Source organism: Thunnus albacares, chromosome 5 (assembly GCF_914725855.1).
Source record: "Thunnus albacares chromosome 5, fThuAlb1.1, whole genome shotgun sequence".
In the NCBI taxonomy this organism is placed as follows: Eukaryota; Metazoa; Chordata; class Actinopteri; order Scombriformes; family Scombridae; genus Thunnus; species Thunnus albacares.
This window is the reverse complement of record NC_058110.1, coordinates 10,499,169-10,571,257: the sequence shown is the minus strand read 5'-3', so window position 1 is coordinate 10,571,257 and position 72,089 is coordinate 10,499,169. Positions and strand designations below refer to the sequence as shown.

The 72,089-nt window shown below is 39.0% G+C and overlaps 1 protein-coding gene across 1 annotated transcript; it reads right to left on the bottom strand.

Annotated features, from left to right (window-relative positions):
- Positions 1-14,142: 14,142 nt before the first annotated feature.
- ajap1 (adherens junctions associated protein 1) lies at positions 14,143-70,960 on the bottom strand. Its single transcript, XM_044352877.1, has 6 exons — positions 69,707-70,960; positions 40,678-41,435; positions 23,345-23,432; positions 22,961-23,203; positions 21,450-21,582; positions 14,143-20,492 (listed from the first exon to the last, which is right to left on the bottom strand). The coding sequence occupies exons 1-5, from the start codon at positions 69,733-69,735 to the stop codon at positions 21,510-21,512; spliced, it is 1,191 nt and encodes a 396-aa protein (XP_044208812.1). The 5' UTR covers positions 69,736-70,960; the 3' UTR covers positions 14,143-20,492; positions 21,450-21,509.
- Positions 70,961-72,089: the final 1,129 nt, after the last annotated feature.

The following is a 72,089-nucleotide window of genomic DNA, read 5'->3' as shown; positions in this document are numbered from 1 at the left end:
GATCATTATTATACTTAATGTAAGAGCTGCTCCTTCTTATCATAGGCTCTGTACATAATATCCACACTTCAGCAGTCCTGACAGTGTGTTGTTGTGCTATTTGTTGAATGTGCTGTCATCCTATTTGTTGATTTGTTGATTGTTGTCACACTACTGTTTAAGAGCTTCCTTTATTGTCTCTATGTAGTGCAGGCTCTGTTTGTATCTGCATATTCTCACCGCTTTATTGTTGATTGTATTTTCTGTGCTTTTATTTGTAATGTTTGTGTTTCCAACTATTTGCCTGCCCAGGGACTACAGATGAAAATAAGCCTGTCTGACTAACTCTGGCATATATTCAGAGATGTTATTTATATGCACTGTCCCTCTCAAATAACATAATAAAATAAAAAAAAAATAGTGAGGTTTGACATTACCCATTGGTTTGCACTGGAGCCAGTTTGAAGCATAGAGTTGCTGTCTATGGTCGATGCCATCTTTTCTGTTTGGAGCCAGGACCTTCCGAATTAGGAGTCCGCAGTGTTACCTTTTACAGTCTGGAAACCACACCCTGCTACTTTGGACCGAAGCGAATGATAGTTTACTGGGAGAACTGAGCAGTCCACACTTGGGCTAATGTTAGCTATTTTAGCTAAATTGTACTAAAAAGATAGGCATTATACTCAACTAACACTAAACTAATGAAATATTGCTACAATAGTCAACTCAGTGCGAGTCCCAGAGCTGGGGAGAGCAGCAGGTGAGCCAACTGTCAATCACAGCTGTCAATCAACACCCACATGGCAGACATCAAAACGTTGTATGAGGGGGTTAGCCGAATCTGAATACAGTATTCAGAAAAGCACAAATAGTGGGTTATTACGAATATTTATTTCATACAAATATTTTGAAAATTATTTGTTTTTGGAAAGAAAAAAAAGTCAAATAACAGCAAGCAAGTCGGGACTTGGAGTGTAGCAAGGTTACATCGCTGTCTCCGTCTCTCTGCTCTGCTGGCTGTCTCTGTGTCATGGGTGTATAAATAACTGCAGGTCTGTGTGTCTGGTTAAGCTGAACCCTTTGGCTGAATGGTCAGTGCAGTTTTCCATAGTCTGGGAGACCAGGATTCAAGACCTGGTGTGGGAGCCCTCCCTTGCTACAACAGTTTATTGAAGAACACATATTTTAACATTTTAATATCCTAAAACTAGAAGTGTATTAAAAACAAAAACAGGATTGTTATGCCTATTTCCACTTTTATTTGAATACAAATACAAATAGTTTTGCTGCCTCAACAAATACAGATACAAATACAAATACTGGGCCTTCTGCACATCCCTATCTTCTATAAGTCTTCAAATCTTATTAATGGAGCATGAATTTCCAAAATGACCTCCAGCACACTTATTAGAAGGCCCGAATTCAGTGATTGAGACCATAATGACCTGTTGACGAAAATTATTGACTTAGTAGGGATTTTCTGAATGGGAGTCACTTGGAGCCAGCATGTGGCAGCTGTCTGTGGCACTGCAGAAGGTGCTTCCGTATTGTCTTCAGCCTAACACTGTGGTAATATATATATATACCAGTAGCAGCTGGTGACTCAAAAAATTGGGAGGGACAGGAGGAAAACCAACATGGAATCTTACAACAAACCGCATCAAACATTGTCCCTACCTGATGAAATCGGAGTGATGGGGTGCAATTTTATGTGCCAATAAATCAATTTGCTTTCAAAAACAAAAACCCCTGAGTGGTGAAAAGGCTGCTTCTTTAAAGACATTTATACATATTGTTTCTAAACAAAGAAGTGCTCATTTTAGCTGTGGAGTGGTTCAGAATGTGTCATTTTACCAACAAAGTGAAATTCAAATTTATAGTACTGTTCTATTGTGACAACAAATTTATGTTCTCATCAAAAACAGACAGCATATCACATGATTTACACATGTTTCCTATGTATTTTCTTAGTATACAGAAATATATAAAGTACCACAAAGCTTAAAATCTGGTACCGGTCCAGATCAGTGCTGAATACTAGAAAGATTGAACACTAAAAACATTCATAGATCTAAAAGTGTAGGTTCTCAAAAAGTATTAATGCATGTATCAAATGCATGACTTACGCACTCTTATCCACGCACGATATACAAAATATAGTCTACAAAGCTGACATGTTAACACTAGGGGTGCAAAGGATCACAAAACTCACGGTTTGGATCGTATCACAAGGAACAGCAAGGGACTTTTGCCCATGGTCTTAAATGAAAACAACATGTAAGATGTCCAATGTTTAAATAAAATCTTAAATTATAAAAAAAATTCAATGCTCAATTATTGTTAAATTAAATTGCAATATGAAGCATGATACCTTCCTCTTTTAAACACGGTAGTGAATGAAACAGCCTCTGTCCACATCATCAAACTTGATGACAACTTAGAAACATGAACACGTCTTGTCCTGCAGCTTGTTGAACGAGCCACAAAACTAACATTCAGTGGAGAAAAGTGCACCGCTAACGTCAGTTAGCAGCTACGTAGCTAATTAGCTGCTCAGCTGCAGCACATTAAACAGCAGGTAAACATACCTGCAAATGTCACTTCGGACCTGTTAGATGCTGGTTTGATCGTCGCTCTTCAAAATCCCTGTTAGCGACACGCTGTCTGTCCATGACTTGTACTTACAGCTGTTTGTTTTTCTTTGTCTTAAATGAGACATTAAATTTTGCAATTAATCCGCAGTTCACATGCGTGGGGGGCGATCCATACGGATCACGGATCAACTACAATTCGTTACACCACTAGTTAACACTTATTCTACATCTAACATCTTATTCTAGATACTTTAAGCTTATTACTCAATATATGGCTCAGCTTAAAAACGAACTGTCAGAAACTGTCACAACAAGCAGCCAAACCTCCTGCACACTCATTCACTAATCACACAACATCAACAGGTGACTGAACAACCACTCAATTAAAATTGGGATCAATTCCAAATGAATGAGTGAGTCTAGACAGCTCACTGTAACTTCAACAAACAAACTACCCACAGCACATTATATCATCTCTGCTGCATTCTTGTTAAGGAGATAAATTCACACAACAGCCGCAGTTATCTGATGTCTTCTTCTTTCTACCATGGAGATGAAGTATCCATGTTATAACATCCATTTGTGACTGTTGGTCATCTTGTTTGTTAGTTAACAGAACTTTATGGCTGCTGCTTAACCAGTCTGATATCATTAGCAACAATGACAAACAAGCTAACTCTCCTGGTTGTTTCTCTGGTTGCTTCTCTCTCCAGCCTCCCTGGTGGCGTCCTGCTGCTGCACCGCACAGTCCAGATGCATTCTCCTGTTAGCTTAACAACAATCCTTAACAGTCCTTCCATGGATGTATAAAGAGTCCTTCAGGCTGCTACAACAAGCTAACTGTTGCATTGGCTAACGCAAGTAGCTATCTACTGCTCGTTATCTATTGCTGCTTTACAGTGGTAGAAAATTGAAGATGAAATCTGGAAACTATCATTGGACCAACTCCATGTCAATATTGCATTCTGGGTGTTGATTGGTTGGGGAGGACAGCCTCCCTTGGAGCATCATTTTATGTGTCTTGGCCAATCATACATTAGTATGAAAAAAAATGAAGTACATTAAATTGATGTAAGAGATCCCACCCTGCGGAGGACAGCAGGCCCCCATCCTCCTCTGTTCCCCACTCCCCCTCACTCTCCCCCATCACCACTCCACACACACTGCTCTTTCTCCTCCCGCCTGCAGGTGTCGCTGTTTAAACATTTCAACCAGAATTTCAATAATGGATTTTTTCCAAAGAAGAGAGAAAAAATATTTTATAAATAATACTGAGATTTGGTAATGGTTTATTTCAACCAAATATTCTTTTTTATATTTTGATCTCCCTTTTGCCTCTCAAAAAATAGAGGAGGAGCAACCTCCTCTGACTCTATGGACCAGCCTCCACTGATATATACAGATGGGTGATAAATTAAAGGAAAAACTGGTACAGGTCTGAATGCTTGACCCCTACAGTGAGGGGATTTGGTGGCTCTGTTATGCTTTGGGGGGCATTTTGCTGGCATGGTTTGGGTCCACTTGTCCCCTTAGAGGGAAGGGTCACTGCAAATCAATACAAAGTTGTTCTGAGTCATCACCTTTATCCTATGATGAAACATTTCTATCCTGATGGGAGTGGTCTCTTCCAGGATGACAATGCTCCAATTCACAGGACACGAGGGGTCACTGAATGGTTTGATGAGTATGAAAATGATGTGAATCATATGCTATGGCCTTCATAGTCACCACATCTCAACCCAATTGAACACCTATGGGAGATTTTGGACTGACATGTTAGACAGTGCTCTCCACCACCATCATCAAAACACCAAATGAGGGAATATCTTTTTGAAGAGTGCAAACAGCAAACAGCACTACACACTGGCCTCCAGAATGAACTGTTTAACCAACATCTCTGATACAGTATAAACAAACTCAACAATATCAGCCAAATGAAGGTCAGACTTTTATTTATTTATTTTTTTTTGCATGGGTATTGTTTTGACTCGCTTTGGATTGGTTGGAGTTCCTGTTATTTTGTCCACACACAACCTGTATGTTCAGCCACATAGTATTTTCCTGACATGACAAAAAACAGAAACAAAACTGCATTTATTTATACATTTATTGATCCATATATCAATTAACCTGTACTAACAAGTGACTGGAGTTATTTCTCTGGCACATTCTCAGTCAAGAGCTGACCTACTTTAGAAGTGCGCAGATAAGAAGCTCTGCCAAACAGGAGGACCAAGCAGCTGCTGAGACATGTTCGACGTCAGCTACTATTACCAGCCACACAACACACACACACACATACACACACAGAGTTTAATTCCTGCTTAATTAAATGGGAATCAATATATTTTGACTGCATGTAAGATGTTTCCTACAAACCCAACAGGATTTTCATTGTCATGTATATCACCGTCTCTTTAGCGCCTTTGTGTGTCTTTGTACATTTCTGTGCGTGTGAAAATACCAGAAGATAGAATACCCCAGCTCAACAGCGCAAGTAGTGTGTGATAAAGCTATTCTATCAGCCAGGGAGTCGGCGGTTATTGCATCCGTTCCGCATCTGTGAACTCTCTCCTTAAACTCAGCAAAGAAGCTCTTGGAGAAGCCCATTTGCAAGGAATTGAATCACTCTTTGGAACACAGAGTGTCCTGGCCCCAACAAGGGAAAAAAAATTGAAGTTGTTTCACTTCAGTTGGGAACCTGTGCATATACTGTTTAGCTGTATCATATACAGGTAGTGTTTGAGAGGCCGTCGCAGACACAGAGAAGCAGCAAGCTCATAAATGTTTAATCAACATTTTCAACGTGCAGTCACAACAAGCATTTATATTCCTCGAGTCGATATCCAGTGCGGATGTGTTGAGGCTGATCTATGTTTAGCCATGCAAATGTGGGGATTAAAACTTCAGGCTAGGCTGGAGAGCGGAGAAGCGCTCGCTGCTAAATTAGTCATTCCCTGAGAAATGCATTCGCAGGCACATGTGTGCACACACTCACAAATGTGCTCAAAATGAGACCCAATTTTTTTGTGTGTTGCTGGTCTCTGACAGAATGTAATGTAAAATCACTTCAGCAAAGTGTTTGATGTCAAGAATAAACTGTGTATCTACTGACTTGCCATGTTTCGACGACAAGCCACCCAGCATGGTGAGTGATGGCCTCCGGATATGACAAACATCCACAGTCCCGGAGACATCACCCATCTACTTCAGCATCAATCAGCCTGTAACACCAAAATTGCCCCAAAAAAGCCCATTTGGGTCTTTTCATTGATGTGTTTCCCTCAAAGGTGAGTCATTTGTTCCACACCCAGACACTCTCTAATTGGATTGTAAATCTTTGGTGACGATTAATCATACGACCTGCTTCAGAGGTGCTAATGAGCAGCTATTTTAGCTGGATGACATCACCACAAATCACCTCTGGCAACTCCAGACTCCAGGTTTTAATCTGTTTCAGAGTCTTTCTTTCAGTTGCAAGAGGAATTAAATTTTCTTTTTTTTTTTTTTTTTTTTGCTTTCCTGCGACCGCCTCTGGTTTCAAGTTTGTTGAAGGAATGGTAAAAGTTCTAACTCCAAATTTGTGTGTTACTCTCTCTCTTTCTCTGGTCTCTCTCACCCTTTGGCATCTCACAGCTCTTCTTAGTGACAGACATTAAGTTAGTCTGTCACCCGAAAATGTTTTGCCATTTGCAGACTTAACAATGCATTACTGGAGGCGCTAAGGATGAGTGTGTTTTTATAGCATGGCATTTGACCATAAGCTCTGTGTAATATTCTGGTGTTCATTGTCCTTTTTTAGCTCATTATCAGGGCTATAAAATTCTCTTTTTGGGTTGCAGTAAAAGGATTATGTTCTAGTAACAGATTTCTAGAAAAAAATGGAATTAGCGTCTGCGTTGTCACCTGCTTTATAGATTTTTCAGGGGTGTCTTGAAGCTTGAACGGTCTGCCACCACCTAGCAGGTCTTGAAGCCAGAAAATCCCAGTCAATCAGTCAATCTGAGTAGCCTGGGTGGAGTTCAAGAGTGACAGACATGCAGCAACCACCAAGGTTAACTCTGAGAGGTTGACCTGTCAATCTGGACCACAATTTCACATATCATATTTTCGCAACAGTTGCAGCCTATGAATACCAGTATGAATGTAATGCTGCTCTAACTGCATATTTTATTTGTATAAATAGGAAGGATTAATATTGAACAATTGAATATTGAACAATATTTGTTTGCATCTCGTTGGTGAAAATATATTTTTTAAAAGCACAGAATGTGCTGACTTTTTCAGTATTTATCCACAACCTTTCTTTCCCTCATCTTAACCCAAGTGTTCTAGTTGCCTAAATACACAGAATGCAAGACATAAACCCAGGTCTCCTGTGTCAAAGTCCCATGCTTCGTACGCCCAAACACTGCGATTAGATATCTTTGGGTTATGGTTATTTTAGTTACTTAATGTTGAAAGGTAAACCTACAATGACTTGTTGTCTGGGATTGTCCCGGCTTCAAAGTGGATGTCCTGAGTGCCAACAAATATCTGTAAAACACTTAAATGTCCCAGTTTTCAACATTCACTACCAAATTGTCCCAGTTTTCGCCACAATTTAAATATATTACACTTGTTTTCACTGCTTACATCATATCATTTATCATGTTCTGTCCCACAGTATTACCCAACCCAATATAAAAACATAAACAATTCACCACGTGTCTGAATTCAACACTGATTTGTCTGTATATGTGGCAATCAATGTGTTGTTGTCAAGGCTGTTGCTATGACGCTTGCGGCTCTTTCTGACAGAACCTGTCAGTATGCTAACGGTTACAGTAGCTGTCATACCAAAGAGAGAGTCTGTCTTTTCTCCAGAGCTCCATGAGGCTTAGTCCTTCCTTTGTAAAGTACCTGGTGATGAAAATGCTGCGTTCTGCACATACTGCAAGAGTACATTTTCAGTTATGCATGGTGAAAATGCTGATATAAAGATCATATTAAGACGGCCAAACGTAAGAAGTGGTTTCCCTGAGTACTCCAGAAAAGAAACTCTAACTAAGAAGAAAGACTGCAAAGCATAAGTAGGCCTACCTGGCAATCTTCTTAAAGGTAACTTTCTTTAAAGGCTCTTTGTCAGATTATTATTAACGAGGTGCAATGATGATTTAATGTTTTGACATTTTAATGTTTTTTTGTTTTGTTTTGTTTTTTACATTTTGTAAACAATTGTAGCAATCGTAAACTTGTTTTGAAAACTCGCGACCAGCTCGTGGCATAGCGTTGTGAAGATGTAAGTTATTTTTATGTTACAGCCTAGAGAGTTATTTATAGGCCACAAAGAAATTTGTATATGGTTTTGTTTTAAAAAAAAGCTGGCAGAGAGTCACAGTCGGCCATTTAGCTGGCAGCCTGGACTTATGCGCACTGTGACTGACAAATACCATGGTGGATTTTGGCAGTCAAAACATAATTTTTCGTCTGCTGAGGTGCTGTCCATGGTGCTGAAAGGTACGCTCAGTATGTGTACTAAGAGCTGAAATAATTGTACCCTATCCTCATGAAAACACCTATGGTATGGTATGGTATGCATAAGTGCATACATGTGTGCATACATGCATGAATGTGTGGTACACTTAAGGGTCCTGGTTTAGGGGTTTGAAAATATGGTCACCCTGGCTAATCCTAATAAGACTTGATTAAGGGATTTGGAAGAATTCAGATCCCATAAGTGTATTAGATACTGGATTGGGATTTGATAAAATGCTATCAAACTCCATCCCTAGTTATACTGCATTAGGAAACTCATATACCATATATATATTTAAAATGTGTGTAGCGTCTATGAGCTTTACTAAGGCTTGTTAGTTAGTTTTACCTTTAAGGTGCTAATCAATGTGCCACACTCTATAAACGATGGAGTTCAGCCCCAATTCTGTATCTGTTTTCAGAGTAAATCTGTACACGGGAAAGGGACTGAGGTGTAGCCTTGATGCTGATGCAACACTCCCACCTTAGAAGCTTGCTTTAGCAGATTCTTCCCCTTCTACGCAGACACCCACACTACCTGTCCTGTGTGTCTGGGCATGCTGCAGGCTAAAGCTGCACTTGCCAACCTGTAGACCTGTGTGGACGGTCATAACCCTGGAGAGATGCAAGTTTTATGAAGTTCTGCTCAGGACACAGGCTGTGACACGTTCACAGGTATGGAGGCAAACAAATGGTAGTAGCTGTTAGTACAGTCTGCTGACAATACATTGCTTACTCCTTTGAATAGCGTCTCTGAGGAGGATTCCGAGGTCTGATGTGAAAAGAAAGAAGAGGGGGAACCCTCTAAAGGTTCTTGACATTGTGGATTTGACAAACTGAGGCAGTTTGGCAACACCTCATTGTTAGTACTATTGTTAGCACTCCCGGTTCTCCCTGCTGCTAACCCAATTGTTGGACCTGGATTGTGTGGATTCTGCCAGGTTAGTTTATATTTCGTGCAATGGATGAGACACCAGATGGTACCCAAGGCTAGTGCTGCTGGTAGCACGTCCACTCTCTCTAGTAAGCAATGCCATTTTTCATACTTGCAGCTCAAAAAAAGTATACCACACCCAAACCTGAGCCCAACCACAGGCACAAGTGGTTAGCCCTTATGCACTTAATGCTGCCTTGATGCTACAAGCTTACCAGGTAGAGACAATTTGGGACCCTGCATGACACTTTGTTGAAGAAGGACAATCACAGTAGGATATGAGATGAGACCAAGCGGCAACCACCACAGCTTGAGGCTGAAGCCAATGTGGAAGTCCCTTAAAGTGCAATGCCACTGACAGCTGCTAGATGCCGTCTCCTAAAAATCCCTGGCTCCAACTGACTCCCATTCAAAAAGCACCACCTTCTCTCTAGATATACTAAGTCAATAATTTTTTCATCAGTCATTATCATCTTAATTGGTAAATTCAAGCATTCTAATAAGTATGCTGATGGTCATTATTGATCTGTTAATAAGATTTGAAGACTTATAGTAGTTCTTGATGTCTGTTGTGTTGTTGCGATTGACAGCTGTGATTGACAGTTCGTTCACTTGCTGCTCTCCCCGGCTCCTGGAGTCACTCTGTCTTGGACCTTTGTAGCTTCTGTTTAAAGAATAAACTGTGAATAAACTGTGATTTTTCTCCTGATATGCAGTTCTACTGTGTTTGTGGTTAAGGAATTACACTAACAAGACAATGGCAATGAGTTGGACTATTGTCGCAATATTTCAGTTTAACGTTACGTGATTATGACACCTGCTCTATTGGCACAATTTAGCTTAAGTAACTAATGTTAGCCCAAGAGTGCTTCGGTTGGTGTTCGCTTTGGTCCAAGGTAGCGGGGCATGGTTTCCAGAGCATGAAAGGCAACACTCAGCACTCCTAATTTGGAAGGTCCTGGCTCCAAACAGAAAAGATGATGCCGACCAACAACAACTCTAGGCTCCGTTCATCTTTATAAAGTATACAGTCTATGGATGAGACTCGTAGGATGGCCAATTTCATCCAGGAGTGCAGGTATTGCTTTAGCTAATGGCATGGCTGAGACACTGGCAGCCTAATGTCACCTGTGAACTTAAGTTGCCTTAGGCACAACCTTTTTCAGTTTTCAAGTTGCCAAACTGCCAGGATTAAACAGTATTTTCTAGAGGGAACCCTGACCAGCTGTAGTCAGTGGAAGAAGCTTGAGGTGGATGTGCATTTGAGTCTGTTAAGACATTTTCATGAGCAACCCAAATCCACTGCTTGCAGACTAGTTTAAAGTACAAGTAGCACAAACAAAGTAGGAGTAGGAACATGCTCTCTGATTCGGGAAGCAACAGGATTGAATGCCCTCTCCTCACCCTCCCTCACCTGTCTCAGCTGCTTGTCAGAAGTAGCCTTTGCTCTCCACTCCACACTGGAAAACTAAGGAGCTAATCAACTTTGACTGCGCTGTCTGGGCTTGGTGGTGGCAGAGTCTTTGACAGATTCAGGTTTGCAGTGAGGATTGATCTCACTGCACTAAAGTATCTCCCTGGCAGCTGTTGGCATGTGCCGTCCACCCCATTGATCGGGCCCGTCTGTGCAGGCAGGGCTGCATAATTCTATTTAATGTATGAGGAGCAAGGGGGGCTCCAGGCCTGTCACAGTCAGTGCAGACTGATCCAACTAACCTCATGCTAATGCGGCCTGGCAGGCCTCCCCGAGGACAGGGCCCAGCTTTAGGGAGCACAGAGGAGGACTCATTCTGCCCATGCCGATTCGTCAAACTGGAGAGGAGAACTGTATCTCCAGGTGGTCCCAAAAACATCCAGACAGCATGCGAGAGAAAGTGAGGGCGAGACAGAATGAATACGACAACCCAGAGACAAGGCAAGAAGACACGGAAGAATGGGATAGATCTCAGCTTCTGATCAGAAGAGGTTGTTAAATGGAAAAACACTGACTGCTTGGGGAAATTAACATTTATTGTCTCATCAATGGGATCAGGTTTGTGTGTGTGTGTGTGTGTGTGTGTGTGTAAGGAGTTTGGAATTGTCAGATTGCTTATTTGTCACTGTGTAACTTAATATCTCAGACACCACTGATAGCATCTATCTACTATAAGAAGGAATATCTGTCTGTATGTCTGTATGTCCTTCGCGTATCTCTTGAACTGTTCATCAGATCGATTCCACACTTGGTACTTGTATGGCTAGGAAAGACAGGGAGTGCTGTGCCGAATTTGGTGCAATTTGGACCAGTGGCACATTAAATATTAATAAACTTAAACTCTGAATGAACAAGCCATCAGCTGCTCTGCTCTGCAGCTGCGGGGCGGAGCCTTTGGGCTCTGCTACTGCATGGTTTCGATCAGAGGTTTACAACCCTGCAATGAGAGAGAGGAGGGGACAACATCTCTCTTCATCATTTTAAAAAAGACAAGAAAAAGAGAGAGAGAGGGCAAGCACACTGAGAGCATGAGTGAGCGACAAAGAGACAGGCTGGAAAGCTTACTCATAGAGAGAGTAAGCCTGTGAATGACAGAAATATGTTATTTTCTGATTGTTTCACAGCAGTTATGTTCTAAAGCACAAATAAACAACCATCAAATACTCAACAGGTGATTTACTGTGGAGACAGACGCTCTTTTAGTGCAATTTAGAAACGTGACACGTTTGTTATTAATAAACTGTGAATAAACAAGCAAACAGCGAGCTGCTTAGCTCGCTCAGCTCAGTTTAGTCTCACTGGTGAAGTTTCTGTCTTCATTTTTCAAAAAGATATTCCCTCATTTGGTGTTTTGATGATGCTGCTGGAGAGCACTGTCTAACATGCCAGTCCAAAATCTCCCATAGGTGTTCAGTTGGATTGAGATCTGGTGACTGTGAAGGTCATAGCATATGATTCACATCCTTTTCATACTCATCGAACCATTCAGTGACCCCTCGTGCCCTGTGAATTGGGGCATTGTCATCTTGGAAGAGACCACTCCCATCAGGATAGAAATGTTTCATCATAGGATAAAGTTGATCAATCAGAACAACTTTGTATTTAGCAATTTCTTTAGTGACTACAGTGTTCAGAAATTGTCTGAACTAAAGAAAATAGGATCTAAATTGTAATAATCCAACTTGTCCTTTAATATATAACCACACTGATCAATCAAAACCAAATTTTATACTGAATATAGCATAACTAAAACACTTAGATGCTAACATGAATTAGCAGCAATCGTGCAAAGTTATATTAGCACACAATATAAAACAGAACACTTCACTATAACACACTACAGGACATGGCAATACCAACTTTGATGAATTAGAAATGTCATGTTTAGGTGAAAATAAGGATTAAAATCCACATAATTAATGTAGCTAAAAAAGTCTAAATATACTAATTCTTGATTCTTGATATTGATTAGCAGCCAAACAAACATTAAATAAGATGAATGAAATTTATCATGGAAGAAATGTAACGCCACTGGGAGCTGGTGATTTCAAAGCTTCTTCATGTGAATTGCTGGGATCAGGCTGTAACTTTGGGTCGAATGTTAAACAGGATTCTCCACCCAGCCTGCAAAACCATTGTGAAGTGAATACTAAACAAATAGAGGCTGTGCTCACAAAGCTTTAATCAATGCTTTTACTAATGGTTGACTGCTTTGGATAGGAAGAAAAGCCAGCTGAACAGACATTTCACACCTTAATCAGGTAGAAAAATAGCTGTTGCAGCACTTATGGCTCTCCCTACAAATATGTCACTGCTCATTTTGGAGCTTTTTATCCAGAGGGACCATGGTGCCAGCTTTGTTTTTGTCAGTTAACAAAGCAATGGTGCATTGGAGCCAATAACTGGATCATAATGACCATAATAATATTGACAATAACACAGTGTGATATTATATCAGTGAATGTTTTGTGCAATTTATTCTAAGTATGATAGATGTTCCGGTGTCAATGAACCCAAATAGACTCCCAGTTGATCAGATTTAGACCCATGAAGAGATGATCCCAGCCAATTACACATTCAGTCAAACTGGGAGAAATTTAACTATAGTGATGCATTACACTTTAGCCAATTCAGCCACACAGCACGGTGGCACCTGATAATATTTATTGATTAATAATATGGTGATTAATGTCTTGGGGTAGTCTTTTTAATACTATGTTTGGATTGTTTTATAAGACTCACTCGTACACACATCTGCTTAAAACATATAATTGTAAATATACAGACAAATAGCTATAGCAAGATATGACTAAGCTTTAAATAAAACTTAGTCATAATTACTATATTAACAATGACCGTTATAACCAATAGATGATACTGAATTGAAATGATTAAAATGTACTGTAAAACAGAACAAGTCATAAATCTGGTGAAAAGTGTTTCTTTCTTTTCGGAAGCCGAGAGCAGTTGCAAAACATTTTTTATCATTTATTTTGAGATTACACCTTTATCTCAAGATAGAATTTTCTCGAGAACATGACTTATTGTAATTAGTGCATTTTTCTAAGACCATCAAACTGTGATAACAACTTAATTATCATGCCAAAACTAATTATAGTTAAAACTTCAATATTAGGTTTACTTTCTATTTATCTTGCATTAATGTTCTGCTTACTTTTTAATATGTGTTTGATATTTTGAGATAACATTATACTTAAATTGTTAATGATGTTGATACTAAGTTTTATGTATCTTGTCTTGTTTATATTAAAAGCAATAAAATGTGAGACCTCTTTCATTGACTTTTCACTCAGTTCATGCAGCACCCTCTGCAGATTTCTTATTAAGTCTGATCCAGTGTCACGCAGTGTGAGTGCTGGTAGATGATGGTGCTCCCCTTATAGCGCTGGTCTCATTTGTTGGCAGTAATAATATTAATGTATCAAATTGAACAAGATAATTATTCATTGATTAAAATTCTAACTAAGCATAGCAACTATAAAATAACCATGTCATTTGATTTGACAAACTCATACAGAACCCAGCTTGAAGTCATATTCAAATCTTTTATTTTGTGCTGTTGTGCCCTGATCACTGCCCACCCTGGACTCTTCTCAACAAACTCCCTATAGCACAAGCCCATGTTGTTTTACGTTTTATTAATAGCAACATCAGAGTACTAAATGTACAGAGGACGAATCCAATGAGAATCGCATTTACAGTGCTTGCAAATACAGAGCTTAGTAGTACAAGAGTAACCAAATCAAAGTCACCTGGAAATCGAAACGTTTACCAATAACTACAAAAGGAAGAGATGTGGTTCATAAGACACAAAATAAAAGTTATACAACATTTAGCCGTCACAGAGACAGACTGGAGTCCCTTTGTGGAGGTGTGTTGTGTGTGTATGTGTGTTTGTATATACTATAGTAATAGGTCTTATACAAAAGTTAACAGAGGTACTCATTGATATATTAAACACAAATATAAAAAGTTTTTAAGAGTCACAAAGTACAAACTCTTCATTTTTATGGCGACAACACAACTCGACTCAGGTTCCTTCATGGTAGGTATGAATTGTGATTGTAAGTCTGCTTTAATGAACAAACCACGTGTGCCCCCATGTGAAAATACCCCACCCACCCCACCCCACTCCCAAAAGAAAATAATCCTGTACAACTTCCTCACCCCTTGAAATTGAAACTGTACGTATGCTATTTATGTTTATATTTTTTACACCTCTGTCCACTCAGATTTTCAACAACTCTGAAAATATGCAACCATGAATCACTGTTTTCCTGTTATCCCAAATTTCCTTGTCTCTCACTCCAGATCTTCACTTTGTTCTGAAGGCAGTCAGAGGCCCTCCATGCAAATCACCTTCTAACAGAGGGATTATTAGAGAATTGTGATATTGCGAACAAAGTGCTGCTGTTTTGTTTTTTTTCAAGTCTTTGACTGTATTGATAAGCACTGACAGTGACAGTGCCTTAGCTCTTGTGAATAGAAAAGTAAAAACATGACCCGAGAGGAGAGTCGGAGCCCTCCACTTTAGATACAGTAAGCGCACAGTACGTGATTTTTTTTTTTTTTAACAATGAGGAGAAGCGGAGTGAGGAGCTACAGTTTTCTGACAGGATAAAAAATGGATTCAGTGAGATACATATCAGTCTATAAAGATAAACCTTTTCCTTCCCTTTGAGTTGCGTTCTTCAGTGTTAAATTAACTATTTCTCTGGTGCTCTGTTGAGTCTCACCTTGTTGTTTGAAAAACCTACTATTGATAACTGTCTTTATTTAAATCACCATCACTGATGGCTGTGAAACATGTTTCTCGGAAATTCAGAAACCCGAAGGCCATGATTTAACATAATCGATACATTGATTCGCCTCCTCTCGTGTGAATGCTTCCGATGATATGGAAAAAACAAGCCCTGGCCTTGGAGCCAACATCTAATTCAAACAACACATGTCAATAAGGTCCACTTCTTATGTCTGACATGCAAACAGGAATCACAGGCCCTGTAGATGAATGCGCGCTGCATCCTTCATCTTGACAGGAAAAGCCTTGCTGATTGATAGCTTGTTTGTGCTGAAGGGAACATAGGTTTCGTGGCTTGCTGAGGAGACAGAGGCGGGAGCCGCAAAATATTCATTTGTTGTGAAAAAAGGCATGTCAAGTCTTTGGTGTCTATTTAAGACTTTTCTACAAGCTCCCCCTCCCCTTTCTCCCTGCCTTTGCCTGCATTGCTCTCACGTTACCTGAATCAAATCTGACCAGTGGAGTGGAATCATTTTCCTCCCTCTTAGCTGTAATACACCACTCTCATCAGCTATCCTGAAATATAAACTGAAAAGGCAAGAACGCAGTAAGGCATTTCCTTGCATATCAGTTGGATTTCAGACAGAGGTAAAAGGAGGAAGGGTGATGTTTGCCAATGTCTCCAGATACATGTGCCTGTTGATATCACAGCTGCGAGTTAAATTTTTCCTCATCTAAATGTCCTTCAGAAATGCAAAGTGGATCGCTTTTAGCTAGCAGCTCCCTACAGTTTTAATCAATGCAAACAAGCTTCCCTGTGACCTTACCTAGAAACCCTAGAAACCTTTTCCCCACAGTATTAAACACAGAAAGAAATTCAAAATGTCAAAGTTCCCCTTTGTCTAATCAGATTTGGTAGAATCAGAAATCAGTCCCACACATTATCAGCTTGGTACAAAAATTTCAACGATTTTCAGTAGGCTCACATTGACATTTTACAATTATCAGGTACAGTGTAAGTAGTACAGAAACTTGGCAACCACAAGTACCTCCTTTGATAAAACAGTTTTCAAAGCAGTTCAGAACTTGCATGGTCTCAAATGGCCAGCAGACCGAATTTCTTAAAGTTGTGGCTGTGATTGGGAAAACCTTCATGATATTTCAGCAAAGATCGCTAACAATCTGCAGTATGTATGCTTAATGGATAATTCAGGTTTAGTACAACTTGGGTCTAATTTTCATACTTTTGGCCATCATTCCTTTCAGTAATTATAACATTGTACTCACCAAGTTAATTGTTGAGATCTTGGAATGTGGCAACATCACTAAAAATAACTCAGATAGGGTAACATGAACAGTTGGATAAATTGTTAGCAAACACTAGTGACTTATTTGGAAAAGGAAGGTGAATGGTAAAATGAATATCTAAACTGTCTGTTGAAAACATTAATTTACAGGCTGAAATGAAGGATTAACTAACCTACTGTAGGTTAAATAACCAACCTTATGTAGGTTACTTAAACATGCCGCTACATGCGCACAGTTTGGAGGATTTCAGTGCAGCTATATTGCTGTACAATGTCATCATAACCGATAGAAATGTTGGTCAAAGCTAACAAGACAAAGAGTCTACAGTTATGCTAGTGGGTCTGTGAGGCAGCACAGCAATGCTTTGAGCTAAATGCTAATGTCAGCATGCTAACTTGTTCACAATGACAATGAACATCAATGTTCGCCATCTTAGTTTAGTGTGTTAGCATGCTTGTCAAGGGATCAGAGGAATACCAAAGTTATTAGGTTTCATCTTGTCAGCACCAAAGATATCTCAACCAATTTTTATGGTAATACATCAATCGGTAGTCAAGACATTACGCTATGAGCCAAATATGTCAACCTGATTTTGGTGCTAGAAGTAAAGTCAGGGGATCACCAAATTCATTAGGATTCTTATTAAGAGGACTATGAATGTCTATACAAATTGTCATGGCAATCCATCTAATTGTTATTAAGATATTTCAGTTTGGACCAAAGAGGTGGACCAGCCAACCAACAGACCAGAATTGCCAACCCATGCCTATACTTAAAGATGAGGCCCAAGTTGAAATAAACTAGAATTATCCTTTAAAAAACCTTGATAAATGAAATAGTTTCCCACATCCTTATGTGTACCTCTTTTAGCAGTTGCAGCAAAAAGGAAAATCCAGACAAAGTCCTAGCCATCCTCTCTTTACAATTCTTTCCCTGATTATTTCATATGCTCATAATATATAATATTTGTTAGTTTTCGCAGTTATTACAGTAAAGTATGTGACAAATCATACATTTGTCTGGGGCAGTTGTAGCGATATGTATATACAAATACAATATGAGAAATATGACAAATGAATGCAACCCAGTCTAGATCAAGTGAAGTTGGTTTCTTGGCAGCTACTGTTGGATTTACACTGTTTATTATTCATGTGATGAAACACTGTATATTATAATTCATGTAGAAATGATGTTTAAGAACAGCAAGTCATTGGTTTCCCAGCCAACCATGAATACAGCAGAACCCAAGATATGATCACAACATTTCTTCAAACCACTCAGCACTGTTACTTTCACACATTCCACCTGGAAATGACTCTCCAGTCTCTGAACTATTGCAGCGTCTACTGAAGTATTATACTGGCTAGCTAAAGATATAATACAAGTACTGCTTGAAAGTGCAGGTAGGAAGCTTGGCACAAGGTTAGTTTTGTGTTTTGAAAGAAATACCGTAGTTACACATGTAAACAAAGACACTATCCCCGACCTAGCTGAAACCTTCCCAAAAACAGGAGAGGTTTTGAAAAATATAACACACCTGTACACAAATAGAAGCAAATATATAGAAAATACATTTACACATGTATAATATACATTAAGTTTTCATAACCCTCTGACTATTAAGATAACACTCTTCATTCAAAAAAATATATGTTATGTCAAAGAAGCAACTCCGCAGCCTGACACACATGTGAGGCTGAACTGGTATGGGTCATTCATGAGAGTGGTTTTTATGTTGTGAATGGGCAAAAGCAGTTTTGAGTTTTGCACCACAGTGTTTATCCCACACCATCTTGGCACCTCCTGAATGGCTCACATTTACGGATACTGATCTCACTGGAACAACCTGTTTTCTCGAATCCTTTAAGGAGAATTACTGGAGATCCACTGTCGACACACAATAAAACCCTCCTTTTTGATCTGTACATATTGCTGTCTGCAGCCAAAAACATTTACAATTACAGAATTGTATTTGTGCTTTGTACAAACCCACAGCACAATAAAGGTAGATTTATAGGCGGCCTGCTCAAAAGTTTCAGAGCACAAAGGTAATCTGTCTTTCAGAGCTTGAGGTTGATAATAAAATTATTGGTGCTAGAATGCTCTCAGGAGAGCTTTACTGTCCTGCCTGACCATGGAGTTTCCTCACCTTTACTTAAGAGATAGTTTAAACCAATTTGGCGGTGGCTGATTGGCTTGTCATAATCCTCTTACTTCAACAATACACTGACACTGAGTGTTTTAGGTTTCTAAAAGAATAAAATTCAACTCTTCTTTCTCATAAGTCTATCATATTTTCGCTCTGCTTCCTTTAGCACAAAATAAAACAATCTATTTGTCACCAATCCCCAAAATACTGTCTGTGTTAGCTGAAATTCTGATATGGTAGAAAAATTGTCCTCAAACTGTTGAGTGGATCTGGCACTGAAGTGAACTAACCACATTTGGTGAGGGAATTCCTTCCTGCTTGCACTCAGCATTTAAAACACATGATGCACATCATTTTGATCCTGAGGGACGCCCTTTTGCAGCACCTCTTTCACAGCTTCTCAAAGTCTATGTTTAAAAACTGAGGATAATTTTATTCTCTTAAACAAATTGGTTCATGTTCTTCTTGACTCTCTGACTATAATTCAGCCTTGTAGACATCAGAAATAATTTGTCAAAAGTGAACCAATCTGGGAGTTGGGTGGGGATATTCATTTATTATCTGTAGGGGGATTAATTTTTCAATCTCCTTCCTATTTATGCAAATTATCACATGAATTATTTGAATGTGAAGCTCATATTGAATCTATTCCACCCTTTTCAGCATTGCAGCTCCGATCTGAATCACAACTAATCATTAGAATTGATCCCAAACAGCTGCTGAGACTGAAACCAAAATGAAGTGTGCAAGAGAGCTAGACAGACCTGAGGCAGTATGAGTGTCCTGTCCAGCTCCATGCAGTCTTTTGTAGCGGTCCTTACACAATCTATATATGAATTTGCTGCTATGGGGTTCATTGCAGCAGTGAGCCTGCACCACAGAAACCTTTTGTGTATTTTTCGTTTAAGCAAATTCAGCTACAAATCTCACATAATAAGCATTTGGAACAGGCATCGGATTGGCTTGCACGATGTGTATTCAGATGGTTTCTCTTTCTTTCTGAGCTTGGGTGGGGGAATATTTAATTAACAGTGCTAAATCCCAGGTGCTTCGGACCTCCGCTGTTAGGGGTGTGGCAGACTCTTCTGTGTAAAAAAATAGACATAACTATTCTGTTTTTAAAATGGGACCGATAGAAACAATGTTTTAAAATCAACTGTTCAATAAAGCATATACCGTTTCTTTTTTCCATCTTCTCTCTTCCCCGACTAATAGAATAGTGCTTCATATAAATATCTTTTAGACTCTTTTGCAACACATTTCTTAAAACTATTTCAAAACATATTCAAATACATTTGTAGCATTTTTTAACTTTCACATTTCTTTAAAAAAACACACACAAAAAAAAAACAATGTAGTTGGAGTCGATACAGGGTTAATATAGCGCTCTTTGTTTAGTCCATCAGTTGTTGTTGAAACTTCCTTCTATCCAGGTTGTGGCACATAGTGGCATTATTGGCACATTGTTCAGAAATACAGTTCATCTTCCACCCACAGCAGCTCCTTGGGTGCCTTTGTCAAATGTCAAATATACTTCCATGTTTTCCTTGAGACATCCGTGACGGTCACAGTCTTGCCTCACACATCCTGTAAATGTACCTATATATGATCTATATCTAAATGACTGCACGTTCCTGGAAATATGGATTGGCAGCGTTGTGGCTGCTCTGCTTGTCATCTCTAGAAAAATAAATATCTTCACCAGTGTCCAAAGAGTGATCACACTATTTTACAAAAGAAGCTGTTTTTGTGTGTTTATTGTTTCCAACTGGATCCTGTGGAGATGTAAGAGAACAGAATCACAATTACCCCTCATCATCAGCCCAGAGAATAATAAAGAAATCACTGTAACACAGATAAGATTTTCAAAGCTAGCCTACTTTCCATTTAATTTAGGGGGAATTGGTATCCAAGTCTGGCCTGAAAAACATGCAATCAAGTGCCTTTCTCACACCAGATGAAAGAGCAATGCTTTGTTAAAAATCTGTAATGTTAAGGCCTGCTGAAACATACACTTAAGCCTAAGAAATACATTAACTTTGCAGAGATAATAAGGGATCTTATGTCTTTTAAGACTTCAGCATTGGGAGCACACTTTAGAGAGCTGAGTTGACTGAGACTAATGTGTGTCCAGACATCGGCGAGGCGCTGTCCTCTCACTACACTACCTGCAGGCAATCTATTCCTTTTAAAATCTGGGTCAATAGCAGACGTTACACCTCCCTCCGGGCTTCCAGCAACACTGTGGGGCCAGAGCATGTGTTTAACTTTCACGCTTTGAATTTCAAATGCAGGCCATTCTGGCATATAGCCATGGATAAAAATATGTCGCAAGTCAAGTGAAAATGCCCCTTCACTCCTAGAAATGCTCAAAACAATATGCTATTGGTGTAAGAACGAGGTTGGTGACATACATATTAATGAAAATGTTTTAGATATGAGCAGTGAAATCATTAACTATGAACATATAGCTTGTTAATGCTGATGTATACACAAATAGTCTCTTATATCAACTAACAACCTATGATAATACACTGAACAGGATTTCTCAATCCTTTTTCAAAACTGCACAGAAGACGGAGAGGGGGCATAATGATGTCATGATGATGTCACAAATGACAAACTTGCCAAGTTCCCTTCTATTCCCAAAGTGGGGCAGCATCACCACAGGGATGGAGGTGGCTAAGGCTCAGGCAATGATTTGCAACGGGACAAAGTGGCACAGTACCTACCAGAGCGTGAATTCAGGAAGTCTCTTCCACCTACAGGAAGTGAACAAGGCCTTCAGCTTGTCAACAAGAGATCTCAAACCATTTCTCTGACACAAAGGCCACAGGAATCAGTTGTCTTTCAGTGGGGGAGGGCCTGTGGGATAAAGTGCGAGAGGTTAGAGCATCATCAACTGATATGAATATGATGCAGTTTGACTGGTACCATATTTATCCCATTAGTACTATGTTGGTTGTCAATAGGAAGCTTTTAACCTGAATTGATTCTGAAGTGACCCTATGGTGGAGCAGGTGTGTAGTTAGGGTTCCTCAGAAGACAAACATTTTTTTCAATAGACTGCATACCTCTTTCAAGACCTAATAATCTTCATAGTTAGCCTTTGATGACACAGTCAACATGGAACCGTCACTCACAGACACAAACAGAGAGACTGAGGTAATCACATACTGAGAAGAGGAGGTAAAAATCCTGTATTCATCAATGTTAGCAATCTTATTGCTAAACATGAGAGATGGCACCAGTAGCGTAGGCATTCTTCCTGACTTTAAATAAATAAATCCAGACACTAGACTATTCATACCAGATTAATTATCCTTCCCTCACTGCCAATGTAATGAATCTGTTGCAGGGTCTGAATACAAAGAGTAAGCGTGACCATCTTTGCTTGCTCAGCAGCTTAGATGACTGTTACTGTTATCTAGTAAACACTGTCAAAACTCTACCAAGCCTATTGTCACGTTACACATATAATGATGAGTTTGAGGTATAACACCAACATACGCAAGAGAGACACATATTCATCCACAGAAATTAATAATTTAGAGTGAAACACAAACACACCAGTGACTCACCAGTGTTACATTATTTTCCTGTCCTTTGCTATAAAAGCAGCACAGATCGGCTGGGTTGGTAAACATGGACGTGTTGTGTGCAGTTGACTGACATTACATTACAAGACAAGGTATTGAAGTTCAGTTTTCAAAGTATTATAGCTGTCTGCCATTTGAAATGCTGTCAGAAATATCAAGTAGACAGAAAATGGCACTGTTAAGACTTGAAGTCCCATTGCCCTACATCTATAAACTGACTCATTACACAACAAAAAAATCTGTTACATTAAGATTTTTGTGTGCAGCTTGAGCGTGCTGAGACACACCGCTCAGCCAGCACTCCAGGTGTCAGGCAGATGGACAAGGAATGAGGCAATGGACAACAGCATTACAGACAACCAATTTATGTCTATGTGTTGATTTACTCACACAAACCTCTGACCAAAGCTGATAACGGTTCAGAGTAATAACAAAACATAAAACATTAACAGTGTGAAGAGTCCAAGTATTCCTTGATTCAAATATTTCTTGATTCACTATGATTGTCATTACTCTTTCTCATCTGTTTGCATTATGATTTCCTCTTTGTAACTGTCCGATGCCTAAAGTATTGGAATATGTATTTCTTCCTGTTTTGATGTGCTTCCACCTTTCATGCTATAAAGAGTCCTTGGCCAGTGTACCTGTTTCCGTTGTAAGCAGTCTTGTAGACGGGCGTTTGCTGGATCATCTCATCAGTGTAGATGGGCACGGCAGTCCGAACGCACTCATGTGAGCACTGCAGGCTGTCATTGTAGGCAGTGAAGATGTCCACCTTGCTGGGCACCCGGGCTGGGGTGAAGTCTGTCAGGTTTTGGCAGCTTTCTTCCTGCTGGTGGATCTTGCGCTGATGGCTATTGTGGCGACCATTTCCCGACTGCGCACAGCTACAAAAACACGCACCAAAGACAAACAACAAACATAAAATCATACCTTGTACCTTTGGTCAGCTACAATGATTTCTAACAAAGTGTGAGGTGCTACAGTGTGCTGTCTTTACGAGTAAAAAGTAAAGGAATCTTTCCTACCAGTTTTTAAGGACGAGTGTTGTGATCAAGGCTGCGATAACCATAATGAGAGACACAGTGATTGTGATTATCTGGTGAACTGCCAAACCTGCAAAAAGATGGAAAAAAAACCAGAAGAGCAGAGAATTACAGTCATTTGTGGAGGAAATGGTCTCACTCTTTTTGTTCACAGCAGAGAGCCGTACACATTGCTTCTCCTTTGTTTTCTGTAATGTACAAACCCACAGCACTATACAAAGTATCAAGGGCAGCTCACTAGAAAAGTAGAGGATGACAACCCAGAGCAATTTTGCTCTTCAGTAAGTATTGATGACACTGTCACCCACTGCTATTCATAATTTAAGAGTGATATGAATTATTCCATTACAGTAGAGCCAACTGTAATGGATAACTAAGTTCAAGTCCAAGTTTTCTCCAAGTATAAAACTTATTATTCTTATATCATTAAAAGTAGAAAATAAACCCAAATTCATATGTTTGTGGTTGTTTATTGACTGTATTATGCCAATGTATACCAAATCCTAGAGTAAGATCTACTTTAATTATTTTTCATACCAGATGAATTCTCCAAAAGAAACCCCACACACTAAGAGCTTGTATGCTTTTCCTCACCTCAAAGAATCTCTGTAGATTTTGCCCTGAGGCTTTTATTTAAACATTAAGTGAGAACAGATTTTTTGATATAGTATATCAAATACAATATTTGATCAAAAGGTGATCCTGATAGGTTGTCTGAAAGAGAAAAGGTAGGCATGTTAAATGCAGGGTAGATGAATAAGGACACACACACAAGCATTAAAACTGGTTTGTTAGAGCGAGAAATTAGGTGTTGTTCATGCTATTCTTAAGGGCTTCACAGGGACAAATTTAGACACTGTAATTGTTCACCATACTATCAACTATTTAAATACCAAAATAAACAAACATTTGCCAAAAGCCTTTTTGTGACTTAACAGCTACTGTACATGTTGAAACTAGAACTGAGCAATATAACAATCAGAGCAGTATGAAACCTTAATGTGACCAACTTGCATCAAATAAACGTTCATAAAAAATAAATTCAACAGCACTGCTAGCACCACTCACATCATACTGTCAGATTTCACCATTGGTTTGGTATCATCAAATGTACACTGCGCATAGTAAACTGAATCAAACTCATGCTTTAAAGGCAGGCAATTCAGGTTTTTCAGAAATTGTTTCAGACATTTTTATAGTTCTTAAGACGTTACAATTAAGTCATTTTCATGCTACATAAAACTGTTTTTTGGGGGGGGGGTTTGGTCCCTCTGAGCAGCAGCAGCACAGCTGAAAACACTACATCTGTCAAGTATCATTACCTTAAAAATGGCACAATTGTGCATTTACACATTCAGTGCTAAAAATAATATTCATTTGTAGTCATGTTTGGGGTCCTTGGATGAAAATAAGTTTAATATTCTCTCTCCTTTCAGCTCTGTTTTGGTTTACACCAACCCCTAGAGAGAAACACTCTTTAGCTGCTAAATGCTTCATATGTTTACCAGCTATAGTCGGTATTGTCTGTCATGCCATTTGATGCTGGGCAGGTAGAATACAGTGGCTACAGCTTTTGAAACTGAAACTGAGGTTGATGACAGCTGAGTTTGTGGGCAAAAGTCCCAAAACAATCAGCTAAAAGAAGCTAAAATGCTGTGCAATGCAATGCTGTAACTCAGATGAACTGCAGAGGTGGTGATCATTCTCTGTCAATACAAATGACTTTTTTCACATTATACATCATTTGATCCATTGTAAATATAAAAATACTGATTGATTTCAGTGTTTCTGTGGTAATTCAATGCTCTGCCTCTAAACTAAGTATCTGGACCGCAGTATTTATGTGACAGTGAGAAAGAGTAACTTCAGCCAGGACTTCTCCAGATGTCACAAGCTTACTTGTCTCCAAGCGCATGCCCACTGATTGTTAATATTCATGATACACTGGACTGTTTAAGATCTACTTGTACTTGTCTGCCTGCTTTAAGGAAACGTCATTATTGGACAAAATTAAAACCCAATTATAGTGATGATAGTGATAAAGAACAGGTTGAGAAAATAACTCGTACAGACTGTATGTATGTAACACATTATCACACACTTTTGTTGAATCCTGGAGGTATCTGGTTTATAGCTTTGTTTTGCTAAGCCGTCTGGACATTGCAAAGCCATAAAATTATGAGTATATTTTAAATGAGGCACTGCAGCCTTTTGCTTAAGTACTGCATCTTAACCAGCTTGCAGATATGAATGAGGACCAAATGTTCTGTGCTTTCTCCCTTTGTTCTGTGTGACTAATGAACAAAAGCGTTGTTTTTATTTACAGTCTAAAGACTCCCGCATGTGCTGATCTCTCACTTTAGCCAGAGGACAGTAATCCACAAACAAAACTGAGGTACTGTACATGTCTAAAGTGAGGATTAGTGCATGCCTATTGCACGGTTAGTGTGTCGTGTATGTGTGTGGGTGAGTGATAGAGCATGAGAGTGACTAGGACACAATGACACACTGCAGCAGGTGACATGCTGCAGGAGGAAAAAAAAACTAAAAAGAAAAGCCGTCATGATGAAAATGCCAACGTGGGCCTTATACATCTCACCTCTCCATCAGCCAGCTGCCTAGCTGCTGATTCAAGCCAATTTGTCTTCGGGAAGGCTCAAAAGGAAGTGCTGCTCGGTCATTTTGGAAAAGCACACGGCCTCTCCTCTGCCTGCCTGCTGCCTGGACAGCCTCCTGTTGGATAATAAACTTCTGGGCAGGGCCGTGCAAAAGGCAGGCCAGGTCAAACTTGGATTAATGATATCTCCGCCTGGCTAAGGGAAGCCTTACCTTCCCAGCGCAATCAGAGTCCCCTGCCACGGCAAAGGCACATTAACTTATCTGGCAAGCCATTTTCCTCATATTCACGCTCTATCATCATATCTCCCCCTCTGCCTGTCTGCGGATGACGTCAAGGCTCTTAGGTTGAAAGTGCTTGGTCATAAATTAACATCTGTCGAAGTTCAGGCATAGCAGAGCTTGCCCCTGACCTTGATCAATAGCTGAGGTCTCTACTGAGAATTGTCTCATTTTACACTGATTTCAGAGAGAAAGAGGGCACTTCTTAGGCAGGAGATTTCAAATCAAAAACAGCTTTTGATAATGTAATACCACAAACGATTAAATCACATTAAGGGGCTGCATTAAGTTGTGTCCTATCCCAACTTCCTATCGACAGCCATGGACAGGGAACAAGTGAAATAGAGTAAAATTGTGCATGCAACAATCTATTGATGAATGTGATGTCAGTGGACACAACACATGCTGTTTAGCAGCATTGTCAGCCTGTGATTTTATATCAAAGTCTCCAATCCAATTGAGAATGCTGTGTGTAGTTTACTGATGTTATGTTACACGATTTCAGGGTATTTAAGTCCAAATAGCTCATAAAGAGTTACTTCAAGCTGCCGTTTGGAGCCAGACATATGCACACGTACCTTATACAGCTCTTTAATGAAGCAAATGAAAACAAGAACGTGAGGTCCAGCAACACAAACACCAACATTAGGTCTATTATAACCTCATTTTCAGGGCAGTATGCTTAAGGGTGCAGGAATAATAGAGCAGATAATGACATGGGTGACAAATCTGAGTGCAGAGGCCATTTCTATTTTCATCCAGCACTGCCAGTTGGAGGGAGGAAATTTGGCCTGCCTATCTAAAACTCATTGTGTCCTGGCAGTCAGGTTGAAAAATCACCTTTGGCAGTCACCTTGCTTAGGTTTTGTTTGGTCAAATCACTGCCAAACAAAGAGGGGCTGAGAAGGAGATAGATAGAGAGAGAGAGAGAGGGACAGAAAAAGGAAGGGACAGAAAGGGATACAGAGAAGAGGGGACAGAGATTGTGACCTCTATGGCAGCAGGATTTGAGCCCCCATCAAAGCTTCCAGCAAAAAATAAATTAGATTTTTTCTTGGCCATGACAGTTTGATGAACATGTCAAAGAAAAGCATGGCGGTTAAATGACATCTCCCCTTGCTACCTAGTTTTAATAAAAGATCTCAAGCTTAGACGCAAAAACTCAGTGTGGAGTCAATAAATGTGCATAGCAGGTAATGTCTGCTTTGTAGCACCTTTGGAAACTCATCAATATGGTTTTTACCATTGTCACATCACTTTATCTTGTTTTTTTTTTCAGGCTGAATGCATTTAAGATATACACTTACCTTTAGTAATACAATGTTTGCCTCAGTTTAAAATATCTACATGACCAAACACAACAGAAAGGTCAAGCAGACAGCTGAAAATACAACCAGGTTTGTAACACATTCACTACAAAGTTAAAGGTTAAAAAAAGCCTAACAACACAGCAAAAACAGCATTACATTAATATTTAAAATGTGGTCACAACACCCTTAACCACATTTGAACTGAGGCAGAAGTTGATGAGGATTTAACCTTCCTAACATGAGTTACTGTGTGTAGCTTGACCACAGACCTGAACCCAGTTCTTCTTAATAGCTGAGCTGGATGAGTTTGTGACAGTTTGACATTAACAGCAGACTTTCTGTTTCTTTAAGTACGCTTCAAATGAACTTGTTACCAGATCAGGATGTCTTTAAAGCTGCACTAATCAATATTTTTATATTAACAATAGAACAAATGACCATGTGACCAATGTGAGAGGTGTTACTCATATAGTGACAAACCAGCAGTTAGCTTTTGTATATATATACTGTATATATTTGCCATATATCCACAATATGTGATTTTCCTTTTCATTAAATAATTAGTTATAAGGGTGTTTTGTCATTTTTTTATAGACAATAGGCCTTTTTCATGGTAGACATTATGACTTGTCGTCGTGGGAAAAGCACACAGTGTTACTAATAACATCAACAATGGCTCTAATCTTCAGTAAACCATGACAGTGTGACAGTGAGCAAGCATGTGCAATACCAGAACCCTGAAACCGAAGCAGGCAAATGGAATTCAGCCATCATTCATTTTATTATTTACACCTGTGCCTTTCCTGGTGTAAATATGCCTTTCCCTTTGGATACGAATAAAGTATATCTTGATCTTGACATGTCAAAATGTCTTCTGTGAAAAAATCCTGTTGTTCAAATATACATCAGGTAGAAGAAAGCTACAGGAGAACAGTAATGTGTTTGCTTATACCCTGCATGTACATATACTCTTGATACTTGTGATATTTAACCATGACAGACAGCAACCTGCCTACCAGATCATTAATGTGTAGTGGTACTGTAAGCCCTATCAGGAATTGCAAAGAGCCATTTAGGGCTAATGGTGCCTACACCCACACAGTGTTGGCTTAAAAGCTCCTGAAAAATGTGGGGAAGGCCCCTCATTTGTAAAATGTAGTTGCAGCTTACAGAGGTTGAGCCACCTCACTCCCACACACCACAATGCACATTTGTACAGGCATATTTAATACACACTAATACACTTCATGACCCTTTCAAGATTGTCATTGCCACAACTAGATGTCTGAACAGGACAGGTTGGGGAAAGATTTCCGCCAAAGGCGGCCTGCTGATAGTAAGGAATTGCCAATTAACGTTGGTGTCAAAGTGTCAATCTAGGCTGATTTCCACTGAGTCACCAGGCAATCTAAAACACTTATTGAAGAAGTGAAGGGTGCTGAGAAAGGAAGAGAGAAGAGGAGGACAGAGAGAGAGAGAGGAGGGGAAAGTTGAAGAGGGTGAGATCAGAAACAATTACTCTACATGCCTTGTCTCTCAATGTCAAAGGCATTGCTGAATAATTCAGCCAGGTTGGATGGCAATTGCTAAAATGGCCCAAAAAGAGGAAGCCAGGGTGTATTTCTTCTATGATGGCGTCCCTCATGAGAGGATACACTTGTCTAGTGTGTCTGTCAGTTTTATGAACAGTGTGGAACACACAGTTGCTCATCCTGTTAACAACAGACAAATGAAAACGGCTGCAATTTTCAGGTCGGTGTATAATGGCCTTGTTACTAAGGCAACTTCAATCAACCATACTGAAATCTGTGTACTGTCATTTTGGTGACAGGAGGTATTTTTTATCAAACAAAGCTTAGCTGAATTGTTTAGCAGGTGAATGGGCTGGGAAACATGCACCTGCTATGTTTTGGATTGGAGTCCAATATTTCTGCATACTGTATCATTCTCTCTGTCTTTCTTGTCAAGTAATGCTCTGTAATTTTTCAACAAAACTGAAAAATCTCTCAAAACCTAAAATAAATGAAACCACACACAAGTGAGGGGCTCATATCAAAATCCTGCCCAATCCCTTCTGATTGATATAACAATCTCCTCTATTCAAAATAGTGTATCAGTCAACATCTGCACTTCTCTTCCTTTAGGCAGATGTGTCAAGCCATGAAGAAAGAGCTGAGAAGTGGAGAAACAGAAAGTGAAACAGCATCTGCTCAGTCTGGCCTCTTCATCTCCTCTTGGCTGAGTTTTCTGTAAATCAGGGTAAGGGGGTTTGACTCTGTACGCCTGTCACAGGGCATCAGCATTTAAGTCCATATTTAACGCTTGAGAAAAGGAGATTCATTTTTACTGACTTTATTGAGAGTCAATACGGAGAGTAATGGCAAATTTATTAGATTGCCATGGTAACCGCTGGGAAAAGTGGTTTCTCTCTGTCTCTATGTGTGTCTCTCTCACTGCTGAAGAGGCTGTATTGTACGCCTCTACAGTTCTACCATGGGTCAAAATGCAGCATTACAATGTTCACTGAGCTCGCTTCTTTAAAAATAGATTCCTGAGACACTTAACATACATTTTACATGCTCACTTTGCTCTACAGTCAATGTAGATTTTATTTATTTACTCCATTCATTTAATCCTCCATTCCCTTCACAAACTTGATAATGTGAGTTGAACTGTTGCCATATGGATCTATTTATTTTAAACACCTGCTGGCCCCTACACTGAATGCCGTCTACTATTTGAAATAATCCACTAAATCTGTCTGTTTCAGGAAGCCACAGGATAAATCTGTAAGGCTCTACTGTATCTGTCAGGAACACATGGTACCTGTTACTTAGTCCACACAAACCTCTAAATGTAACCTTGTGACTTTCAGACCTCTGACAAGCCCCAAGTTATCAGTAGTGGCTTTACTGACTGCAGTTTTAATCATCTCATATCCATAATGGAGCTGACAGCTCCATCTGCATGGAGTAGAGGGGGGAGTAGTTACTAGCAGCACAATCACCAGGAACAATCAGTGAGCATCTGGAGACACCACAGCTATAACCTCCCCCCCATCCACCCAACTCCTCCTCCTCCTCTTCTCACACCTCCTGTATGATGGCCAGAGCGCTGTGAGGGCAGGAGCAACAGGAGCCATCCCCTAAGAACTACAGCATCCACACAACCTCCACACAACACGAGATGAATTCTAATGTTGACTATGCACAGTGGTGGTACACTGTCAGGAAATTGTACATTAAATTTCAGTTATTAATTCATTTACTAATTATATTGATTAGATATTTGAGGTATTTCTTACAGAGTTAAAGCCATCTAAGGCTTCAAGTCATTAAACTTCAATAGAGACTCACATGCTGACAGATGATATTAATAACTAGAAAACATTAAAATAGTACAAAAGGGAAATCTAAACGCAGAGGGTCTAAACTTGTTGCATATTCTGCAACAACAGAATAAATTCTCCTTTTTTGTTGTCCTGCACTATCGATGCCAACAGTGAGTGGGAGTTATGACACGTAGCCCTCACTCACGTCTCTTCCTCGCCTCATAGCTCTTCCCAGCGAGGATGCGAGAGAGAAACATGAGGAAGAGACGTGAAGACGGACAAATTTAATCCATCAGACGGGACGTCCTCACTCACTGCAATGTAATTTTGAAGAGACGGCACGTACTCATGATGCACAGTATCTCAACTGTCAAATATGAAGAAGTCAGCTACCACTATGTAGAAATTAAGTAAAAGTTTAAACTCTAAACTTTAAACTTAAAATTCATGTTTAATTAATTAATCATTTAAATTGTTACTTAATTTCTACATAGTGATAGCTGGAAGGAAAACACCTGCGATGCTCCATTTTTTATCTGGCTGCCACAGAATAAGACACAAATAGACAATTTAATTCCGTTAATTACTGAAAGAACGAACCGACGTAAAGGAGCAATAAAAACAGCTGTACCCTACAGAATATGCTTATAATAAAATAATAATAAAATATTGCTTATTTAGTTTATGAAAGTCTGACGTCCCATTTAGGCTCAGGATGATTTCATAGGAGACACGCAGCTGTGCAGCATCATATTTTCCTGAAGGAGCTGAGATGTACTGAGACGGAAAAGAAGAAAGGAGAAGCCTTTTGGCTTATGAAGAGAAAAAAAAGTTACAGTGTTTTTTATGATTGATTCATGATTCAGTAATTTTTATTTAATGAATGAATTTGAAAAGCTGCTGTTGGTGCCGTCATTCCTGTTCCATAAGTAGTTTTCCTGATCTGCTGTATTACTACAACAGCCTGACTGTTGACTGTCAATCAATAAAGATATTCAATCAAAGGGGAGTTGCTGTCCATTTAAACTTCCGCAGAGGATATACCCATTGCTCCACGCTCTAAACCCCTCCAGGAGCCTCCTCTCTCCTCATCTCCTCTAAGATGCATTTCAGCTATTGGAACATCCTCGATGACGGTGGAGGGAGAACGATTAACGGATCACGGCTGGAGGACGGAGGAGCGACTCTGTTGCCATGTGTCATTACAGCCCTAGCTGGTATCACATGGATGATCATATTGTTAAATGACTGACTAACTGGCCAGGGGGAAACTCTTCTGCACAATGGAAAAAACAGATAATTAATGAGGAGACTGTGGATGATGTTTCTGTCTGTTGGTCCAAAGTTTGTGTGTTTACTGTGCAGGAAGAACATCTGACATAATGTGAGGAGACATTTAATTTCAGGAGGCAAGCAATTTTGACAACTTTTCCGGTGTGCTCTGAAGCTTGCAGTCCTCCATTTCTTTCTATCTTAATAATGGAACAGGTGCTTTACGCTGTCAAACATGCATCATCACTTGGTGTATTAATGGTTACATTTGACCACAGTCTAACTAACAAGATCCAGACTAATGCTCATTATATCTACTTCTATGTGAGAAGAGCATTTTGGAGTCATTGCCTTCCCTACTCTCTCCCTACAAACGCATCCATGTTTGACAGTGATGTGCACACACCCCCACACACTCAGCATGAGATGATTATGGTCATGATACACACATGCCATACACAACTGAGACAAAGCACACTAATGGCTTACATTTGTGCTGGTTGCCTACAGTATTCATGAGTCACAGTGAATTAGTCCATGGCGCCCATTTATTGCAGGGGTGAACACACATACAGTAATCTCACTGTTACCGAGAGCCTGACAAGCAATGATAAACAACCCAGTCTCACATCAAAATCACAGCGCAAAATGTATTAGTTTCACAGTAACTGCTCTAAAATTGTGAGATGCCTACTTTTTTTTTTTTGGTCTGTTCTTTTCTATTGGCCTGTGTCGACATCACATGACTGTTTCTGTTTGAGAAAACAACAACAACATGGTTGATATTCCTTTTATTCTCAGTGGGAAATGCAATATTTTAAGATGGTTTCCGCATTAAAATGTGTCTTGATAACATTTCTTGTGAGAAATGTGCATTTTATTTTCATAATCTTTGTTAAGTGGCTGACCGGAGGATCTGCCCAGAATTATTTTCCTCACTGTCACCATGTTAAGGTTTTCTTTTAATGATATTTTTGACTTTTCTCAACACAAAAACAAGAAAGTATCCTTGAAAGATCCACAATATGATAGGTTAATGTTAAAGCCATCAGTTTTAATTACTTCTCCTTCAGTCAATAAAGGGTTTCTTTGTCAGTTTTTGATAGCAGTAGGCTAAGGAAGGGCATTGTGTTGTGGGCGAACGTGGCATGTTCGACTACTGTTTGGGGTTGTTGGTGGGCTTCACTCCATGTCAAATTGACGCTGGTCGGCCACAACTCAAAAAGATGTTTTATAGCCTGTGTTTGTAAAAGTGAAGTTGCTCATTTAGTTTTATATTTCCAAGAATATGTGGCTGAGTATATTTAATATGAACTCATCTTTCTCAAAACATAGAGTCTTCCTCAATTAATATTGAGCCACTTCATCCAATAAAGCACTTCAATGCATTCCTTGTGTGTGTGTGTGTGTGTGTGTGTGTGTGTGTGTGTGTGTGTGTGTGTGTGTGTGTGTGTGTGCGTGTGCGTGTGTGTGTTTGTATCAAATCTTGTAACATGGCCATATAAACAGGAAGAAGACGGGGTTATCAAACTGGACATTACATTTCACATCTCTCATTTAATCCCTGCACTTGTCACTTTCATATATTTCATCAAACTGGACTTGAGGTTGTGCATTGCATTCAACCTCCACTGATACATCATTTAAATGTTTATGCACATGTCACATTTAATTTTTGCTCTTGTCACCTTCATATATTTCATACACTTCATTTCTTTGTCCATAGCACAGTCCATATTTCCTTTGTATAGTCAATATTTCATTTCAAGTTTTATTTCCCAGTTCAAAACTATTACTATTCCATTCTATAAACAGTTTAACATTTCAATTTAATTTTATTATTACTTTGTTTATTTTATCATTATTATTATTACCTTACTTTTGTCTATTTTTTATTCTACTGTGTTGCATTTTTTGGGAGCAAATGCCAAGAAATATTCTTCATATGCTTGCATTGGCTAATAAAAAGATTCTGATTGAATGAGCTACGTCATGCTGAGATAAAAGCCCAAAACCAAGAATCATAAACATACAAGAAATCTCCAGTTGTGTAAATTGTAGCTGATGCATGTGTCAGTATTTGATGACTTGGGAATGAGAACAGGTTGGTCTTTTCAGCCCTAACTCTAACACAAACTCTAACCCAAGCACTTCAGGGCTTCCTCCAGAGCCTTTCTTTGGTCACTATTTTCACTAAAAAAGAAAAAACAAGATTCAAGATTCAAGATTTAGTTTATTGTCATTTTCTTGTGTATTTGCATACACAAAAAAACGAAATGCTGTTCTTCCCAGCCCACAGTAGTGCAACTGGAAGGAATAAAGGATAAAGATATACTGTATATCTAAAAATTCCCTTAAAAAAATTATAAAAACATATAAATCCTGAGAGGAAACAAAAAACGAAAAAAGAATGAGCAGTTAGCAGCACAGCGTATTAAAGTGCATTTAAAGGGAAAAGTACATGTCTCAGTTCCATGTAGAAAGCTCTTGCATGTCAATGAGTGACCAGCACTGATGAGGGAGTTATATAATCCATTTTCCTGTCCAGAGAACAACAAAAAACAAACAAACAAAAAGCTTCATTTTATATCAAACTGCTCTCTGAAACTAGGCCTGGGATATTTGTGTCCATGAAATGAGAAAATTAAAACTTTGTCGTAGAGCTAAACAAAATACATCGTTGGAAAGGTCTCGACCTGGAGAGTAACATATGTCAGTATGAAGATTCTACATGACACCTGCTTTGAAATACTGACCTTTGAACCTTGACCTTGGTGCATGTTTGAAGGTGTATAATTCAGCAACAAAAGGGGCTTCAGACATGAGACTAACTGTTATAGAGAGCTCTTGACCTCAGCTACCATGTAAGTATAGTCAACGACTGGGGGCACTGTCAAATATGGGTAAAATAGGGTTAAAATGAATTTTCACCCATTTAACAATTAGATATTTAAAATCTGACTACACAAATGTGTTTACCATTCCCTTAAACTCCTCAGTGTACTCACAATTCAGTATTTACAACTTCCAATTCTAGGAAAAACACTAATATTTTTTAAAAACTACAATTCCCCAGAGCTGCACCGTGCAGCCTGATACAACAGCACCACAGTTTTTGCAAAGCAGGGTTGCAAATAGGGTCGTAAAATGATATATCTACTGAATATATCAAATATCTAGTAAAGTTGAATTAGTAATTACACTGCATCTAGATGATCTATGTTAAGAAAAAGTAAGTATTTCAGATATAACTGTATTTCTCAGAATCAGAGAAATAATGGCTTTAACATTAACCTGTCATATTGTTGGACACTTTCCTGTTTTTGTGCTGAGAAATATTAAAGATATCATCAAAAGAAAACATTAACACAATGACAATGAAAATACTTCCAGGCCAGTCTTCCAGTCAGCCAATCGCAAAGCTTCAAATTCTGGATTTCAATTTCATTTAATCCCAGAGGCTCTAAAATCTATGTTTTTTATTGAAAGAACATCATCAAACAGTTACATTAAATAACAGAAATGACATAACCGCTCAGATAACTACACAACGCAGAGACAATGATTCAAATGCATGACAGACTAGTAGAAAACAAAACAGGCCAAAAAAAAACCCCAAAAACAACAACAAAAAAAAAATGTAGGCATCGCACAATTTTAGAGCCGTTATTGTGAAACGAATACGTTTTACACTGTGGACCAATGTAGCTATTACACATTTCGATGTGAGGCTGGATTGTGATAAATACTTTTTCTGAGCTGCAGTGGCTGAAGCCTATTTTGTGAAATCATATTAAGAATTTGTTCTAAAAACTTATTATTTAGTTGTATAAGGAAACACAACTAGGTCAGATCCAGTTTATGTTGGCACTAAAAAAACAGACTCCAAATTTTGGCCAATGCCAGCTGGGAAAGGCTCCATCCTCACAGTCCTGAACAGGGTAAGTAGGTACAGAAAACAGGCAGAAGGATGGATGAAACAAATATCTGAATATTTGATTAGCTGATAATTGGTTTAGTAATTTATCAGAATACTCCAATGTTTGTCAAACATTTTGCAGTTTCTTTTATTTTTCATATCATTATAAAAAAATTATAACTGCTGATCCAACTGAGTTGGCAAGTTTAATATATTAATTTAGGCTTTGGTAACTTGTGTATTTCTCATTATTTTTGACATGTTAAAGACAAAATAATTAACCAACTGAAAAATGTTAAATCCATAATTAAATATTAATAAATCTTACGAGCCAAATGTCATTTCTTCATCAGCTCTTCAGATTATAATTAGCTGAAAATGCCATAGATGTCAGGGTGGCTGGGTTCGTTTCTTTCAGAGGTTTACTCTGAGCTGAAGTGTTTGTGTTGGAGATGCTGGATGAGAGAGACAGAAGGAAAGGGGGAGTCGGGAAATACAAAAGTATTTAAAGAAAATGTTCAGTGTAGCATGAGTTAGCTGTTAGATGGTTAACATGCTAAGATGTGTAAAGCTGCATTAAATTGCAACCTAAGGTGTCCCAAGTTATATTTTTTCCTTCACAATGAGCACAGATCACCTGGGGTTCATGGAGTTGCATGTTTTGCATCCTGCCTCACTTGCATTGAAATGGTAAAATTGGAATGTGTGAGCATTTCCATGAAAATAAGTAGATCTTACATCATTCACCTGAGATAGTTGTCACAGTTAACTTGGCACAGCGAGGGTTAGCCTAGAGGATGACAAGACACAACAATGGAAAGAAAGCCACATAGCCAAACAGCTGGGTGCCAAACGCACATACCTTATATCTCGACATATTGTGGATGCAGGACTGAAAGTCTATGCATGCACAAAAGCAGACATCCATAATGCATACACATGGTCTTTGCACCAGTTATGCATTTTTCAGTGTAATACATCTAAATTGTCATGACAATGTGAGCATGTGCACCAGTCTAACTCCTACACTCACAATTAGCCTTAAATTGAAGTTGATACGCCTGTTTAAATCTGTTTGGAAGTGAGCCAGACTCGTTTTGGTTGGTCTAGCACAGAAAACATCTCTCAGTAGTGTCAAAGCAGCCCTTTGTTATAAGCACTGACATAGGATGTGCTGTAATACTGTAGCCTTACTGACTGATGACAGAGACAGTTATTTTATGTAATGAATTTAATACACCCTCTAAAATCTAAATCACACTCATAAAAGGATGTTTATATATAGATTTTATGTAACTCTGTTATGAACTAACACACTACTATAATGTCCTGAGGACACTGAAGTTAAACATAAAATTCCTCTTTGACCCCATTTACACTGTTGAGTAGATGATGTTTTCTTAACTAATAGAAGTGATGGCTAAAACTGCAAAAATAAGAACCAAATTATAATAAAGCGGAATTATCCTTTTTCTTCAAATAACCAATTTAAGAATTCTCTCTTCTTGTAGAGTAAAAAAACCTTCAGATCTCCACGTGTAGAGAGCATATATGTATCTTTATATTATGCAATATGTATGACGTTTGTACAATGTGTATGTGTCCTCTTTCTTCAGTTCTTTGCAAAACCACTTCCCTTAAATTCCCCGTTGAGGGACAAATTATTTTTAAATTGAACTGAATTAAATAAATGCTGTAATAAATCACAAGACACAAGCGGAACTGTAGGTGTTAAATTGTTATGTGAGCTCAGATAATCATCTTGTTCCAATTAAGATAATCACTTAAAGGTGTTTATATGAGCTTTTCTTGATCTAAGTTTTCATTAATCAGGCTAAAATTGAATGTAATGTATCCATAAACACCCTCAAAGACAAAGTAGGAAAGATATGAGTAAGAGACAGAGACAAAGTGAAACACCTCTCCTGTAACAGTTTCAGTTCATCAGCAATCCAGTGCTGTGCCGACTATGTGGTTAATTATATCTTGCCTTGGGGCCAATATGAGGCAGACATGGGTTAATGTGTTGTGAAGGCAAAGGAAAGTTTTCCACAACAGTTAAGTACCCGGGCTTTGCTTTGAAAAGTGATTCTATTCATCTGTTCTGAGGAGACGCAGTCTGCTTATTGATACAATAATGTGCAGCCGGCTGGAAAAATCAGAGCTTTTTTTTTTCTCTCATCAGCTTTCAGTTAGTGGTGACTGATTTCCTCCAGGATACACTATCAAACCATCATTTTAAATCACAGGTGGTCTCACACTCACCTCCCCCAATCAAGTGAAAATGAAGAGATCATAACAATGCTGACAAGACAATTACATGCTGCCATTTCATTTCACATTCGCTATACATACTTCAGTCACAAAGCACAATATATATTTAGACCACTAACATTAAAGCCTATTTCTACAGTCATTTTAGTTCTGGCATCAGCTGAGTGTTTCCCTATTTTCTTTTCTTTTCTTTTTTTTTGCCAGTACTCAGAGGACAAAGTAATATTAGCTATGAGAGCCGAGTTTCCCAGAGGTCCCAGTTCAGGAACTTGTGCTGTTTACATTTATTATAGAAATACAGGAGATACAGTATAGTTCAATCACAATCACTCATCTTTGTGTAAATAGAACCACAGAGCAGAGACAGACCCTGTAGATGCAACATAACTTTCACCAAACTTATATGGTTGATGTTGTTGTTGCATAGCTCTATAAAAAATGTCCATTGCGTTACTCAGGTGTTTGGAATGAAATTATCATAAACATTGAAGTCCCTCATCAACACAACTTATAAATTTACTGTCTACTATATTTGTCTTAACTTCAGCTGGGAAAGATATTTTGTTATTTTATTTTATCAGTGAAGGCTATTTTCTACCAGCAGGACATCTACAGCATACATCTGCAGTGATCTGTGCCTTAGGGCATTTTTCATTTTAATTGAGGCAGTGGCGAAGGACTTTTGATCACCCTTACTGTTCACTCCCTAATTTTATGACATTTATATTAATGCACCAAATGGAAAAGCTTCAATTAGCATAGTGCTTGTTCATAAGTTGTTAAACATGACTTATGTTTTATGACTATCTGTATGGTCCATTTAAAAAGCAGTATTCCTCATGGACTTAATGAAATGGTAAATCTATTATGTCGGGCTGGGAGGTTTGTGTGTCCACAGCACAGAGGGACTGACCAAGAAATCACATTTGCCTATGTACAATATTTCAAGTATGAGGACCACAGTATGGTCCAGTACTCTCTCTGTGAATCAGGTGGCATATTTTCTCAAGGTACAATATCAAATAATGAAAAGTACATCATTACTACAGATCATTACTCGTGCACTAGTGGGAAAGTGAAAAGAGTTTGGCTTGCACCATCATTACAGAAAACAGGTATGACTGGAACTGGGAAATTTTATTTGTTTTTATTTTATCAATTTAAGCCCCATTTTCTCCCCATTTTGGAATTCCCTGCACTATGTAGTCCTTGTCCCTGTTAACCTGGGGAGGGAGTTAACAGACAAGTGCAACTTTCATGACACAAAATGTTACCAGATGCATCTTTTCACCTGCCAGCAAGGAGCGTCATCAGAAGTGTGTAATACAAGTGATTTCTCACTCTATCTCCCTGGATCCCACCCCAACGAAGACACCCAAACCGTCCAGTAGAAGTCTGTACTGCAATGATAAGAATGTAATCCCACACCGGCTTCCCACATGTGAACATGTGTCAATTGCGCTTGTTGGTGTGCACAACCAAGCTGGAGGTACTGCTAGTTGCAATCATATCCTGGATCTCCATGGTGGTAGTGCTTGACAATTTTGCCCCTATGTGACCCATGTTCCCTTTAAAGTGATATTATTTCATTCATCCACACTTCTCAGAATTTCAGGACCACATACTCAGTTTGCTTGTCCAGCCTCCATGAAGGGCACACATTTGGCTGATGCTTTTTTGGTATAAAATGAAAAAACTTGACATTTCTTATTCAGTCTTTTTGTTTTGATCTTGTCAGAATGTGTACACATCACTCTGTGGATCAATTGGTATAACTGGATCAGCCTACAAGCCCATTTCTGAATTTATTCTAGTTATGAGTATACTTATATTTCTACTCTACAAATGTCAGCCTTAGATACTTCATCACATCACAAGCCAAAGACACATGAACTTTGTAGGGCAAACTCCTATTTATCTAGACACCATACACTCAAGACACCACTCTAAATTAGTGGTGCTTATTTCTGTGCCATGCACGTTTCTTATTTCTTTTCAGTACTGATTTCATGAAGTTTTTCATTGTGTCTGGTTGAAGGTAAAGTGAGGCAGTGTCTTGTTAAGATGATAACCTGCAGAACAAAACCCAAGCTACAGGTTTGGACAGTGCTGGCTTTGGGGGAACACCCTCACAGCACTGTATCTGTTTTGTATTGAAGACATGAGGTGACCTATGAGTCTGTAAAGTGTGACTGAAATAAAATGAAAAACATTCCAAAGGCAACTAAAACAATAATCTCTTTAGCTTACTCATTCATATCAATCATGAAATTCCCACTAGATGACTATGTAGCTGTTTTATACGTCTTACCTGGTGGGTCTCCATATGGCTTTGGTGGTTTGGCAGTCTCCCCGACGTTGTTAGTGGCCTTGGTGGTGCTTAGCCTCTTGGGCTCTGGTGTGGTCACCACAGTGAACGTCCTTTGGGAGAGCCTGGTTGTAGTACTAGTGGTTGTTGCCACTGTGGTAGTTGAGACCCTGGTGGACAGCGTAATGTTGGGCTCCGGTTTGCTATCGTCATCTATGCTATCTGTCCCTGTGGGTCCCCAGTCGATATATCCGGCCACCGTGGTAGTCCGGCCCTCCTGAGACTTGTCATAGCTGTCCCATTTGAGCTGCCTCCTGGCTCTAAGTAACAACCTCACTGTGTCTCCTCTGCTCCCACTGGATAAAGCTGCAGGAGCTTCCGCGATTACAGGATCACCTGTCTCCATTTGAGAGTATCTTAACCGGCACTCCTTACACCCTGCTTGTCCTTTATGTGCTGGCTTCCGATGCTTTTGACCCTTCATTTTAGGCCCTATCCCTGCCCTATTGTCTTGTGGTGGAGGGATAGGGTTGAGGAGGCGGCGGGCGAGAGGGCTCACTGTTCTCCAGTGAAGCTTGTTGGGCGTCTCCCAGATGGGCTGCCAGCGAGGCCGCGAGCGAGGCACCGGTTTGGGCATGAGTTTGATCCCCAGACCCTGACTGAGGGGGCTGCACACAGAGAAGTCCAGGGTGAGGTGGGTCATGGCCAGCAGGATCCACACCCTTTGCCCCACACAGCTGCCTGGCCTCAAAGCAGACGGACTGCAGAGAGAGGAGAAAGTAAATGAGAGAAACTGTTTTAGATTCAGACACAGTGCACTACATGTTCCAGCCATACAAATCAGGTTCCCTCCACCCCCCACCTTCAACTTAATAGTCTATTGTAAAGATTCACATCTGTATTCACCCTCCAAAGTTCTACTCCACAACTTCTTACACTCCTACTCAATTAAGCTTCAATAATAATTAGCTTCACAGACAGCCTCTTGAATTACAGTATAAAGGTCAGACACAAAGTAAATTTTGTAAAACGTGAAAGATTATGGATTTGCACTCTTTGCTCTCAGCTGTCAAAAGCAGTAAGGACTTATCCTTGATGTTACAGATTCATATCAATCCAGGGATGATTACACCGACACACAAGGTCAGGCCTGGTTTAGCTGATCATCATATTCTGCATTATCTCCCGCAGACACAAAGTCATCTGATTCCCAAAGGGCAATTTGATTATGCAGTGCAATGATCGGGGAGGTAACACACAATGCTGGCAGTAGACACAGCATGACAAGTATATCATGGAAATCTTCACCAATACAGCTATTGCATTAATTTATTCATCACCCAAGTATGTCCCGAAATGTCCTTTGTTAATGTATAAACCTCAGTCCTGTTCATCAACAAGATGGCAAGTTGATAGATAGGCTGCCTGTTGAGGCTAGGACCCTGTCGTAGACTGATTTTACAGACAACCTTCAGTGGCCCCTGGGACAAGGCTACACATTGATTCCTAAGGGAGAAACCTCATTATGGACTATCTTTCATCTCTGCTGTCCTTGGCCAATTTAAGCTCACACAGAGCACTCATTTTGGAGGCATCACAAAGGTGATGATAGATGGAAAAGTGTGAATAGGTTCATCGAATCTCAGAGGCAATACAAAGATATCTGTCGATCATAGAATCACCAAGTTATGTTTTTACAAGTCTCTAACAACTTTAGCTGTGCTGTAGTGACATTTGACAAGACACTTGACTTCTGTTGAGAATGTGATCTGATCGTAAGTGATTCTACTCACATGAAAATCCACATTATAGTGTGTCTTGTGTTGTGTAAATGTTCAGCAAAAGGGACATAGAGTGGAGATTGTACAAAGCCAGATGAAAGGTTTCATGAAGTTTTGATGGATTATAACACCTCTGCTATAGATTTTAAATATTTTTTTGGCCGTTTTCTACTTCATAGGTATATCAGTTTCAATTGGAATCTAATCTACCATTCAAACAGGCTGTGCCTTGTAAGCCAGCTGTTTCAAAAATGCACTGTCCTCTGAACCACTGCATGCCCTGCTACCCTGAGTAAACCAGGCTATTGTTTTTCTCGTTGCTAAGGCAAAAATAAGACAATTAGCAAGTTGTGGGAAAATGGATGATCATTATATTCTGTTCACAATACCATTATTTGATTTTTATGTTACTGTCAAAGCACTGACTTTGGTGGTGTAGTGAGTAGTTCTAAAATATAATTTAATATATATACATATTAGACCAGTTAAAACATGTTGAATTGTGCTCTCCATCATAACATGCGGCTAAATTTAAATTCTAGGGCAAATCAACGTAACATTCAAAATATATTCAGTCAGTCTTTTTGTAGATAATAATAGTGAGATTCTGGACCATGCTTTTATTATTCACCCTACCTTTCATTGAAGTTGTAACTAATATAGATAATTTAGAATGGCATTTTAATTGAGCCATAAATGGTGACTGATGTGGTCATGAAAGAGCAGTGACAAGGTCAGTGCATTATTGAAAGCTAAAAATATGGGTAATAATTCGTATTATGAGTGCCATGACCCCGACCTCAGACTGACATTCTGGCACTTTCTCAAATTAATGTAATCTCTGGAATCTTTAATGCAACATCTTCTTTTTTTGCCATATTGGGTTTGAACATGGCCACAACAATAAGGGAGAGTTCATAGGAGCCTGGAAGAGCAGCCTGAGTGCAGATGGCAACAAAAGGCAACAGAGGAGAATCCTGTGACTCCTTGGATAGTCAAGCCTGTCGTAAGATTTCTAAAAGAGTCACCCTGTGTAATGAGATGCAGACCAGTGAATGAAGACCACAGATTATTGACATTGAAATCAAGATGGGTACTAATTTTAGAGAAAAATGAGTGCATTTTCTCATTAGAAATAAAAACGACAACTGAATACATGAAGAGTAACACTAATGCAAATTATCATTTTCAACAAAACATGTCAAAACAATGTCTCTTGAACAGGAACCTTGGTGCTGTAGAGCACCTATTAACATTTTTCCAAATGTTTACTTAACAATTTTAAGGATAATATAATTTATTTTATGGTAGTTTTTACTGCTACTCCGACATCATCCTTAGTATCACGATCAGGACCAATGTTTTCAAGCAGATTATGATTATAAGATGTACAATGTGTCCAAAAATATTAAAACTTCTGACAAGCTCATGCTCACTAGTGCCTCCCAGTTAATCTGCTAGTTTGTTCTTCACTATTCACTTATTTACTTCATCTGTTATCATATCAAAATTCTTATGAGGGCTGTGATGTCCCCCCTAATTGTTATTGACTTGCTTTGTGATTAATTATTTAATGATTAATGAGCATAAAAACAGTTTGAGTGATTAATTAACACATTCACATTCAAATACACAAATTACACAATTAATATAACTATTAATAAAACAAATTAAGTGAAACATTATATAATCTCCTTTCAGTATTCTGTAATTAAGTAATGCATATATTTATGAATTTGTACACAACTTACCAAAACGTTTTTTTAGTCAGTAACATTTACATTGCTTAGTTGTCATTCCCTTTCCTAATTTGTTGTCCTATTGATTGTCTGTTGTAGCACTGACACATTTAGATTTTAATTAGCTGATTTACTCCATCATTCCTAATTGATTTGTAGAAGAAAGAGGACGTCAAACACTCAGGTTGCTACGTTTGGTCTGCCAGACTGAAGTAAAGCTGAAGAATAGCTTACCAGGAGACTCTAGAGACAATAATGGAGAAATTAAGTGCCCCTAATGTGGAACTCTAACATAAAAACACATTTAAAGATGAATGTGTTTTATTTATTACATCTTACTGAATAATTTAAGTATAATAGACCTGATTCACTGAAGTAGTATTTTGGCTGCCACATAGTAGACCCCACATGAATCAGCTGTCTGATAAACATAAAAAATAAAAATCTTAACCCTGCCTATTGTCTTTTAAATCATTATTGTTGCTCCTTTATCTTTTGTTCAGAATTGTAATACATAGCTGTAAATTATTGATAAACAATTTAGAGCTGCAATAATTAGTTGGTTATTCGATATAGTCAATTGACAGAAAATTAATCAGCAACTATTTTGATAATTGGATAATCATTTCAGTCATATCTTAAACTAAAATACCAAAACTTGGTTGGTTTCAAACCATAGGATGTGATGATTTTAATGTATACATGATAGTAACTGGAATATCTTTATCTTTCATGGTATAATTACATAATAACATCCATACCATTTATATACTGTAATTCCAGCAAGGGCAGCATATGCTACAGATAAAGTGGCACATAATATTTTCTAAGACCTGTGGTTTCGTAATCTAAGAAGGATTCTCTAATATTCTTTGACATCCCACATAATGAAAATATAATCTGAAAGTATACTGCACAGATGGCAGATAAAGTGCAGTATTCGCAGCGTGAACATACCAGATTGCTTTCTGGTGGAATGTGTGTCTGGTGTCCTATTTTATGAGCACATGCTCCATCATTACTAACTTCAGTATAAAGTTAAGCCCTAACAATATGGCAGGGAATCCCTTTAGTGGAGATTGTGACGTCTCCTGGTTCTGAGCTCCTACTGCCCTCCCCTAACAATTCTATCATCACAGAGCATTGTGAATGTACATGCAATCCCTGTGGGGCATACGGGCAGATGGATTTTCATGGAAAAAAAAAAAAAAAAACACATTCAGCTGAAAAATTGAAAACTTGCAAGTTGATAGAAGAGGGCATATTCCAATGTACATGTTTATTAGAGGACTGGGGGAAGTTAAAGTTGACTGTAAGCTACTTTATATGCATTATTCAGGCAGTATTAAGTGACCCAACAGGCTAATTTCAAGTCCTGGATCTCAGTATGCCAAGCTTATTTTAGAGCCAGACATACAGGGAATGAAATTACTCTGTGAAGTTATGGAGCAAAACTATTAATTGGCTTGTCTGTTGGCCTGGAGGACTCAGGTTTGAAGGTCAGCTGAAGACTTGCTGGAATGATGATTTTAAGCAGGACTTGACAGATAGCAGATAAAAGAGGCAGTGTGGTCTTCTACTCACAAAACAAAATCTCTGTGCATTGCAGACTCCTACGATGAAAACACAAACACAATATTTTTTGTATATGTGGACCTACAGTACTGATCTAGCTCATCCATCATGCTGGTTCAGTTATACTGGAAAGCCGGAGCTGAGACGAACACATAGAGTGTGAATGAATGTTTGCGTCTGTGCATCTGGGATCCCAATCTCTGCTGTCCTTCATCAAACTCAAACCATGCTGAATTTTAACAGAAAGCCAATGTATGTAAGATGTGATATTTCTGAGCAATATATTTGGATTATGCTTCTTAGTCCAAATATGAAAAAGCACTGGAGGAGGGTTCACCAAGCTTGACTTCTCCCTCTTCTCTGTGCCAGTTTAAGCTGTACTATATTCAGTAAATCTACTTCCAACTTATTCTGCAGCTTCCTACAAATGCTACTGTCGGGAGGGTTTGGATTGGGATTAGGTCTTGACAGAAACTCCAAATTAAACACATGATCTCCGTGCTTGGGAACCAGTCTGCAGCACATAATTATGGTTTCCTGTTTTATTACAATATTATTGGCATATGAATTGCGCTCTGATTTATACAGCTAAATTGCATTTTAGAGTTAGTCAAAAATAAATAACATTCTGCAGCTTTGTTTACAACATGCCTATGGCCAAAAAAAATCTATCCAATAAGTGTATACTTGCACATAAAAAGATTTGAAAATAAGCTTTACAAAGTACAACTGAAGACTTTGCCAGTAGAGTTACAGCACACAGTGTCTGTCTCGCCAATACTGCAACCAAAGTGGACATGTTTCTGATTTCCTGTCACTTTTCTCTTCAAAACCCACGCTGCACTGCTGTGCAAACAGGAAAAAATATTAGACTGAGTAATCCATTGCACACAGAACTTAATACCATTTACCTGCCCTTGAAACTGGAAACCTCACATAACCAACATAATGCCATCAAAAGACCAAAATGAATGAAGGGAAGCCTTTGAAGTCTGTAAAAAAAGATTTACAGCATAATCCTGAATCAAATGCTTGAGCAAAGGGTGAGAGCGGTTAATAAAAAAAAGGCCATTCATACAGGCTGTTATGCCTTGAAGATATAGGTTGCTTTGCATAAGAGGATGTTGTCTACATCCCACGTCAGATTGTTGACATGTGAAGTGCTCTACTGTCGTTTCCACTGTTGTATGATTGCACGGTTTTCAGCCTATTCTCTTTCACTCTTTCATGACCTTTGAATTCAGCTGGAGCAATGTTTGAGGGTTCTTGTTTTCAGTGCCATTTCTCTCCCTCTGCTTCATACTGTATGTAGCATTAGATCAAGGGTATCGTACGGAGATATTTAAAACCGATGACAGCAAAAAGCTGTCTATACTGTGCAGTTGGAGGATGACTGAGTCTGTACTAAGTTAATTTATGTGAAAGATCGACTTGTCAGGGTGTGATAAAACTTCTCAGAGTTAATTTATTGCTCTGCACTCACAACACAGATTCTCTGTATCACACTTGAAATGCCAGGGAGAGCATGAATTGGTACAGTTAGGCCTGGTCATAAGTTACAACTTAGTTTACTGACATGAAGATCCCACGATGACCAAAGCTTTACTCATCATCTTAGTCACATTTTCTAGTCAACACTGTTTTCTGTATATCACTATATCGCTTTGTACTAGTGCAACTGTGTTTTTCGTGCATTAGCACCAGTGTTATGACACATATCATGCATGAAGTCAGCAGTGATAGGATGCAAAGTTGGCTAACCTTTATATGTGCAAATGCTAATTTAAACAGTCACACATAGAGAGCAACCACTGTTTCATTCACTATATAGGCCAGTTCACCATGCAAACACATAAACACAGAGACTGAATAATATGCACCAATGCAGATTCCATAGATATGTACGGCTGGTTTTTACAAATATTTTGTGCTAATACTGAATATAATTCCAAGCTGCAACTAATGATTATTTTCCTTATATATTCATCTGCTGATTTTCTTGATTAATCCTTTGTTCTATAAAATGTCAGAAAGACAGAAAGATGTCAGTCTCTCAGAGTCCAAAGTGACATCTTCTCATTGATGTTTTGTCCTGTTAACAGCCCCAAAACCAAAGATATTCAGTTTACTATGAGACAAAGAAAAGCAGCAAATCCTCACAACTGAGAAGCTGGAACTGAATGTTTGACGTTTTTTTCTTGAAAAATCATAATCAAAGTAGTTTCAGATTCTTTTCTGTCAATTGACTATCAACTATCGGTTTATCGACTTATCCTCTCAGTTTTAATATGATTTAGTATTCAACAAACCATAATTTGCAGTTGAACATAGAAACAGCATGTGTGACAAAATAATCTTGTTTCAAAAGCCCATTTACCAGCTTTTTCAGAGCGGCAACTGGCTCAGGTGTCATCACATGATCTAAGTATGGAACGTGGGGCACAGGTGGCCGTATAGATCGTGTCCCTGTCTCTGTTCTGCTCAAAAATGTCTCTTTATGGCTTTTATCTTTTTCTAGCCGTCCACTTACTCCCTGTCAATGCTTTGAATGTTTTTTGTGCTGTTATTCACGGGAAGTGGACCTTTGAGATTATTTTGTTACACATATTTTACAGCTTTTATTATTAATATTTTCAATGTATTTCGGTTGAAACGTTGTCAGTTAACAGAGACTGACAAAACTGATTTGCAGTGGTAAATACGGACTAAATCAGTATTATCTAAATGTATAATCTAATCAGGAAGCATGTGTTAAGTTTTGGCCAATTACAGCCACCGGTTTTTCTCAAAGAAGAGGAAACTCATCACATACTTAGGGCTTCCAACATGTCAAGCATCTTGAAAAAGGCGTGCAGTGCCTAGTGCCTGATGATTCTGCTCTTCCCCCAGAAAAGATCAAAGTAGTTGAGTGCTGTGTAGGCTATTATGCGCAGCAATTCTGCAAACCATGTGCCAGTGGGGCACTGATAAGCAAAGAAACAAAGGGCAGGATATAGTCTCTGTGAATGAGGCCAACTTTAAAGGCTTTTCAGAAGCCTTTTTAAAATGCTTCAGAGCCTCGATGTTTTAGTAATCATAAGAAGTCAAGCTTAACAAAAAGTGGCAAAACAGTTAAGAATACATTAAAGCAGCACTACACATAGGGACTATTAAAAAAGTCAAAGTTTAGTGCAAATTCCTTCCTTATAGTGTATATAAATTATTGTCATGAGAGTACAAGGGGCTAATGAAGGATTATCTGACTCTTTGAACTCATCCTTTGCGTCATGTTAGACCCAGTAAAACAAAACTATTATCTCTACAGCTAATCAGATATTGCACCTAATTATTATCCTCTGCACAACATCTCTGGCCCACTTCTTGTGTCATCATCACACTGTGATCACTTGTGCGAAGTAGGTCTTAATTAGAACTTCTTTGGAGTTTGCAGAAGTGAGGCCTCAGCAGATGGGCTTCCCACCTGAGGGAGGTGAAAAAGGCATGCCTTCCTCAGTCCCCTCATCCTCCGTCCCCAAGCTGCCACCAATAGAAATTTTATCAGCGTGGTCTCGACAGCCCTGCCACTGAGTATACATAATTTTCTAGCCAACACAGCCACTGAAAGGTGCCTTGGTGAAGGTGACTCCACCTCTGCTGAAAAGCTGTGTGTGATGGCAGACGCTATCTGTCAGGCAGGATTTAGACTGAATCAGTGGTTTATTTTTTTTAACCTCTCAGTGGGGTTTTTCCTGCCCCGGGAAAGGTGCTGCTATTCAGCCTTGTGTTAACAATTTCAGAGGACAAAAAATAACCAGTGTTTTTATTCAGGGTAGCACTAGCAATTGATAGAGCATTTACACGCTGAACTATGGTATCCGTGTCTCTCCTACACACTTCTAAAAACGGCACTTGGAGAAAAAAAAAAGGATCCACTGGGGAAAAGGTTTACCAGCTACAGTTCACAGAGTTTCAAGCTGCAGTGGGTGGTTTTCTCTGGTGGGTCCAAACAGACACGGCAAGAGGTTAAAATGAGACTGTGAGCATGTACGTGTTGACTGCATCTCAATAACTAACTTGTTTTCACTAACTTGACTTTTCTATATGATTTAATTTCTTTGATGTCATGTGTGGATATACAATAAATATTAAATTCAATTTATACCCAAAATGTTATGGCCTAATCTTGGCCTAATCATTTCATCAGAGGAAATTTTACAGACACTAATTTTTGGCAGAGATGGATGCAACACTGTCCTAGTTGAAGTACTCCTTAGTTGTATGAATAAAATCATATTAATTTTTCCATTGATACAAGGATGTAAACAGACACATATGTTGCATATTAATCCATTATTTCATTTGATCGCAACATGCATGTTTGTAAATTGAGTAATATTTTCAAGGACTGAAACCCATTATAAATACGTTTTGATGAATCTGTTTCCCCCAAATACCTGATTTACCTCATTCAGGGGACACATTTTGCAAAATAAATTGGTAGTCACAGCATGCGTTGATATATTTCAGTAAGGTCAGTGTATATTATGTCTACTGGGAGATAGCTTTTCACCATCATTTATTTCTAAATTGTACTTTTCAGTCTGTTTTTCAGTCTGTTTTGCTGTTACGACTTACGTTAATAAAAACATTTATAAAGGGAAAATTTTGCAATGGATGAATGGTTAAAATGTTTTCTGGGTATCTCTCTTGTATAATAATGAAACTGAAGTCCAGCCATTGGAAACAACCACAGAGATGGAATGATATCACAAATGCACAATTAATGAGCTGCCAAGTTTCAAAATCTATTTACTGCTGCAGAGTACTGCCACCGGTACAACAATACTGCAGAAGGGATTTTTACTGCATATTGAATTTTTGGTGTCCCCCCAAAGAGGTTTTAGCCAGTGCCAAAGGAAAATCACCAGCGCCAAAATAATAAGAATTGAAAATAAAAATAGCAATTCAAATCGTCTCCAAATGTATTTAATAGCAATTTATTAAACTGTTGAACAAGCAGAACATATGACGCCTTTGACTTCCAGCAGTCAACTCTCCTCTCATCCACTGTCCTCTCAGATGCTATGTTTTACACATGCAGCTGGTGCTGGATAAGCCAACTAAGCTGCATTGATTTAAGCCTGAAAGATACGCCAAGGAGCTAGCGCTAATGGGAGAGAGGACTTCCTGTGATTTCTCATAAAATAAAAGCTGCTTTATTTCTGGTGAAAATCTTAAAAGCACTGAATTACAACCACGGTGTACTTTTTTTGTCCTGCCTCCTGCACCCCTCACCTAAACCAAATGGAGTATTCCCAGTAGATGAGAACACATCTGACACGCGTTGTTATGGATCCCACTGTTTTTCCCACTGCAAGACATGCCCTGCGTAGCGTTCAAGCGCTAGGATTAGCCAGACATCCATACTCACGCCGCTAGCCTGCTATTTCCTAACTGTATGTTCAATTCAGTGGGTGTCTGGTGTTGAGTAATGGGAAACATTAATTCTGAAGGACTATGAGTTAACAGTTTGAGTCAAGCATAGAGGCTGTATTATGTGTAGCTTGGAAAATAGTGATATGGGGAACTGAATTTAATGAATTGACTATTTATCAGACCACAAATGAGACAAGAATTAGCACAACAAACCAACTCTCTGTCTCACTCGCTCTCTTCTTCACCATCTCCTCCTGCTTGTTCTAGAGGTGAGGGGGCGTCTGACAGCTCAGGGATCTCATTTTGCCCTTTTCTTTCCTCCTTGTCAGATCTCTTTTCTTTTGACTGCTGCACACCGGCCGCAGCGCACCGCAGGACAGATAGGCCGAGTTCTGCCATTTGAAATGCAGTTTTGGGATGTTTTGGAGGTTTGCACTGTCCACCAGCATCTGCTGCTCTCGCCTCAGCTCCCAGCACCGAGACCTCACCAGGCTGCCCTGTGATTCTTTTTATTTTTGGATGGTGCAAACCTCCAAAACCTCCCGACGGTGCAGCTCCTCAGTGTAGCAGCAGCAGTCCCGAGAAAAGAGATCTGACAAGGAAGAAGAAAAATTCAGTGCTCCATATCGCTATTTTCCAAGCTACACATAATACAGCCTCTATGCTTGTCTCAAACTGTTAACTTGACTCAAACTGTCCTTCAGAAGTAACGTTTCCCATTACTCAACACCAGACACCCACTGAACACTCAATTAGGAAATACCAGGTTAGCGGCACAAGTATGAACTCCTGGCTAATCCTAGCACTTGAATACTATAAACTAAGTTATAAGCAACTTTGGGTTTGTTTTCCTGTGAAGTCGCTTACAAATATTTGTAGTCATCAGTTGTGGTTTTTTGGGCTTGTTTCTAAAGTGTAGTTGCTTATTTGGGCTTGCTCCCTATATGTCTAACATTAAATAAAGTTTGACTGAGCTCCATCTAAGTTGTCAAATATTGCTGCCTGCTGTCAAAACCACACATGTGCTAGCCAACATTAAAATCCTTAGCTGCGCTCCAGTGGTACACCAGTTAGTGCGTGTACCACATAACGTTAGGTCCTCACCGCGACGGCCCGGGATTGATTCAGACCCAACCCGTCATTCCCTCTCTCTATATCCCATCCTGTCTCTCTCCGCTATACCCATCTAATAAAGCGAAAATACAAAACAAGAACATAATCTTTAAAAATCCTTAGCAGATGTTTTTGATATGTTATTTAAATGCATGGTGCCAGACTACGACGCTAAGAAGGGAAGTTTTTCTTTTTTTGGATTTAACAAACAGGAACAGAACTAGGTTAAAAGGAAAAAACAACAAGGATAAGGACAAGAGACAAATTTTTTTCCATACATCAACTGAGATGGCCAGTCAAAGGTCCATTGTGTAATTTTTTTAATGTTTGCTTAAAAGGCAGACGAGATATTTTTGTTTTGCCTTCACATATATAATTACTTAATAATTTCATTCTTTCATTTATTCATTCTTCATTTTTTGTTGGCCAGTTGGATTTTTCAACTTCTTTAGAGTTAAAAATGTAAAATTGCAAATAACAGTATTTTTGAAATGGTTGCTTATGAAATGCAAAATAAATTCATACACACACATATATATATTTGTATATATATAAATTGATCAAGTAGCCTCTCTCACACTGTGTAAGGTAAGATCATTTGTGCTGTTTTTTATTTTTTATTTTTCATTTTTGGAGAGCCAAGTCACTTCTTTTGGGCTTGTTTCCATAGACCTGGTTGCCTGATTCCCTTGTGAGATCTGACAAGTTCATAAATGACAACAGCTAGAGACAGCTAGCGGAGCTTTTTGGAAGACAATGTTGGTTACTCAAGCATAATAGACATTTTTGTTTATCAAATTGTCAGAAATATCAGGAAAATGCATAGATGTCTGTCAAATAAGGTAACACGGACTCATTGCCTTTACTGTACACGGACCGATCGTGCTATCATGCGTAGTCGCTCCCCCATAGGCCCATTCTGAGCCAGGAAAAACTCTGTGCAGTTGTACTACAGTATTTAGCAACAGCTGTCAAGCCCAATATACTTTATCAAATACTAGGGCACATTCAATTTGCAAACACGTTGGTAAGTTGCCAGTGGATATGTTGAATGTTTTCTTTGAGAGAGGGGGAGGTTTTCCTGTCTGTGACTTTTCAAGAAAACCCTTTCAAGAGCAAACTATAAAGGAACGTCTCCACCTATGATTCGTGCTTTTGTGCTGAACTGTTGTATCATAAACACTTTCAGGAACTGGAGCCTCTAGGCTTAACCAAACACCTATAAACTGAGCAAAACAAATTCTACTGCTGGGTTCAGCACAGTAAAGATTACCTAGTCAGCATCACCTGTGTGTACAGACTGGCTTTGTTCACACTGTTGAGAGACAGTTGAAATTTATTTCTAATAAAGCAAAATATGATGAAAATCAGAAAACAGTAACATGCCATGATAAGCTGTTTTATGTGTAACCGTAAGTGGCCATCTTAGCCATGTTTCTCATAATCAGATTATGATCTTACACAGGTTATCTTAACCCTGTTTTGATGACAATTGCAATATTTCAAATAAACATCTGGTTATTATCAATCAATGAACTGTCATAACCTGGATCCAAGGCCATGACAAATATGGGAATAGACACAATGGATGGCGGTAAATAAAGGTATTTATTGTAATAAAGTAAACATCTGTAGTATAACCACAACTACAAAATGTGGAGTGTAACAATCAGTAACATCAGTGATGTAAATGTGATGTGTGAGCAGTAGGGTGTAAGGTGTTGTAAAGCGGAAACAAAGGCAAAAGCTTGCAGATGCTGGCTGGGATGAGTCTGGGTGAAAGAGAGCCAGAACAACGCTGGGAGTTGGCCTTTTATCCTATGGGAGCACCGAGCCCAGGTGCTCTGAATCTGGCTGGCAGCCATACCTGTGTTCCTCTGGTACCTTTATGGACTCATAGGAAAACACAGTATCTCATAACCACACCCACATCAGTATAGTGGGTTAGGTTAGTCAGGGGCTGTTATCCCCCCCTCCTTAAAGTCGGTGTCCAAAGGAGATCATCGACATACTACTGACAAAAACCTCTCATTCCTCCCTCCACACCTCATCATGTTATCCTCTTGTGATACTACTGTTATATGGAAGATGATCAACACCAAAACCATTAGTAATTAAATTAACTTCCCAATTCTGAGGAATTAAGTCAAATTTTGGCAAAAATTGCAATTACTCAAACAAATGTTATTGCAAATGAAAAATGTTATATATAAAACAGGACCAGATGTGCAAGAATATGATGTTTGTCTTTTCTTAGACAATGTCTAAACAATCAGATATGTTTCCAGTTGGGAACATTCATGCTGTCATTCTGTGACTATGTAGATCATGGCATTAGACGTTATTTATAGCCAAGTTGTCTGTAGATTCTCTTTATTCCTGCAAAAACACAACACTGTCATGGCTTTCCTTAAAAGCCTCCAGGGGATATGTGGGTTGGTTATGTCTTCCTTTAAAATCATACACTTTGAGGCATACTAGTAAGTATCTTCAGTTGCTGTGTTGCTAGATTGAACAACTTTAAAGGATTATGGATTGGTAATGCACTAAATACAGAGGGATGCTGGTGAGAGCTCATACAATGTGTTACCATTCATTCCACCTCCCCTGATTCTGCCAGCCTCAAGCACAGCCCGTTCACACTGGGGAGAAGACTCTTAAAATAGAGATGGGGGGATATGGTGTATGCATTTACATTACCCTAAGACAGCGACAGAGATGGAGAAAGAAAAGAAAGAACAGGGAAGGAGCTGTGTGGCAGTCTTACCCCTCTGGGGGGTAAAAACTCTCTGATAACATCCAGGCCATAGAACAAGGACACTTCTCCTTTCAGATGACTCACTGCGAGGGCAGTGCACACAGGAGTGCAGATTGGACCCCACTGGCAAAGCAAGCTGCATTTGACTGCTTCATCAAATTACAACAAAGGCCCTTCGAGTGTGAGTGAGAGAGAAGAGAATATATATATATATATATATATGTATGTATGTGTATACACACACACACACATACATACATATATATATATATATATATGTGTGTGTGTGTGTGTGTGTGTGTGTATGTGTGTGTATATATATATATATATATGTGTGTGTGTGTGTGTGTGTGTGTGTATGTGTGTGTATATATATATATATATATGTGTGTGTGTGTGTGTGTATGTGCGTGTATATATATATATATATATATATATGTGTGTGTGTGTATGTGTGTGTGTGTGTGTGTGTGTGTGTGTGTATGTATGTATACAGAAATCAATTTCACAATGTTAGTAAGAATACTTTTCAAATAGCAAATGTATGCAAAATCATATATGATAAGAGCTGAAGTCCTGATGTCACCTTCCATCTAGCCGCTGTTCAACCAGCCTCTAACTCAATGTAATCTCTTATTGAGCTTCTCTTATCTGCCTTTTTGAAAACGGAAACGTATTCCTGGGGTTTTCTATCCATACTGTATTATAACATAAATATAGTTTATGTTAACATACAGTAGAAGTCAAAGTTTGGACACACTTTCTTATTAAGTGTGTCCAAACTTTTACTGTAAATGACTTTCAAATACAATACTTCGTATCATTAGTCAAAACCTTTGTAAGCTTTACAAAGTTAAACAACAATTAACTTGTTAGCGTACAGAAAAGCTACAGCTCCCATGGAAATATCCCAGTGCAACACAACACTACTACATCCTTGTTTTTTTATCCATGAAAACCAACAACTCTCTTCTAATGTCAGTTCCAACTTTAGCTGTAATGCCTGCAGTCTTACTGCTATTGTTACAGCTATGTCTGGAAAGCTATGTCTGTATATAAAGATGGACATAGCAAGGCACAATGTCACCCATTGGTCTGCACTGGTTTGAAGCCCAGAGTTGCTGTTTACAGTTGGTTCCATTTGGAGCCAGGACTTTCCAAATATGGAAACATGCCCCACTACCTCGGACCCAAGCTAATGCTAACTTACCGGGAACACCGAGCGCTGCACACTTGACTTAAATTTCAAGATGTGGTTGGTGCAAATTGATGTCAATGCAATGACCCGCTCCACTGTTCTGCAATACAACAGGCAAAACAACTAATTTGTTAGTTTTTCATTAAAATGCTTTTTTCAAATTAAATTGCTTTGAATCATTACACTGGACAAAAGAATTTTGAAAAATTTACCTAAACACTAATGTGTTTATGACAATAGGACGTTGTTATTGCATCAGTAGTTCAGACATGTTTACAACCTGACATGATATTATTGCTGAGCCTAGAAAATAATATACATGTCCAAGTGAACTCCATGTCTCCATGTGCACCAATCCACTGTCCAGGAAACACATCTGTCTTCTGCTCCACAGATCACTACCTGGTCAGCTGAAATGATGAATATGCAGTACATAAATGACATCACGCACTGTCACACTATGATAACAGACAGAACAGCTTTCAATAATAGAGAAGGGTTCATGCCATATTAACATCACAGTAAAATCACAAGTGCATGAAGCCTCAGGGAACTGAAAATGCTGCTTAATCTCCCCAAAGACCAAAATGACCTCTAAAAAAACATGAACCACAAGGCTGGAGCACAGTAAATAATTGCATCTCTCTCACTTATTGGCGACGCCTTTAATATACTGGTAATTGCCTTGCTTTCTTACAGAAAACATACATTCACATCTTATGGAAATGACTCTGACCCCTCTGGGATTAGTGAGGGAAAGCAGATTTTTTTTTTTTGCCTCAACTGCAGCGTTATGAGAAAATGAGGGCATGATAACAGTCCTCTGCCCTTCCCAGTTCCATTAATTCCAGCATGTAGCTTTAAGAGAGTCTGACCCAGAATAATCACTGGTTTCAAGAGGAGGTCAGCAGAGATGTGCTGTAAAGCTGAGACAGCCTCAAGTATGGACGCTCTAAACAATTGAGCTCAACTACTGCTCTCTTTGTAAAAGAGAAGCACTACAAGCAAAGGTACTACACACTACCAAAATACTCAATCTGGCCATTGCTGATAGAGTTGAAGGATTCTCCATGATTTTAAAATGATTACTTCCCAGGAATAAATCACTCTTTTCCCGGGATTCCTGGGATTTCTCTCCATAAATGGAATTTAATTTTAACCACAGAACTGCTAGAAATTAATTACATAATGTTTTTCTTCCATATTCATTAGATTATGTGGTAGAACGGCAATTCTTTTTAAAAATAGATGGATCTTTGAGGTGAAAAAAACACACTGATCTTCTGATTTTCTGCTGAAAATAAAAAAAAAGTGCTTGTGGAGCTGTTATGTTACAAATGGTTTCACTGTTAAACTTGGAATCTGTGTGCAACAGCATACTGGTCTGACATTTAGAAAAACATTAAACATTAATTACCGTTAGATCTTGACAATGCTGTTGAGAGATTTAGTTACTGCTGCTGTGCCACGTGCATGAAAATGTGCACAGCACAACTCTGAATTTGGATATGCATGAATCGATCCTGCTGTTGTGTGATGACTGCAGGTACTTAATAAATTAAAAGGAAACTATGCTGCGTACAAATGATTGCAAACAAACTATAAGTACTAGAGTTTCAGTGAAACCCCAGTTTATTCACTATTGCACGTCAATGAATTACAACATTCACTGACATGCACCGTGGGGCGGCTGTGGTTCAGGAGGTAGAGCGGGTCGTCCACTAATTGGAAGATCAGTGGTTCAATCCCCAGCTCCTCCAGTCAACATGTCGCAGTGTCCTTGGGCAAGATACTGAACAGCCATTGCTCCCAGTGGCTGCACCAGTGGTGTGTAAGTGTGTGTATGAATGTGTATTAGATTAGATCCTGATGAGCCGGTTGGTACCTTGCATGGAAGCCTCTGTTATCAGCGTGTGAATGTTGACATGTATTGTAAAGTGCTTTGAGTTGTCGGAGGACTAGAAAGGCATTATATAGATTTTTACTGTTTACAATTGGTAAAACGCAGAAATCTAACATGTTACAGTTTTAATCTCAGAAAGCTGTGTTTTGATAGACATTTCAAAATGTAATCCACACAAAACAGAGAAAAACATAAGAGGCAAAACAAAATATATGAAAACTTTTGTAATTTTGGAAAGGACCATGTGTGCCTCTATCAATTAAAGCCATGCAAATTGTATATATTCTGCTCTCTGTAATGTTTATTATAGACAAATATCTGTAATGAAATGTGGAAAAAAGCCTGATGGACATATTTTTTTCTGTAAAGCCTACTTTCATTTTCATTAAGGTGTGGGTTTGTCGCGAGTGTTAGACAATGCCTGAAAGCACAACCGTGGATTTTAAACAATATTTAAGGACACAGTTAGTCTGCAGCTGAAATTTGATGCATTTATGATCCCATAATAACGGCACTTTGAGGTTGATATATAGCTATGACCAGTAAGTGGTAGGTTAATGAGGTTCGGAGAAAGCATCTTCGTTTTAGTACATAGTCTTTTGTACATGGTGCACACACATGCTAAATTCCTGCATTCTCGCAGGTATCTTACCTGGGAAATGGGAGCAGATTTTGGGGAGAAATGCTGGGAATTTTTTGAAATGTCAATCTCAGACATTCAACTCTAATTGTTCAAAAAGATGTATTACGAAAGGTTACAGTGATATACTGTAGTGCTTTTAAAACTGATAGAAGTAAAGCAAGTCATCCAGTCAGAAAATTGTTCTGTAAAACCAGTATTTTAAACCCTTCTGCTTTGTTTTTATTTTATTTTGCACATTTTTGTTCATTGAAATTTCAAGTACAGTTTCTGCAAATCACTACTAAATGAGCAGGGTTGAATGTTAGCTCTCCAAAGAGCTAATATTACAACAAGTTGCGTGCATGCTCTGTCTGAGACAGATTTTTCTCCCAAACATTGTGCACCTTTAGAGTTTTGAAAGGCAACCTACAAGGACTGAGTTTGTCAAGGTGTTGTCCAGGGTTTCTGCCAAAAAGTTTGTTAGCCCAACCAGGTAGTGGCAATGTGTAAAGGTGTTACCAGTGATACACAGTGTTCAGGCATACACCAATTAGCCTACATTACTTTCCCATCGTCCCCACCACCATTTTGCTTTTTTTATAGAAATAAAACCCATTTAGTTAATTTCCATGTATCAGCGTCCAAGTTCATTAAATGAAGAAACTCATTTGTAAAATACTAAGGGTGTTATCAATACTTAGTCGGACAACAGACACTACAATTGTACAGTGAAAGTGTCTGCTCTGTGACCAGAGAGCAGCAGCAGAGTCGCAGCACAGAGTAGCGCAGCAAGACGTCTGTCCTCCCTCCTGCTCTCTGCTGTAAACACACATAGCTGTTAGCGAGCAGCTGCTCTCATGTCTCCCCGGATCTCTGTGTGTTTTCAGCAGAAACTCTCCCACTCTCCGCCTGCTCAGCCTGCTCTCAGATGGTCGGCAGGTTGCTCTCTCTCTCTCTCTCTCTCTCTCTCTTTCTCTCTCGACCACACACGCACTGAGCTATTCCTTAAAGGAGTAAGACGTATAACACATTTTAGCTTAGAAAACATCTTAAAATACTTTTAAAAAAATCCCTGATGCTAAGGCCTGGCAGGGGGTCAACTCAGGCCCGGCAGCCCGCCAGGCTTGCAATACACTGATGGAAACCCTGGTTGTCACAATGGTGCCATGTTACACTTTGGGTGTTTCCCACCACAACAGAGAAGAGTAAGGTTGCAACCTGCAGTTCAAGAGACAGGAGGGTAATGGGTGTAACTGCAAATACCTACCTCAATACTGACACATAAAATAAAAACAATAAGGTTGAAACAGCCTTTTGTTCCTGTTTAACAGCGGGAATCAAATCTGTGCCATGTGTGATGGCGTGTTTGGCATTACCTACTGCTGTCTCATACTGTATAAGTCTGCAGGGCACAGGGGTAAGTAGCCACTAACCTACTGTGCTTTCTGCTCTATTTATTCATGACTATTTATTTCAGTTTTTTCATGTATATTTTTGGTTTGTTTGTTGCTTGTTTTTGTATTTTATTGTTTTGTTTGTTGTATTTGTTCTCATGTGTACTTGTTTATACTGTATGTAACTGTACTGTATGCAATACTGGGAATGATAGCAGGGCTGTATACTGTATATATGTATAATGTGAATATGTGAAATTTTTCAATGTATGGAAATGCACTGGCGGCTTTTCAATGCATATAGCAATAAATCCCTGCCTTCCTTGTCACAGTTTATCACAGGTTTTAATGTTGCATTGCTACTTTATCTTATGTGTGTATGTGTGTGGGATAAAGCAGATGATAGGACTGGGGACTTTTGGGACGTTTAGATTATAGAGCAAAAGCGAGGCTCTTATGCTTTGCGGTGCTTGCACAGAGCAAAACTCTCGAGGGGAGTGAGGGAGGCTATGTGGAAGCTTCAATTCAAGCAACTCCAGACACATGATTACTCAAACACACTCCCTGACCTTTCTGCTCTCCTTAATACACCTGTCTCTCAGGGGTTTCTCCTCTTCTTGTATTGTTCTATACATACACTGAGGACAACAAAACAAGAAAACCATAGATGGAAATAGAAAAAGCTCTGCGTTATTTAAAGAATTAAATTTTGAGGTTTTAACAGATTATTTATATCAAAAATTATGCATAAAAATGTATCTAATTCTAAACTACTTCTCATCCACCTGTTTACCCGGAGGTCTAACTACAGTATAAGCTACAAAGATATTCTTAGATCACTCAGAGACTCAAACCTGGTGCCTGCATCTAAATCTGCATCAGATATTTTGCCAAGCAAGAATTTTTGGCCACACTAGAGATTGTAGATTGGTCAGTCCAACACTTTGGTCCAGACTACATTGTCTACATACAATACAGTCAAGGTTTCCAGAGGATGAATCTTAATAAATTTAGTGATGATTTTACACACTCGGCAGGTCAAACCCACCACATACATAAAAAAAATTATTAAAAAAAAAATAAAATTAGAAAGTGTGTGCTTTTTTTTACTGCAAAAAGGTGAACAGCATTTTAGGATGCTTGATATTTGATAATATGCTTTATGTTTATATTGTTATTTAGGCCTATAAACTGGGGTTATGGGGAAATCTGTAATGACTGCTTCACACTAAAGAAAGTGAATGGATCAAAGGTCACTAGCACTTAACTATCTATGTCACAACTCTACAAACTGTTCTTCACGGGGATCCAAAGTATTTACTGATGAAGTAGTCCTGATCTCACCTGATTAACCTTCCTCACTGTAATGCACTGAAACCTGACAAGACACTCTAGTGTAATCTAAGTGTCTGTTGAGAGACAATGCATAAATTCACTGGAATCATCTCCACTTGCACAAGGAAATAAAATCCACACAAGTGAGTGTAATCATGCGTACAGTTTAAAAGAAACACCCAACTGTCATTTAGGAAAATATATGGCCATTACAAAGGCTGAACTCCTCAGAGAAATGCACTATTCATATGAAAAATATGGCAGGGCTGCCTTTCCAGTCCAATAAACTCAATAAACTGTTAATGATAAAGCAAATTGAAAATGTCAGAAGGTATACAAAATGCTGAGAAGAATTCTGTGCAACCTTGATGAATGGTTCTGCATATTGGATATTTATGAATCATGAGGCTACATGGTTTGCTCCATTATCCCATTTAAAACTCATTTTAACTGGCACCTGGCCCACAGTCCTGAACACAATAGAATCTGTTATGAAACTCAAGGCAAACTTAAACACATTGTTGAAGTCGTGCCTCACATTAATAAATTCTTCACTAAAGGAAAGCAAAGTCTAATTCATCACATCTGTCTGCAGGCCTTAATATGTGTTGATAAGGCAACATGTCTGAGAAAAAGAATGACGGCATATTTCTGGCATCACGTACTAACATTCTCACACAATATGGCATGCAAAGCATGAGGACATCTCTAGAGACATCAGCACCTTTTTTATCCGCTATAATTTTTGCAGACAGTATCATATTGTGGCAGCAGCTCAAAATTGGCCATTAGCAAAATGCTCTATTGTTATTTTAATCCGCTGCTCATTTTTTCCTTTGTTTGGCATTTTTTTCACTCTCTCTTCTCCCATTGTGCAGAGCACTTTTTCAGAGATAAGGCTTCAACATCCCCTGATCCTCCTGAAGGGGGAGGATCAGGGGATGGCAGATTATGGGGGTTAAGGTCCCAATATCTGAAAACTAGAACTGATTTTTGATCCTCACAGCTAATGAACATCATTCTTTGTGTGTCTATTTTTCAGAACCAGATGTTACTTTTTATTGATAACTGTCAGGCCTTCAGACATGGGTTAAAATGCATTATATGGTTATCATAATCCCATCACATTGGCTTAGTATTATATTATAGTCAACAAATCTTATGAAAAACCAAAACCAACAATGCGTTGGTGAGTCCTGCAATACTGTCTGACTTCCCCAGCATGTCTGTGGCTCTCAGCCTAAAGCCCTTTGATTCCTATTGAATATTTGATTCCTATTAAAAATGGGTAACAATTATATAGTCTCTCTTTTTTAAAAAGGTTAAATAATTTTCTAAAACAAAGCATAAAGCCTTATCCTTTAATGATGACATAACAAAATAAATGAAAAATGATTGTGGTGTGGAAGTTGAGTTGATATTTAAGTTGCATGTTGCATTAACATGTTATATATCTGGCACAACACAGTTATAAGGGTTATTATTGCCCACTTGCCTTTACTTGTAATTTAATGATGCTCATGACCTCTGATTATAATGTCTTCTAGTAATATATTGCATAATTTCTGAGCCAGTCAGGTTCATGCTCCAGATACTCAAGCAAATGACAATTTTCCACTTGTTGGTTGTGTTAGCTGCACAGTTGTGGAAGAATTTGAGTTTTATGCAGCATAGCTGAGAAGGTTCATCCTGCGTCCACTAAAAGGAAGAGCTGTGATACCTTTGAGTCTCTATTTGCCCGTTGAATATGCAATCACGCCTTTGTTGGAACTGAAGAGGGCTGTGTGCTCAAGCTCTCAGACTAAGTGACGGGGCAAATATAACCCAGCATGTATACACACACGCACACACACACACTCACATACACCCTTTCAAATAGCTCTGTGATAGAAAGCTCTATTGCCAAGATACACAGGAACCAAATTACTTATTCCCATTATGTTGTGTTTCTAATTTGTTGATTATGGTGTCTAAATCCTCCTAGATCCTGCTCCAACTAAGACATGCCACTGATATCAACTGAGTGTTATAAGCCTTGAGATTGGCCAGGAGTTCACAATCCCTGCTCTCATCTCCTCCACTGATCAACAACAAAACATGAAAGACACAGACATGTCACTGGGGGGTTTCCTGCTTCAAATCGAGTCATATGAGCAATATCTCCTTTATAACGATCCATTTAAACTCTTATTAGACTCTGAGAAATAAAAATGTAGGCATATAGGCTAATTAATCACATTCAAATATGGAGTGCCTTGGTTATCCAAGATATCTTCCCATGTATAACATTTATTAAGACTTGAGCTTATTTGAACATGTAAACACACTCTAAGTGACTCCTCCAGAGGTCAAAAACATTGGTGGGGGATGCGGAGAATCACCATCATCCTTGTAGATAGATAATTTTGTATTTTGACATTTTTCCCTTGGAGGACAATAGAGTAACTGTGTTCCACTGGACTTCTATAACAAATTTTACCTCTAAACATCTTTTCATCATAATTCAAAACGCACTGTTCGGAATTATCTCTACGCCTTGGCTGCATTTTCAGAATATCAGCTGCATGTGGTTGTGTTGCTTTGAAAAATACAGGCTCTGAGGTGTAGGAGTTAAGCTCTCCTCAGTAGATATCCAGTATTAGGGAGATAAATACCACAGTTGGCTCTCCAAAGAGTTCCAGAGATTTATGGATTGCCTCAGTGCAGCAGGCCTTTGGGAGGCAAATATCCAATGAAATCAAAAAATCCAAATGTTTTGGTAGTGTGCAACACACACACATACACACACGTACAGTCCATCCTTGCCTGTAAGACTGAGCAGCTGCAGCTAATACTATGGCTGTACTGAAAGAACACTGTTGCATTGCTTAAGTCGAAACATAATTCATAGAGGAAAACAAACAAACCAAAAAAAAAAGGTGAGGTGGGTGGAGTGTGTATAGCCAAGAGTGTTGCATCATCCCATTAATTACTCCCACTGCACAATGTCCTCCACTACAGTGTACATGACCCACATGCTCAGAAAGATAAGCAGGGCTGTAAAGAGCATGGGAATAGAGTGAAAAAGAAAAAAAAAGAATCAAACAAACAGGGCAATTCTCCAATCAACTCAGCCCCTCACTGTCAAAGTTTTTATTTCAGCCTATGTCTCAATCCATGTCAATTACCACTGAGTAGCTGGGAACAAAATAAAGAAGGTGGGGGGACTTTCTGTTGTTCATTTATTAAGTATTTTAGTGGAAGTGGCCCGCTGAGAGATGCTCCCCACACCAGGAGAAGGCCAGTTAGTGAGAAGGGCCATGACGGATAAATCTGATCCTTTGTAGAGGCAGTATTGATCCAGCAAAAGCTCACTACATGAATCAAGTATGAGCTCTGTGCTGTTAGTTCCTTCACTCTGTGGGATGGATGTGCTTCAGTGGAATAGAAACACACACTTTCTCATGTAGCCCAAACTGGACAAGCTGGTCATTAAACCCAGTCAGGCTGAGGGCTGCTGGCACTATGGTGGAAACCTGAACCCGAATTTTATGAGATATGAATGTGGGGATTTGTGTTTAGGAGGAGATCAGTAACATTGTTAGCCCTAAGAGCTTATACAACATATGTGAGTTTAAAGTAAACTGAGTGAAATACAGCAAGATATATTACCATATTTTCACTACCATAATTTCAAATATTTAATTGATCATCTTTCTGGTTAGGCCAACTCCTCAGGTTGTCATCCTGCACAGAAACCTGCATTAAGTAGCTGTACAAGAATTTGTTTTGTCTGGTTTTCAGTGGAGAGTTTTACTGTCCCATGATGGTTTAAATCGTGTTTCACGGTGTTTTCAAGTCCAAAAAACAATAGTAATACAGTTATAATACCTGTTATTGAATATTTACACAATGCTTTATTCATCAGAGCTTACATTCAAATATAATTATTAAATTTCCAAAACCTATATGAGCTGAACCCCAGCCCTCTTATGTCAAGCATTCACTATGCAGTTATTTGTTTTGGTGGGAAAATGAACCTTATAATAGCAGTTATGTATGGTCCAATTCTGCCTGTGTCTCTTCTGTACTAATTGCTTTGCCAGTCAATGGCGAGTCATTTATGGTTCCCTCCTTTGCTTAGCAACAGCAAGTTTCTCTCTTCTTCTTCTCTTGTCTCTCTCGATGGTGTTTCCAGAATGGTCAGATGAACCAGCATCCATGTCTTGTCTCTTACACTATTTCACAGGGACAACCTGTTCCTTCTGGATTTAACAGACTGCTGAGCACAGGGTGTTTACGACACGCACGCACACACACACTCACATTCTTACAGACACGCACACACACACACACATCTCCAGAGGATAGGATCTCAGAGAAGCAACACAGCCTATTTCACTGCAAATTAGGTTAATCACGCTCCAGAGAGGCCCAGTTAATAACCCTCATAGAGGCTATTAAGATGGCACCTAAATCACAGGAATATCTGAATATCTGATGGCTTCTTACACAGTAATGCCATGTTTAGCCCTGGAGTTCTTCATAGCACTAGCTGTGAGCACTACGACTGGTCATATACATGCCGAGAACCTCTAGACTTCTATCTTGCAAGAGCAATTTTTTCTCACTGGTGAAAACACTTCAGCTTAGAGTATAATATATTAGGAACCCTGGTTCATTAAGCCAGCGATATTAATCAGAATTAGACGATTAGTCAGATCCACAACAGTTTTCTTTTTTAAACAGGGATAACACACAGAATACTAAGCACAGGCTCACCGGGAATATCAATGAGAAAAGAATTTCTGACTTATTTTGCTCACAATTCATTAAGCCACCTTCTTTCTCTTTCTTACAAAATATTCTAAGCATCCTTTCAAACTAACACTCTAATCACTTGACATATCACAGTTACCCCATTTCCAGTTATTATGGGAATTAAGAATTTATCCAGGCCAGAAGACAGGATAAGATAGATATGTGTAGGAACAGCCACCTTTACTTAACAATCCTGTTGAAGTCAAGGTGAAGCAGACAAATGAGGCCCACCTAAAGAGCAACTAGTGTCTCTGCCAGTGATATTTTGCAGCTGCAGTGTGCCGCGGCTTTATAGCATCTCCAGTTTCTCAGCGATATGGGAGCTCACTGTGGGAAACCTAAAACTGTGTGACATCAATGAGAGATTGAGCCCGGAGATGCCAAGAAGGGGAGAGATGAATCCCTGCTGGTTAACCCTCAAGTGAGACACTATCCGGTTCAAGCTTGTTAAAATTTTGTACCATTACAGGCGCTCCCATCTTCAATCAGAACTAAATTTATCTTCTCTGAGACAAATATACCATGTTTGAAACCTGAGGAACACATTGCTTTGCCTGTAAAATGGTACATTCAGGTGGAGCATGTTCTGTTTTATTCAACAACTAGACATGTTGGTCTACTGCATCTTCCTAAAATAACTCTTTTTTTCATTTGCATCCTGTGCAATAGTTTGTGCTTTGCCGGCAATATTTAACAACATACACTAGTCAAGCCAATAAACAAACCTCTTGACAGAGTTTGAGTGTCGAGTGGTTTAATTAGAACAGAGAACCTTCCCACTACTGGTAATGATGAGAGTTTTACTTGATTTTTGACTGTGACCCAAAGCAACTGTGTTCCACAATAAGCATGAATGTGCCACTGTATACAAATAACTTAAAGGTGCAATAATTTAAAATTGCAACATCATTGGTGTTGAGATTTGTTGATATATGATGTATACAGAAAATTAATCAACCACAATTCTGATAATTGATTTAAGTAATTTATTAAGCATCTTTTTACATGAATCCAAACTAAATATGTTGGGGTTTCAGATTGTTGGTCAAGCAAAACAACCAATTTTAAAATAACAACTTGGGCTGTGGGGACTTGTGAAGTGCTTTTTTACTATTTTCAATATTTTAAAATTCATACATTAATGAAGTAATCAAAGTTAGTTGCAGCCATAAAAATATATATATTTTTAAATTCATTACAGCAGAAGTCTCTAACTATACAGCAAGGCAGGGCAATATGGTTGAAGGCTTGGCAGTTGAAATAGTTATCACACTGCGGGATATTTTGTCAATATCAACATATATCACATGCATGAAAAATCACAAATATGTAATCAATATGATATTGAATTAACTGTGTTCCACTGTGAAGCATGAGTGAAAACCTCACACATACATACATACAACTACTTACTCTGTTAGTTTTTAACCACACTTTTGTGAAATGATAACATGACATGATAAAACGATAGTAATCACTACACCATTCAACTGTAAGTCTCTAAAGAATGATACTGAAATATTACCCAACTCTAGGCTGCAGGGTGTCTTAATGAGATAATGTGCCCAGATTACATGAAGAGTAACTACAGTGGTAATCTTCAAAATCCTTGGTTTTAATTTATTTAGGTATCTATCTATCACTCATTCTCTCCAGGTTTGCTAAAGTCACTGCTATTGTGTTTACGCCCACATATCTAGTTTCTGTAGGTGGATGGTTCTTTGTCTGTTCCAACAGGTACAGTAGCCTTCTCTGCACATGCTCACTGCCCATTGTGTCCTCTTGTTATTCCAAAAACAATGAATAATCATGTGAAACACAGCCCTTAATGGAGAGCAAGAATTCATCCCAGTAAAAACCTTCCATCCAAATGTTTCCATCACTGTCTGGTATTAAATGACAATAACAAACAAGATTTCAGCCTGCGGTTGCGAACACAATCGGGAACATGGTGAATTACTACATAAATAGAGCAGTTTCAATCCATGACAGCAGCTACAGTTCATCCCACATCCCATTCTGACATTCCACATCATGTCAGCAAGTGACAGAGAAATTCCTGAAGATGTAAATCAGTTTCTCTGTACCTCTGACCAAACCATATAAAGATATGGGACCTAAATACATTTCATTGCATCTCGTACAGCTGCTCTGTCTACAGCGCATATTGCCATTTCCCTAAGAGGTCAGCCCTAAGATGTACAGTGTGTGTCATGCATAATTAATGTATGGATGCAAATGGGCAGGAATTAGATCTACCGGTGGGGATGAGATCTAGCAGGTGGCAAGAAAATCTCACCGCTGGCAGGTTTGGTCTCATTTCACAGCGTGTCATTACCTCTAAGCCTATTTTACGCTAAATGAATGAGCTCAATTTTAGCTTCTTTTTTTTTTTTTGCAGACCTCCAAACTAAGTCAAAGTATGTAGACTGGCCTCCCTCTGCTTCAGTTCAGGGCTATCGTTTTATCTATCTTGACAACAAAGAAGATATCAATGTATTGTTTTGTTCAGTGACTATTTCCTTTTTCATTGTACTGTTAGAACAATAGGAGACCAGGGGTTAAGTGTGAGTGGTTGTTGTTGGCATGAATACGGTAAAGGTTACCTCTCCATCCAGGCAACATGCCGTCCTCTCCTCTATCATGGATAAACTCTGCCTCAGTAAATACAGAAACCACTTCTATATTTTGGCCAAAAAAAATAACAACTAGCATTTTAAAGTAAAAAACTCTTAGATTAAAAACATTTTAATTGAATCATAATCCATTACAGAAATATATTCATCAATTTATACATTTTTTCACCTATAATTTCACCAACTAATTACCTTATTAATTGCGCGTTTCTATGAGAGCGCGTGCGTTTGTTTGTTCTCACAGGTGGGGAGGAGCTGACAGACCTAACCTTGACGTTGGGTCTGCGCGTGCGTCTGTACACGTGTGTTTTTGAGAGCGCGCGCGCGCGTGTCTCCGAGTGTATATATGTGTGTTGCTTGCGCCGTACTGTTGGCGACCCCAAGCGTACAGGATGTGAAGTTTTCGATCATATTATTCTTTTAAACCTCACAAAACATATCCATATATAAGCCTCCGCCTTAACATTCCTCAGTGTCAACACTACAGCGGAGACTATTCGGCGTACATTTCAATAACTTTGCTAGAACAGACCCTATGTGTGCATGTTCTTTACAGACCTATAAAATACATGTAGTCCAATCATCAATTCAGGCAGACTCATAACTTGCAGTGGCGTAGATTAAAAAACTGAGACAACATGTTGTCGAACAGCGGCGTCAAATGTGAAACAACGTAAAAGAATATCTACGCCTTTCGGTTACCCCCTAATTATTTGATAATTACCATGTAACTGCTATTAAATGAAATAAAATGAAGTCTTACCTGCGCGCAACACTCCGTTTTATCCACATTTTTCTCGACTGCCGAATCCGACTCAGTCCTTCAGGTATCCTCCCATTTAGATGGGTTTCCACCAGAGTCGACAATGGCTGATAAAAACACTCAAGTGACGGACCTTACTCCAGCTGTCAGTAACGCAAACATTATTTAAGCCATATCCTTCAACGTTGCGCACACAGAATTCATCCAACAACGCTGCTTGATCCCTCTAAAAAAAATACCACAACAAGAGTCAAGTCTCTTTTAAGTTGCTCGTCAATTGTTCTAATTGGCGATAATCTTCCTCCTTATCAGTTGAAAGGAGAGAGGTACGCGCGTGCAGGGGGACAGGTGAGCGGGAAACCAAAAGAGGTACGCTCAAACTTTGCCCTCACGCAAATCTTTCATTTTCCCCCAGGGTGCAAAGACACAGATATTTTGCTGCGGAGAACAAAAACAAGCCATGTAGTTGGCATCCTCGTCGCTGAAATGACAGCGCACCTTCTCCTACATTGTTGAAAGACAGATGAACGTCCAGAAATTGAGGGTGGAAGATGAGGATGCTCGGCTCTCTGAAGCACGGAGGAGACAAGTCACTGCTGGCAGGGGGTCCTCGTTATCTACTCACATCTCTGGAGGTGTTGAGGGGTGCGGAGGGGTAAGACAAAGTAAAAAAGGAAAAATTAGGATGCAACTGAAAAAAGGAAGAGGGGGAGCGACGAAGGAGAATCCTGAAGGTTGAGAGTTGTTTCAGAGGAGTTGGAGAGAGGGGGGGATGAGAGCTTTGTCATTCGAGAGGAGAGGAGGCTGGTCCGTCTCCTCCTGCTGCTCCTCTTCTCTCAGACTGACGAGCGACCTGCTTGCTGAGCCCCACACTGCCGTGACGTCATTTTAAAGCCAAATATGTCATGTGCTGGAGTGTCTCACGTCATATGGGTGCACAGTCTTGAGTGTCAGATTGAGTGTGACTATGGGCAGCAGTGTCCAGTACAAAACAGAACTGTACAGAGCCGCACAGTAAAGGACTGAAGCATCATGGTCATAGGAGTGAAGTGTGACGACTGTGTGTAAATTGTTGGAAATATACAGCATTATGTCAAAAACATATTGTCACATCAGCTGGCATTCAGGACCGAGTTACAGTGTTCATAATAATATATGATGTGGCCTTTTGTTTAAGGCATCCACGGCTGCTGCTGACCTTTATAGTGATAATAAAAGAACACCTAAAGTCAAATTTGTAATCATTTAATCTGACCTAATAAGTAGCATTTGAGTCCCCCACCCCTAAAAAAGTAAGAAGGAACAGTTTGCAATGTTCTTAATATGATGCTTATATTTTATATTTTTAATACACTTATTAATATTGTAATTATTATTATAATTTATACTGGCAGGCACAGTGGCAGTAGCATGGTTTAACATAGCAAACCAGCATAGAAGGCATTTTAAATTGGTTTCCAAAAAAAAAAAAATTTAAAAGTTGAAACAAGTAGAACAAGAATCAATTGAAATCACTGAAAGAAACAAAAGTAAATTTAAGTGATTTAATTAAATTAAAGTGATTACTTGATGTTTCAAATAGTTGGCATAATGGCACACAGGTAGGTGTCCAGAAAATCCCAGTGAAAATTGTGCAGCCAATTGCTTTCTGCCCATTCTTCTCTGTCTCCCTGGGTCGGATGCATGGAGGGAGAGGGGGTAGTAGTGTGCATAGGTGGCCACCAAACTTGGACATATTCAAATTCTACACAGTGGCTTTAACCCATGAATGTATTAAGAGAGCTGGCACAGCTGCTCAGCTTTGCTGCCAATTTCCTCCAGTGGCCAACCACGGTACTGCAAAAAAAAAAGAAAAAAAAAGAAAAAAGAAAAAAATCACCAGCTGGACCAAAAAGTATTTTTCCCATTTCCCCATCTTGTTACTATGATTTTTTAAACCAAACATCTCTAAATCCAAGGCTTCATATTAGCAAAACTAGAAAAGCTATTTATATGTGTGTGATGTTATCCTAATGTGAAGTCTATGGGATGTGAGCAGGCAGGGTTAGGGAGATAAACATTAACAAGCATGTGCAGTGGGCCACATTGTGGAAGAAAATCAAGACTTGAGAAAACTTTTTTGGCACTCAGTAAGCATTTTCATAGCAATGAATGGGCACCATCTTGAAGTCTGATATCTAATATCTTATAATGTGCCTTATCCTGAAAAACTGAGGTTAGTTTGCTTGTAGTTTCCGTGTTTGGTGGGACCCTGGTGGCCAGGTTATAGGTGAAGCTATTCGGAGTCCTTATGCCTATGCAAAGAGGATACGCTCTGTCTATTATAAGGTATAGTAACTGTTGTGAAATGATAAAATATACCAATGGGGTCAGACAAATCCAG

Bases quoted from the DNA above. Each gene is read 5' to 3' on its own strand.
- ajap1 (XM_044352877.1), bottom strand. From the start codon at position 69,735: ATGTGGATAAAACGGAGTGTTGCGCGCAG. The intron at 23,433-40,677 runs GTAAGACGTATA...ATCTTTTTGCAG, and splicing joins GCCATATGGAGACCCACCAG to GTTTGGCAGTTCACCAGATA. The intron at 21,583-22,960 runs GTACACTGGCCA...TTTATCCCACAG, and splicing joins ACTGCTTACAACGGAAACAG to GCCCTCCCCCACTGAAAGAC.